At 48.3% G+C, this 71,845-nt stretch overlaps 1 long non-coding RNA gene across 1 annotated transcript; it reads right to left on the reverse strand.

Annotated features, from left to right (window-relative positions):
* Nucleotides 1-28,535: 28,535 nt before the first annotated feature.
* LOC131915944 (uncharacterized) lies at nt 28,536-43,356 on the reverse strand. Its single transcript, XR_009380474.1, has 4 exons — nt 43,225-43,356; nt 41,629-41,800; nt 34,497-34,673; nt 28,536-30,358 (listed from the first exon to the last, which is right to left on the reverse strand). It is a non-coding gene; the product is annotated as an uncharacterized LOC131915944 (long non-coding RNA).
* Nucleotides 43,357-71,845: the final 28,489 nt, after the last annotated feature.

Below are 71,845 nucleotides of genomic sequence, written 5' to 3' on the forward strand. Positions count from 1 at the left end.
GGGCCTGGGCCTATCCCTGACCCTGAAGAGGCCTGGGCCCTACAAGAAGAGATGTGGGCCTGGGCCTATCCCTGACCCTGATGAGGCCTGGGCCCAACAAGAAGAGATGTGGGCCTGGGCCTATCCATGACCCTGAAGAGGCCTGGGCCAAAGAAGAAGAGACGATGGCCTGGGCCTACCCCTGACCCTGAAGAGGCCTGGGCCCTGACAATAAGAGATGTGGGCCTGGGCCTATCCCTGACCCTGAAGAGGCCTGGGCCCAACAAGAAGAGATGTGGGCCTGGGCCTAAGCCTGACCCTGAAGTGGCCTGGGCCCAATAAGAAGAGATGTGGGCCTGGGCCTACTCCTGATCCTGAAGAGGCCTGGGCCCAACAAGAAGAGATGTGGGCCTGGGCCTACCTCTGACCCTGAAGAGGTCTGGGTCAAAGAAGAAGAGATGTGGGCCTGGGCCTATCCATGACCCTGAAGAGGCCTGGGATCAAGAAGATGAGATGCGGAAAAAAAAAAAAAAAAAAAAATGAAAAAAAAAAAAAAAAAAAAAAAGAAGAAGAGATGTGGGCCTGGGCCTATCCCTGACCCTGATGAGGCCTGGCCCCAACTAGAAGAGATGTGGGCCTGGGCCTACCCCTGACCCTGAAGAGGCCTGGGCCAAAGAAGAGACGATGGCCTGGGCCTACCCCTGACCCTGAAGAGGCCTGGGCCAAAGAAGAGACGATGGCCTGGGCCTATTCCTGACATGAAGAGGCCTGGGCCCAACAAGAAGAGATGTGGGCCTGGGCCTATCCCTGACCCTGAAGAGGCATGGCCCCAACTAGAAGAGATGTGGGCCTGGGCCTACCCATGACCCTGAAGAGGCCTGGGCCCAACAAGAAGTGACGATGGCCAGGGCCTACCCCTGACCCTGAAGAGGCCTGGGCCCAACAAGAAGAGATGTGGGCCTGGGCCTACTCCTGACCCTGAAGAGGCCTGGGATCAAGAAGAGGAGATGTGGAAAAAAAAAAAAAACATTAAAATAAAATAAAAAAAAAGAAAAAAAGAAGAAGAGACGATGGCCTGGGCCTATCCCTGACCCTGAAGAGTCCTGGGCCAAAGAAGAAGAGACGATGGCCTGGGCCTAACTATGACCCTGATGAGGCCTGGGCCCAAAAAGAAGAGATGTGGGCCTGGGCCTATCCCTGACCCTGAAGAGGCTGGGCCCAACAAGAAGAGATGTGGGCCTGGGCCTATCCCTGACCCTGATGAGGCCTGGGCCCAACAAGAAGACATGTGGGCCTGGGCCTATCCCTGACCCTGAAGAGGCCTAGGATTAAGAAGATGAGATGTGGAAAAAAAAAAAAATTAAAATTAAAAAAAAAAAGAAGAAGAAGACATGTGGGCCTGGGCCTATCCATGACCCTGAAGAGGCCTGGGCCCAACAAGAAGAGATATGGGCCTGGGCCTATCCCTGACGCTGAAGAGGCCTGGGCCCTGACAATAAGAGATGTGGGCCTGGGCCTATCCCTGACCCTGAAGAGGCCTGGGCCCAATAAGAAGAGATGTGGGCCTGGGCCTACTCCTGATCCTGAAGAGGCCTGGTCCCAACAAGAAGAGATGTGGGCCTGGGCCTATCCATGACCCTGAAGAGGCCTGGGCCCAACAAGAAGAGATATGGGCCTGGGCCTATCCATGACCCTGAAGAGGCCTGGGCCAAAGAAGAAGAGACGATGGCCTGGGCCTACCCCTGACCCTGAAGAGGCCTGGGCCCTGACAAAAAGAGATGTGGGCCTGGGCCTATCCCTGACCCTGAAGAGGCCTGGGATCAAGAAGAGGAGATGTGGAAAAAAAAAAAAAAATTAAAATTAAAAAAAAAAAAAAAAAAGAAGAAGAGACGATGGCCTGGGCCTATCCCTGACCCTGAAGAGGCCTGGGCCCTACAAGAAGACATGTGGGCCTGGGCCTACCCATGATACTGAAGAGGCCTGGGCCCAACAGAAAAATGTGGGGCTGGGCCTATCCCTGACCCTGAAGAGGCCTGGCCCCAACTAGAAGAGATGTGTGCCTGGGCCTACCCCTGACCCTGAAGAGGCCTGGCCCCAACTAGAAGAGATGTGGGCCTGGGCCTATCCCTGTTCCTGAAGAGGCCTGGGCCCAACAAAAAGAGATGTGGGCCTGGGCCTACCCCTGACCCTGAAGAGGCCTGGGCCCAACAAGAAGAGATGTGGGCCTTGGCCTATCCATTACCCTGAAGAGGCCTGGGCCAAAGAAGAAGAGACGATGGCCTGGGCCTACCCCTGACCCTGAAGAGGCCTGGGCCCTGACAATAAGAGATGTGGGCCTGGGCCTAAGCCTGACCCTGAAGTGGCCTGGGCCCAATAAGAAGAGATGTGGGCCTGGGCCTACTCCTGATCCTGAAGAGGCCTGGGTCCAACAAGAAGAGATGTGGGCCTGGGCCTATCCCTGACCTGAAGTGGCCTGGCCCCAAGAAGAGATGTGGGCCTGGGCCTACCCCTGACCCTGAAGAGGCCTGAACCCAACAAGAAGAGACGATGGCCAGGGCCTACCCCTGACCCTGAAGAGGCCTGGGCCCAACAAGAAGAGATGTGGGCCTGGGCCTACCCCTGACCCTGAAGAGGCCTGGGATCAAGAAGAGGAGATGTGGAAAAAAAAAAAAAATTAAAATTAAAAAAAAAAAAAAAGAAGAAGAAGAAGACATGTGGGCCTGGGCCTATCCCTGACCCTGATGAGGCCTGGTCCCAACAAGAAGAGATGTGGGCCTGGGCCTACCCCTGACCCTGAAGAGGCCTGGGCCCTGACAATAAGAGATGTGGGCCTGGGCCTATCCCTGACCCTGAAGAGGCCTGGGCCCAACAAGAAGAGATGTGGGCCTGGGCCTAAGCCTGACCCTGAAGTGGCCTGGGCCCAATAAGAAGAGATGTGGGCCTGGGCCTACTCCTGATCCTGAAGAGGCCTGGGTCCAACAAGAAGAGATGTGGGCCTGGGCCTACCTCTGACCCTGAAGAGGTCTGGGTCAAAGAAGAAGAGATGTGGGCCTGGGCCTACCCCTGACCCTGAAGAGGCCTGGGCCCAACAAGAAGAGACGATGGCCTGGGCCTACCCCTGACCCTGAAGAGGCCTGGGCCCTACAAGAAGAGATGTGGGCCTGGGCCTATCCCTGTTCCTGAAGAGGCCTGGGCCCAACAAGAAGAGATGTGGGCCTGGGCCTACCCTGACCCTGAAGAGGCCTGGGATCAAGAAGAGGAGATGTGGAAAAAAAAAAAAAAAATTAAAATTTAAAAAAAAAAAAAAAAAGAAGAAGAAGAGATGTGGGCCTGGGCCTACCCTTGACCCTGAAGAGGCCTGGGCCCAACAAAAAGAGATGTGGGCCTGGGCCTATCCCTGACCCTGATGAGGCCTGGGCCCAACAAGAAGAGATGTGGGCCTGGGCCTACCCCTGACCCTGAATAGGCCTGGGCCCAACAAGAACAGATGTGGGCATGGGCCTACCCCTGACCCTGAAAAGGCCTGGGATCAAGAAGAGGAGATGTGGGCCTGGGCCTACCCCTGACCCTGAAGAGGCCTGGGCCAAAGAAGAAGAGACTATGGCCTGGGCCTATCCATGACGCTGATGAGGCCTGGGCCCAACAAGAAGAGACGATGGTCTGTGCCTATTCCTGACCTGAAGAGGCCTGGGCCCAACAAAAAGAGATGTGGGCCTGTGCCTACCCATGACCCTGAAGAAGCCTGGGACCTACAAGAAGAGATGTGGGCCTGGGCCTACCCCTGACCCTGAAGAGGCCTGGCCCCAACTAGAAGAGATGTGGGCCTGGGCCTACCCCTGACCCTGAAGAGGCCTGGGCCAAAGAAGAGACGATGGCCTGGGCCTATTCCTGACATGAAGAGGCCTGGGCCCAACAAGAAGAGATGTGGGCCTGGGCCTATCCCTGACCCTGAAGAGGCATGGCCCCAACTAGAAGAGATGTGGGCCTGGGCCTACCCCTGACCCTGAAGAGGCCTGGGCCAAAGAAGAGACGATGGCCTGGGCCTATTCCTGACATGAAGAGGCCTGGGCCCAACAAGAAGAGATGTGGGCCTGGGCCTATCCCTGACCCTGAAGAGGCATGGCCCCAACTAGAAGAGATGTGGGCCTGGGCCTACCCATGACCCTGAAGAGGCCTGGGCCCAACAAGAAGTGACGATGGCCAGGGCCTACCCCTGACCCTGAAGAGGCCTGGGCCCTACAAGAAGAGATTAGGGCCTGGGCCTAAGCCTGACCCTGATGTGGCCTGGGCCCAACAAGAAGAGATGTGGGCCTGGGCCTACTCCTGACCCTGAAGAGGCCTGGGATCAAGAAGAGGAGATGTGGAAAAAAAAAAAAAACATTAAAATAAAATAAAAAAAAAGAAAAAAAGAAGAAGAGACGATGGCCTGGGCCTATCCCTGACCCTGAAGAGGCCTGGGCCAAAGAAGAAGAGACGATGGCCTGGGCCTAACTATGACCCTGATGAGGCCTGGGCCCAAAAAGAAGAGATGTGGGCCTGGGCCTATCCCTGACCCTGAAGAGGCTGGGCCCAACAAGAAGAGATGTGGGCCTGGGCCTATCCCTGACCCTGATGAGGCCTGGGCCCAACAAGAAGACATGTGGGCCTGGGCCTATCCCTGACCCTGAAGAGGCCTAGGATTAAGAAGATGAGATGTGGAAAAAAAAAAAAATTAAAATTAAAAAAAAAAAGAAGAAGAAGACATGTGGGCCTGGGCCTATCCATGACCCTGAAGAGGCCTGGGCCCAACAAGAAGAGATATGGGCCTGGGCCTATCCCTGACGCTGAAGAGGCCTGGGCCCTGACAATAAGAGATGTGGGCCTGGGCCTATCCCTGACCCTGAAGAGGCCTGGGCCCAATAAGAAGAGATGTGGGCCTGGGCCTACTCCTGATCCTGAAGAGGCCTGGGTCCAACAAGAAGAGATGTGGGCCTGGGCCTATCCCTGACCTGAAGTGGCCTGGCCCCAAGAAGAGATGTGGGGCTGGGCCTATCCCTGACCCTGAAGAGGCCTGGGCCCAACAAGAAGAGACGATGGCCAGGGCCTACCCCTGACCCTGAAGAGGCCTGGGATTAAGAAGATGAGATGTGGAAAAAAAAAAAAATTAAAATTAAAAAAAAAAAGAAGAAGAAGACATGTGGGCCTGGGCCTATCCCTGACCCTGAAGAGGCCTGGTCCCAACAAGAAGAGATGTGGGCCTGGGCCTATCCATGACCCTGAAGAGGCCTGGGCCCAACAAGAAGAGATATGGGCCTGGGCCTATCCATGACCCTGAAGAGGCCTGGGCCAAAGAAGAAGAGACGATGGCCTGGGCCTACCCCTGACCCTGAAGAGGCCTGGGCCCTGACAAAAAGAGATGTGGGCCTGGGCCTATCCCTGACCCTGAAGAGGCCTGGGCCCAACAAGAAGAGATGTGGGCCTGGGCCTAAGCCTGACCCTGAAGAGGCCTGGGCCCAATAAGAAGAGATGTGGGCCTGGGCCTATTCCTGATCCTGAAGAGGCCTGGCCCCAACAAGAAGAGATGTGGGCCTGGGCCTATCCCTGACCTGAAGTGGCCTGGCCCCAACAAGAAGAGATGTGGGCCTGGGCCTACCTCTGACCCTGAAGAGGTCTGGGTCAAAGAAGAAGAGATGTGGGCCTGGGCCTACCCCTGACCCTGTAGAGGCCTGGGCCCAACAAGAAGAGACGATGGCCTGGGCCTACCCCTGACCCAGAAGAGGCCTGGGCCCTACAAGAAGAGATGTGGGCCTGGGCCTATCCCTGTTCCTGAAGAGGCCTGGGCCCAACAAGAAGAGACGATGGCCTGGGCCTACCCCTGACCCTGAAGAGGCCTGGGCCCTACAAGAAGAGATGTGGGCCTGGGCCTATTCCTGACCTGAAGAGGCCTGGGCCCAACAAGAAGAGATGTGGGCCTGGGCCTACCCATGACCCTGAAGAGGCCTGGGCCCAACAAGAAGAGATGTGGGCCTGGGCCTATCCCTGACCCTGAAGAGGCCTGGCCCCAACTAGAAGAGATGTGGGCCTGGGCCTACCCCTGACCCTGAAGAGTCCTGGGATCAAGAAGAGGAGATGTGGAAAAAAAAAAAAAAATTAAAATTAAAAAAAAAAAAAAAAAAAAAGAAGAAGAGATGTGGGCCTGGGCCTATCCATGACCCTGAAGAGGCCTGGGCCCAACAAGAAGAGATGTGGGCCTGGGCCTATCCATGACCCTGAAGAGGCCTGGGCGAAAGAAGAAGAGACGATGGCCTGGGCCTACCCCTGACCCTGAAGAGGCCTGGGCCCTGACAATAAGAGATGTGGGCCTGGGCCTATCCCTGACCCTGAAGAGGCCTGGGCCCAACAAGAAGAGATGTGGGCCTGGGCCTAAGCCTGACCCTGAAGTGGCCTGGGCCCAATAAGAAGAGATGTGGGCCTGGGCCTACTCCTGATCCTGAAGAGGCCTGGGTCCAACAAGAAGAGATGTGGGCCTGGGCCTTTCCCTGACCTGAAGTGGCCTGGCCCCAACAAGAAGAGATGTGGGCCTGGGCCTACCTCTGACCCTGAAGAGGTCTGGGTCAAAGAAGAAGAGATGTGGGGCTGGGCCTATCCCTGACCCTGAAGAGGCCTGGGCCCAACAAGAAGAGACGATGGCCAGGGCCTACCCCTGACCCTGAAGAGGCCTGGGCCCTACAAGAAGAGATGTGGGCCTGGGCCTATCCCTGACCCTGAAGAGGCCTGGGCCCAACAAGAAGAGATGTGGGCCTGGGCCTAAGCCTGACCCTGAAGTGGCCTGGGCCCAATAAGAAGAGATGTGGGCCTGGGCCTACCCCTGACCCTGAAGAGGCCTGGGCCCTACAAGAAGAGATTAGGGCCTGGGCCTACCCCTGACCCTGAAGAGGCCTGGGCCCAACAAGAAGAGATGTGGGCCTGGGCCTACCCCTGACCCTGAAGAGGCCTGGGATCAAGAAGAGGAGATGTGGAAAAAAAAAAAAAAATTAAAATTAAAAAAAAAAAAAAAAAAGAAGAAGAGACGATGGCCTGGGCCTATCCCTGACCCTGAAGAGGCCTGGGCCCTACAAGAAGAGATGTGGGCCTGGGCCTACCCATGATACTGAAGAGGCCTGGGCCCAACAGAAAAATGTGGGGCTGGGCCTATCCCTGACCCTGAAGAGGCCTGGCCCCAACTAGAAGAGATGTGTGCCTGGGCCTACCCCTGACCCTGAAGAGGCCTGGCCCCAACTAGAAGAGATGTGGGCCTGGGCCTATCCCTGTTCCTGAAGAGGCCTGGGCCCAACAAAAAGAGATGTGGGCCTGGGCCTACCCCTGACCCTGAAGAGGCCTGGCCCCAACTAGAAGAGATGTGGGACTGGGCCTATCCCTGACCCTGAAGAGGCCTGGGCCCTGACAAGAAGAGATGTGGGCCTTGGCCTATCCCTGACCCTGAAGAGGCCTGGGCCCAACAAGAAGAGATGTGGGCCTGGGCCTATCCATTACCCTGAAGAGGCCTGGGCCAAAGAAGAAGAGACGATGGCCTGGGCCTACCCCTGACCCTGAAAAGGCCTGGGCCCTGACAATAAGAGATGTGGGCCTGGGCCTAAGCCTGACCCTGAAGTGGCCTGGGTCCAACAAGAAGAGATGTGGGCCTGGGCCTATCCCTGACCTGAAGTGGCCTGGCCCCAAGAAGAGATGTGGGCCTGGGCCTACCCCTGACCCTGAAGAGGCCTGAACCCAACAAGAAGAGACGATGGCCAGGGCCTACCCCTGACCCTGAAGAGGCCTGGTCCCAACAAGAAGAGATGTGGGCCTGGGCCTACCCCTGACCCTGAAGAGGCCTGGGCCCTGACAATAAGAGATGTGGGCCTGGGCCTATCCCTGACCCTGAAGAGGCCTGGGCCCAACAAGAAGAGATGTGGGCCTGGGCCTAAGCCTGACCCTGAAGTGGCCTGGGCCCAATAAGAAGAGATGTGGGCCTGGGCCTACTCCTGATCCTGAAGAGGCCTGGGTCCAACAAGAAGAGATGTGGGCCTGGGCCTACCTCTGACCCTGAAGAGGTCTGGGTCAAAGAAGAAGAGATGTGGGCCTGGGCCTACCCCTGACCCTGAAGAGGCCTGGGCCCAACAAGAAGAGACGATGGCCTGGGCCTACCCCTGACCCTGAAGAGGCCTGGGCCCTACAAGAAGAGATGTGGGCCTGGGCCTATCCCTGACCCTGAAGAGGCCTGGGATCAAGAAGAGGAGATGTGGAAAAAAAAAAAAAAAATTAAAATTTAAAAAAAAAAAAAAAAAAAAGAAGAAGAGATGTGGGCCTGGGCCTACCCTTGACCCTGAAGAGGCCTGGGCCCAACAAAAAGAGATGTGGGCCTGGGCCTATCCCTGACCCTGATGAGGCCTGGGCCCAACAAGAAGAGATGTGGGCCTGGGCCTATCCCTGACCCTGAAGAGGCCTGGGCCAAACCAGAAGGGATGTGGGCCTGGGCCTACCCCTGACCCTGAATAGGCCTGGGCCCAACAAGAACAGATGTGGGCATGGGCCTACCCCTGACCCTGAAAAGGCCTGGGATCAAGAAGAGGAGATGTGGGCCTGGGCCTACCCCTGACCCTGAAGAGGCCTGGGCCAAAGAAGAAGAGACTATGGCCTGGGCCTATCCATGACGCTGATGAGGCCTGGGCCCAACAAGAAGAGACGATGGTCTGTGCCTATTCCTGACCTGAAGAGGCCTGGGCCCAACAAAAAGAGATGTGGGCCTGTGCCTACCCATGACCCTGAAGAAGCCTGGGACCTACAAGAAGAGATGTGGGCCTGGGCCTACCCCTGACCCTGAAGAGGCCTGGGCCCAACAGAAAAATGTGGGGCTGGGCCTATCCCTGACCCTGAAGAGGCCTGGCCCCAACTAGAAGAGATGTGGGCCTGGGCCTACCCCTGACCCTGAAGAGGCCTGGGCCAAAGAAGAGACGATGGCCTGGGCCTATTCCTGACATGAAGAGGCCTGGGCCCAACAAGAAGAGATGTGGGCCTGGGCCTATCCCTGACCCTGAAGAGGCATGGCCCCAACTAGAAGAGATGTGGGCCTGGGCCTACCCATGACCCTGAAGAGGCCTGGGCCCAACAAGAAGTGACGATGGCCAGGGCCTACCCCTGACCCTGAAGAGGCCTGGGCCCTACAAGAAGAGATTAGGGCCTGGGCCTATCCCTGACCCTGAAGAGGCCTGGGCCCAACAAGAAGAGATGTGGGCCTGGGCCTACCCATGACCCTGAAGAGGCCTGGCCCCAACTAGAAGAGATGTGGGCCTGGGCCTATCCCTGACCCTGAAGAGGCCTGGGCCCAACAAGAAGAGATGTGGGCCTGGGCCTACCCTGACCCTGAAGAGGCCTGGGATCAAGAAGAGGAGATGTGGAAAAAAAAAAAAAAAATTAAAATTAAAAAAAAAAAAAAAAAAAAAAGAAGAGATGTGGGCCTGGGCCTACCCTTGACCCTGAAGAGGCCTGGGCCCAACAAAAAGAGATGTGGGCCTGGGCCTACCCATGACCCTGAAGAGGCCTGGGACCTACAAGAAGAGATGTGGGCCTGGGCCTACCCCTGACCCTGAAGAGGCCTGGGCCCAACAAGAAGAGATGTGGGCCTGGGCCTACCCATGACCCTGAAGAGGCCTGGGACCTACAAGAAGAGATGTGGGCCTGGGCCTACCCCTGACCCTGAAGAGGCCTGGGCCCAACAAGAACAGATGTGGGCCTGGGCCTACCCCTGACCCTGAAGAGGCCTGGGCCCAACAAGAACAGATGTGGGCCTGGGCCTACCCCTGACCCTGAAGAGGCCTGGGCCCAACAAGAACAGATGTGGGCCTGGTCCTACCCCTGACCCTGAAGAGGCCTGGGCCCAACAGAAAAATGTGGGGCTGGGCCTATCCCTAACCCTGAAGAGGCCTGGCCCCAACTAGAAGAGATGTGGGCCTGGGCCTATCCCTGTTCCTGAAGAGGCCTGGGCCCAACAAGAAGAGATGTGGGCCTGGGCCTACCCCTGACCCTGAAGAGGCCTGGGCCCAACAAGAAGAGATGTGGGCCTGGGCCTACCCCTGACCCTGAAGAGGCCTGGGATCAAGAAGATGAGATGTGGAAAAAAAAAAAAAATTAAAATGAAAAAAAAAAAAAAAAAAAAAGAAGAAGAAGACATGTGGGCCTGGGCCTATCCCTGACCCTGATGAGGCCTGGGCCCAACAAGAAGAGATGTGGGCCTGGGCCTATCCCTGACCCTGAAGAGGCCTGGGCCCTGACAAGAAGAGATGTGGGCCTTGGCCTATCCATTACCCTGAAGAGGCCTGGGCCAAAGAAGAAGAGACGATGGCCTGGGCCTACCCCTGACCCTGAAGAGGCCTGGGCCCTGACAATAAGAGATGTGGGCCTGGGCCTAAGCCTGACCCTGAAGTGGCCTGGGCCCAATAAGAAGAGTTGTGGGCCTGGGCCTACTCCTGATCCTGAAGAGGCCTGGGTCCAACAAGAAGAGATGTGGGCCTGGGCCTATCCCTGACCTGAAGTGGCCTGGCCCCAAGAAGAGATGTGGGCCTGGGCCTACCCCTGACCCTGAAGAGGCCTGGGCCCAACAAGAAGAGACGATGGCCAGGGCCTACCCCTGACCCTGAAGAGGCCTGGGCCCTACAAGAAGAGATGTGGGCCTGGGCCTACCCCTGACCCTGAAGAGGCCTGGCCCCAACTAGAAGAGATGTGGGCCTGGGCCTACCCCTGACCCTGAAGAGGCCTGGGATCAAGAAGAGGAGATGTGGAAAAAAAAAAAAATTAAAATTAAAAAAAAAAAAAAAGAAGAATAAGAAGACATGTGGGCCTGGGCCTATCCCTGACCCTGATGAGGCCTGGTCCCAACAAGAAGAGATGTGGGCCTGGGCCTACCCCTGACCCTGAAGAGGCCTGGGCCCTGACAATAAGAGATGTGGGCCTGGGCCTATCCCTGACCCTGAAGAGGCCTGGGCCCAACAAGAAGAGATGTGGGCCTGGGCCTAAGCCTGACCCTGAAGTGGCCTGGGCCCAATAAGAAGAGATGTGGGCCTGGGCCTACTCCTGATCCTGAAGAGGCCTGGGTCCAACAAGAAGAGATGTGGGCCTGGGCCTACCTCTGACCCTGAAGAGGTCTGGGTCAAAGAAGAAGAGATGTGGGCCTGGGCCTACCCCTGACCCTGAAGAGGCCTGGGCCCAACAAGAAGAGACGATGGCCTGGGCCTACCCCTGACCCTGAAGAGGCCTGGGCCCTACAAGAAGAGATTAGGGCCTGGGCCTATCCCTGACCCTGAAGAGGCCTGGGCCCAACAAGAAGAGATGTGGGCCTGGGCCTACCCATGACCCTGAAGAGGCCTGGCCCCAACTAGAAGAGATGTGGGCCTGGGCCTACCCCTGACCCTGAAGAGGCCTGGGCCCAACAAGAAGAGATGTGGGCCTGGGCCTACCCTGACCCTGAAGAGGCCTGGGATCAAGAAGAGGAGATGTGGAAAAAAAAAAAAAAATTAAAATTAAAAAAAAAAAAAAAAAAAAAAGAAGAGATGTGGGCCTGGGACTACCCTTGACCCTGAAGAGGCCTGGGCCCAACAAAAAGAGATGTGGGCCTGGGCCTATTCCTGACCTGAAGAGGCCTGGGCCCAACAAAAAGAGATGTGGGCCTGGGCCTACCCCTGACCCTGAAGAGGCCTGGGCCCAAGAGAAAAATGTGGGGCTGGGCCTATCCCTGACCCTGAAGAGGCCTGACCCAACTAGAAGAGCTGTGGGCCTGGGCCTACCCCTGACCCTGAAGAGGCCTGGGCCAAAGAAGAGACGATGGCCTGGGCCTAGTCCTGACCTGAAGAGGCCTGGGCCCAACAAGAAGAGATGTGGGCCTGGGCCTACCCCTGACCCTGAAGAGGCCTGGGACCTACAAGAAGAGATGTGGGCCTGGGCCTACCCCTGACCCTGAAGAGGCCTGGGCCCAACAAGAACAGATGTGGGCCTGGGCCTACCCCTGACCCTGAAGAGGCCTGGGCCCAACAAGAAGAGATGTGAGCCTGGGCCTACCCCTGACCCTGAAGAGGCCTGGGCCCAACAGAAAAATGTGGGGCTGGGCCTATCCCTAACCCTGAAGAGGCCTGGGCCCAACAAGAACAGATGTGGGCCTGGGCCTACCCCTGACCCTGAAGAGGCCTGGGCCCAACAAGTAGAGATGTGGGCCTGGGCCTAAGCCTGACCCTGAAGTGGCCTGGGCCCAATAAGAAGAGATGTGGGCCTGGGCCTACTCCTGATCCTGAAGAGGCCTGGGTCCAACAAGAAGAGATGTGGGCCTGGGCCTATCCCTGACCTGAAGTGGCCTGGCCCCAAGAAGAGATGTGGGCCTGGGCCTACCCCTGACCCTGAAGAGGCCTGGGCCCAACAAGAAGAGACGATGGCCAGGGCCTACCCCTGACCCTGAAGAGGCCTGGGCCCAACAAGAAGAGATGTGGGCCTGGGCCTACCCCTGACCCTGAAGAGGCCTGGGCCCTACAAGAAGAGATGTGGGCCTGGGCCTACCCCTGACCCTGAAGAGGCCTGGGCCCTACAAGAAGAGATGTGGGCCTGGGCCTACCCCTGACCCTGAAGAGGCCTGGGCCCAACAAGAAGAGATGTGGGCCTGGGCCTACCCCTGACCCTGAAGAGGCCTGGGATCAAGAAGAGGAGATGTGGAAAAAAAAAAAAAATTAAAATAAAAAAAAAAAAAAAAAGAAGAAGAGACGATGGCCTGGGCCTATTCCTGACCCTGAAGAGGCCTGGGCCCTACAAGAAGAGATGTGGGCCTGGGCCTACCCCTGACCGTGAAGAGGCCTGGCCCCAACTAGAAGAGATGTGGGCCTGGGCCTACCCCTGACCCTGAAGAGGCCTGGGCCCAACAAGAAGAGATGTGAGCCTGGGCCTACCCCTGACCCTGAAGAGGCCTGGGCCCAACAAGAAGAGATGTGAGCCTGGGCCTATCCCTGACCCTGAAGAGGCCTGGCCCCAACTAGAAGAGATGTGGGCCTGGGCCTATCCCTGACCCTGATGAGGCCTGGGCCCAAAAAGAAGAGATGTGGGCCTGGGCCTATCCATGACCCTGAAGAGGCCTGGGCCCAAAAAGAAGAGATGTGGGCCTGGGCCTATCCCTGACCCTGAAGAGGCCTGGGCCCTACAAGAAGAGATGTGGGCCTGGGCCTATCCCTGACCCTGATGAGGCCTGGGCCCAACAAGAAGAGATGTGGGCCTGGGCCTATCCATGACCCTGAAGAGGCCTGGGCCAAAGAAGAAGAGACGATGGCCTGGGCCTACCCCTGACCCTGAAGAGGCCTGGGCCCTGACAATAAGAGATGTGGGCCTGGGCCTATCCCTGACCCTGAAGAGGCCTGGGCCCAACAAGAAGAGATGTGGGCCTGGGCCTAAGCCTGACCCTGAAGTGGCCTGGGCCCAATAAGAAGAGATGTGGGCCTGGGCCTACTCCTGATCCTGAAGAGGCCTGGGCCCAACAAGAAGAGATGTGGGCCTGGGCCTACCTCTGACCCTGAAGAGGTCTGGGTCAAAAAAGAAGAGATGTGGGCCTGGGCCTCTACCCCTGACCCTGAAGAGGCCTGGGATCAAGAAGATGAGATGCGGAAAAAAAAAAAAAAAAAAAAATGAAAAAAAAAAAAAAAAAAAAAAAGAAGAAGAGATGTGGGCCTGGGCCTATCCCTGACCCTGAAGAGGCCTGGGCCCTACAAGAAGAGATGTGGGCCTGGGCCTATCCCTGACCCTGATGAGGCCTGGCCCCAACTAGAAGAGATGTGGGCCTGGGCCTACCCCTGACCCTGAAGAGGCCTGGGCCAAAGAAGAGACGATGGCCTGGGCCTACCCCTGACCCTGAAGAGGCCTGGGCCAAAGAAGAGACGATGGCCTGGGCCTACTCCTGACCCTGATGAGGCCTGGGCCCAAAAAGAAGAGATGTGGGCCTGGGCCTACCCCTGACCCTGAAGAGGCCTGGGCCCAACAAGAAGAGATGCGGGCCTGGGCCTACCCCTGACCCTGAAGAGGCCTAGGCCCAACAAGAAGAGATGTGGGCCTGGGCCTATCCCTGACCCTGAAGAGGCTGGGCCCAACAAGAAGAGATGTGGGCCTGGGCCTAAGCCTGACCCTGATGTGGCCTGGGCCCAACAAGAAGAGATGTGGGCCTGGGCCTACCCCTGACCCTGAAGAGGCCTGGGATCAAGAAGAGGAGATGTGGAAAAAAAAAAAAAACATTAAAATAAAATAAAAAAAAAGAAAAAAAGAAGAAGAGACGATGGCCTGGGCCTATCCCTGACCCTGAAGAGGCCTGGGCCAAAGAAGAAGAGACGATGGCCTGGGCCTAACTATGACCCTGATGAGGCCTGGGCCCAAAAAGAAGAGATGTGGGCCTGGGCCTATCCCTGACCCTGAAGAGGCTGGGCCCAACAAGAAGAGATGTGGGCCTGGGCCTATCCCTGACCCTGATGAGGCCTGGGCCCAACAAGAAGACATGTGGGCCTGGGCCTATCCCTGACCCTGAAGAGGCCTAGGATTAAGAAGATGAGATGTGGAAAAAAAAAAAAATTAAAATTAAAAAAAAAAAGAAGAAGAAGACATGTGGGCCTGGGCCTATCCATGACCCTGAAGAGGCCTGGGCCCAACAAGAAGAGATATGGGCCTGGGCCTATCCCTGACGCTGAAGAGGCCTGGGCCCTGACAATAAGAGATGTGGGCCTGGGCCTATCCCTGACCCTGAAGAGGCCTGGGCCCAATAAGAAGAGATGTGGGCCTGGGCCTACTCCTGATCCTGAAGAGGCCTGGGTCCAACAAGAAGAGATGTGGGCCTGGGCCTATCCCTGACCTGAAGTGGCCTGGCCCCAAGAAGAGATGTGGGCCTGGGCCTATCCCTGACCCTGAAGAGGCCTGGGCCCAACAAGAAGAGACGATGGCCAGGGCCTACCCCTGACCCTGAAGAGGCCTGGGATTAAGAAGATGAGATGTGGAAAAAAAAAAAATTAAAATTAAAAAAAAAAAGAAGAAGAAGACATGTGGGCCTGGGCCTATCCCTGACCCTGAAGAGGCCTGGTCCCAACAAGAAGAGAAGTGGGCCTGGGCCTATCCATGACCCTGAAGAGGCCTGGGCCCAACAAGAAGAGATATGGGCCTGGGCCTATCCATGACCCTGAAGAGGCCTGGGCCAAAGAAGAAGAGACGATGGCCTGGGCCTACCCCTGACCCTGAAGAGGCCTGGGCCCTGACAAAAAGAGATGTGGGCCTGGGCCTATCCCTGACCCTGAAGAGGCCTGGGCCCAACAAGAAGAGATGTGGGCCTGGGCCTAAGCCTGACCCTGAAGAGGCCTGGGCCCAATAAGAAGAGATGTGGGCCTGGGCCTACTCCTGATCCTGAAGAGGCCTGGCCCCAACAAGAAGAGATGTGGGCCTGGGCCTACCTCTGACCCTGAAGAGGTCTGGGTCAAAGAAGAAGAGATGTGGGCCTGGGCCTACCCCTGACCCTGTAGAGGCCTGGGCCCAACAAGAAGAGACGATGGCCTGGGCCTACCCCTGACCCAGAAGAGGCCTGGGCCCTACAAGAAGAGATGTGGGCCTGGGCCTATCCCTGTTCCTGAAGAGGCCTGGGCCCAACAAGAAGAGACGATGGCCTGGGCCTACCCCTGACCCTGAAGAGGCCTGGGCCCTACAAGAAGAGATGTGGGCCTGGGCCTATTCCTGACCTGAAGAGGCCTGGGCCCAACAAGAAGAGATGTGGGCCTGGGCCTACCCATGACCCTGAAGAGGCCTGGGCCCAACAAGAAGAGATGTGGGCCTGGGCCTATCCCTGACCCTGAAGAGGCCTGGCCCCAACTAGAAGAGATGTGGGCCTGGGCCTACCCCTGACCCTGATGAGGCCTGGGCCCAACAAGAAGAGATGTGGGCCTGGGCCTATCCATGACCCTGAAGAGGCCTGGGCCAAAGAAGAAGAGACGATGGCCTGGGCCTACCCCTGACCCTGAAGAGGCCTGGGCCCTGACAATAAGAGATGTGGGCCTGGGCCTATCCCTGACCCTGAAGAGGCCTGGGCCCAACAAGAAGAGATGTGGGCCTGGGCCTAAGCCTGACCCTGAAGTGGCCTGGGCCCAATAAGAAGAGATGTGGGCCTGGGCCTACTCCTGATCCTGAAGAGGCCTGGGTCCAACAAGAAGAGATGTGGGCCTGGGCCTTTCCCTGACCTGAAGTGGCCTGGCCCCAACAAGAAGAGATGTGGGCCTGGGCCTACCTCTGACCCTGAAGAGGTCTGGGTCAAAGAAGAAGAGATGTGGGGCTGGGCCTATCCCTGACCCTGAAGAGGCCTGGGCCCAACAAGAAGAGACGATGGCCAGGGCCTACCCCTGACCCTGAAGAGGCCTGGGCCCTACAAGAAGAGATGTGGGCCTGGGCCTACTCCTGATCCTGAAGAGGCCTGGGTCCTACAAGAAGAGATGTGGGCCTGGGCCTAAGCCTGACCCTGAAGTGGCCTGGGCCCAATAAGAAGAGATGTGGGCCTGGGCCTACTCCTGATCCTGAAGAGGCCTGGGTCCAACAAGAAGAGATGTGGGCCTGGGCCTATCCATGACCCTGAAGAGGCCTGGGCCAAAGAAGAAGAGACGATGGCCTGGGCCTATCCCTGACCCTGAAGAGGCCTGGGCCCTACAAGAAGAGATTAGGGCCTGGGCCTACCCCTGACCCTGAAGAGGCCTGGGCCCAACAAGAAGAGATGTGGGCCTGGGCCTACCCCTGACCCTGAAGAGGCCTGGGATCAAGAAGAGGAGATGTGGAAAAAAAAAAAAAAATTAAAATTAAAAAAAAAAAAAAAAAAGAAGAAGAGACGATGGCCTGGGCCTATCCATGACCCTGAAGAGGCCTGGGCCAAAGAAGAAGAGACGATGGCCTGGGCCTATCCCTGACCCTGAAGAGGCCTGGGTCCAACAAGAAGAGATGTGGGCCTGGGCCTATCCCTGACCCTGAAGAGGCCTGGGCCCTACAAGAAGAGATGTGGGCCTGGGCCTACCCATGATACTGAAGAGGCCTGGGCCCAACAGAAAAATGTGGGGCTGGGCCTATCCCTGACCCTGAAGAGGCCTGGCCCCAACTAGAAGAGATGTGTGCCTGGGCCTACCCCTGACCCTGAAGAGGCCTGGCCCCAACTAGAAGAGATGTGGGCCTGGGCCTATCCCTGTTCCTGAAGAGGCCTGGGCCCAACAAAAAGAGATGTGGGCCTGGGCCTACCCCTGACCCTGAAGAGGCCTGGGCCCAACAAGAAGAGATTTGGGACTGGGCCTATCCCTGACCCTGAAGAGGCCTGGGCCCTGACAAGAAGAGATGTGGGCCTTGGCCTATCCATTACCCTGAAGAGGCCTGGGCCAAAGAAGAAGAGACGATGGCCTGGGCCTACCCCTGACCCTGAAGAGGCCTGGGCCCTGACAATAAGAGATGTGGGCCTGGGCCTAAGCCTGACCCTGAAGTGGCCTGGGCCCAATAAGAAGAGATGTGGGCCTGGGCCTACTCCTGATCCTGAAGAGGCCTGGGTCCAACAAGAAGAGATGTGGGCCTGGGCCTATCCCTGACCTGAAGTGGCCTGGCCCCAAGAAGAGATGTGGGCCTGGGCCTACCCCTGACCCTGAAGAGGCCTGAACCCAACAAGAAGAGACGATGGCCAGGGCCTACCCCTGACCCTGAAGAGGCCTGGGCCCAACAAGAAGAGATGTGGGCCTGGGCCTACCCCTGACCCTGAAGAGGCCTGGGCCCAACAAGAAGAGATGTGGGCCTGGGCCTACCCCTGACCCTGAAGAGGCCTGGCCCCAACTAGAAGAGATGTGGGCCTGGGCCTACCCCTGACCCTGAAGAGGCCTGGGATCAAGAAGAGGAGATGTGGAAAAAAAAAAAAAAATTAAAATTAAAAAAAAAAAAAAAGAAGAAGAAGAAGACATGTGGGCCTGGGCCTATCCCTGACCCTGATGAGGCCTGGTCCCAACAAGAAGAGATGTGGGCCTGGGCCTACCCCTGACCCTGAAGAGGCCTGGGCCCTGACAATAAGAGATGTGGGCCTGGGCCTATCCCTGACCCTGAAGAGGCCTGGGCCCAACAATAAGAGAAGTGGGCCTGGGCCTACTCCTGATCCTGAAGAGGCCTGGGTCCAACAAGAAGAGATGTGGGCCTGGGCCTACCTCTGACCCTGAAGAGGTCTGGGTCAAAGAAGAAGAGATGTGGGCCTGGGCCTACCCCTGACCCTGAAGAGGCCTGGGCCCAACAAGAAGAGACGATGGCCTGGGCCTAAGCCTGACCCTGAAGAGGCCTGGGTCCAACAAGAAGAGACGATGGCCTGGGCCTAAGCCTGACCCTGAAGTGGCCTGGGCCCAATAAGAAGAGATGTGGGCCTGGGCCTACTCCTGATCCTGAAGAGGCCTGGGCCCAACAATAAGAGATGTGGGCCTGGGCCTACCCCTGACCCTGAAGAGGCCTGGGCCCTACAAGAAGAGATGTGGGCCTGGGCCTATCCCTGTTCCTGAAGAGGCCTGGGCCCAACAAGAAGAGATGTGGGCCTGGGCCTATCCCTGACCCTGAAGAGGCCTGGGATCAAGAAGAGGAGATGTGGAAAAAAAAAAAAAAAATTAAAATTTAAAAAAAAAAAAAAAAAAAGAAGAAGAGATGTGGGCCTGGGCCTACCCCTGACCCTGAAGAGGCCTGGGCCCAACAAGAAGAGATGTGGGCCTGGGCCTACCCTTGACCCTGAAGAGGCCTGGGCCCAACAAAAAGAGATGTGGGCCTGGGCCTATCCCTGACCCTGATGAGGCCTGGGCCCAACAAGAAGAGATGTGGGCCTGGGCCTATCCCTGACCCTGAAGAGGCCTGGGCCAAACCAGAAGGGATGTGGGCCTGGGCCTACCCCTGACCCTGAATAGGCCTGGGCCCAACAAGAACAGATGTGGGCATGGGCCTACCCCTGACCCTGAAAAGGCCTGGGATCAAGAAGAGGAGATGTGGGCCTGGGCCTACCCCTGACCCTGAAGAGGCCTGGGCCAAAGAAGAAGAGACTATGGCCTGGGCCTATCCATGACGCTGATGAGGCCTGGGCCCAACAAGAAGAGACGATGGTCTGTGCCTATTCCTGACCTGAAGAGGCCTGGGCCCAACAAAAAGAGATGTGGGCCTGTGCCTACCCATGACCCTGAAGAAGCCTGGGACCTACAAGAAGAGATGTGGGCCTGGGCCTACCCCTGACCCTGAAGAGGCCTGGGCCCAACAGAAAAATGTGGGGCTGGGCCTATCCCTGACCCTGAAGAGGCCTGGCCCCAACTAGAAGAGATGTGGGCCTGGGCCTATCCCTGACCCTGAAGAGGCCTGGGCCAAAGAAGAGACGATGGCCTGGGCCTATTCCTGACATGAAGAGGCCTGGGCCCAACAAGAAGAGATGTGGGCCTGGGCCTATCCCTGACCCTGAAGAGGCATGGCCCCAACTAGAAGAGATGTGGGCCTGGGCCTACCCATGACCCTGAAGAGGCCTGGGCCCAACAAGAAGTGACGATGGCCAGGGCCTACCCCTGACCCTGAAGAGGCCTGGGCCCTACAAGAAGAGATTAGGGCCTGGGCCTATCCCTGACCCTGAAGAGGCCTGGGCCCAACAAGAAGAGATGTGGGCCTGGGCCTACCCATGACCCTGAAGAGGCCTGGCCCCAACTAGAAGAGATGTGGGCCTGGGCCTATCCCTGACCCTGAAGAGGCCTGGCCCCACTAGAAGAGATGTGGGCCTGGGCCTACCCCTGACCCTGAAGAGGCTGGGCCCAACAAGAAGAGATGTGGGCCTGGGCCTAAGCCTGACCCTGATGTGGCCTGGGCCCAACAAGAAGACATGTGGGCCTGGGCCTATCCCTGACCCTGAAGAGGCCTAGGATTAAGAAGATGAGATGTGGAAAAAAAAAAAAATTAAAATTAAAAAAAAAAAGAAGAAGAAGACATGTGGGCCTGGGCCTATCCATGACCCTGAAGAGGCCTGGGCCCAACAAGAAGAGATATGGGCCTGGGCCTATCCCTGACGCTGAAGAGGCCTGGGCCCTGACAATAAGAGATGTGGGCCTGGGCCTATCCCTGACCCTGAAGAGGCCTGGGCCCAATAAGAAGAGATGTGGGCCTGGGCCTACTCCTGATCCTGAAGAGGCCTGGGTCCAACAAGAAGAGATGTGGGCCTGGGCCTATCCCTGACCTGAAGTGGCCTGGCCCCAAGAAGAGATGTGGGCCTGGGCCTACCCCTGACCCTGAAGAGGCCTGGGATTAAGAAGATGAGATGTGGAAAAAAAAAAAAATTAAAATTAAAAAAAAAAAGAAGAAGAAGACATGTGGGCCTGGGCCTATCCCTGACCCTGAAGAGGCCTGGTCCCAACAAGAAGAGATGTGGGCCTGGGCCTATCCATGACCCTGAAGAGGCCTGGGCCCAACAAGAAGAGATATGGGCCTGGGCCTATCCATGACCCTGAAGAGGCCTGGGCCAAAGAAGAAGAGACGATGGCCTGGGCCTACCCCTGACCCTGAAGAGGCCTGGGCCCTGACAAAAAGAGATGTGGGCCTGGGCCTATCCCTGACCCTGAAGAGGCCTGGGCCCAACAAGAAGAGATGTGGGCCTGGGCCTAAGCCTGACCCTGAAGAGGCCTGGGCCCAATAAGAAGAGATGTGGGCCTGGGCCTACTCCTGATCCTGAAGAGGCCTGGCCCCAACAAGAAGAGATGTGGGCCTGGGCCTACTCCTGATCCTGAAGTGGCCTGGCCCCAACAAGAAGAGATGTGGGCCTGGGCCTACCTCTGACCCTGAAGAGGTCTGGGTCAAAGAAGAAGAGATGTGGGCCTGGGCCTACCCCTGACCCTGTAGAGGCCTGGGCCCAACAAGAAGAGACGATGGCCTGGGCCTACCCCTGACCCAGAAGAGGCCTGGGCCCTACAAGAAGAGATGTGGGCCTGGGCCTATCCCTGTTCCTGAAGAGGCCTGGGCCCAACAAGAAGAGACGATGGCCTGGGCCTACCCCTGACCCTGAAGAGGCCTGGGCCCTACAAGAAGAGATGTGGGCCTGGGCCTACTCCTGATCCTGAAGAGGCCTGGGTCCTACAAGAAGAGATGTGGGCCTGGGCCTAAGCCTGACCCTGAAGTGGCCTGGGCCCAATAAGAAGAGATGTGGGCCTGGGCCTACTCCTGATCCTGAAGAGGCCTGGGTCCAACAAGAAGAGATGTGGGCCTGGGCCTATCCCTGACCCTGAAGAGGCCTGGGCCCAACAAGAAGAGATGTGGGCCTGGGCCTAAGCCTGACCCTGAAGTGGCCTGGGCCCAATAAGAAGAGATGTGGGCCTGGGCCTACCCCTGACCCTTAAGAGGCCTGGGCCCTACAAGAAGAGATTAGGGCCTGGGCCTACCCCTGACCCTGAAGAGGCCTGGGCCCAACAAGAAGAGACGATGGCCAGGGCCTACCCCTGACCCTGAAGAGGCCTGGGCCCTACAAGAAGAGATTAGGGCCTGGGCCTACCCCTGACCCTGAAGAGGCCTGGGCCCAACAAGAAGAGATGTGGGCCTGGGCCTACCCCTGACCCTGAAGAGGCCTGGGATCAAGAAGAGGAGATGTGGAAAAAAAAAAAAAATTAAAATTAAAAAAAAAAAAAAAAAAAAGAAGAAGAGACGATAGCCTGGGCCTACCCCTGACCCTGAAGAGGCCTGGGCCCTACAAGAAGAGATGTGGGCCTGGGCCTATCCCTGACCCTGAAGAGGCCTGGGCCCAACAAGAAGAGATGTGGGCCTGGCCTACCCCTGACCCTGAAGAGGCCTGGGCCAAAGAAGAGACGATGGCCTGGGCCTACCCTTGACCCTGAGAAGGCCTTGGCCAAAGAAGAAGAGACGATGGCTTGGGCCTATCTATGACCCTGATGAGGCCTGGGCCCAAAAAGAAGAGATGTGGGCCTGGGCCTACCCCTGACCCTGAAGAGGCCTGGGCCCAACAAGAAGAGATGTGGGCCTGGGCCTACCCCTGACCCTGAAGAGGCCTTGGATCAAGAAGAGGTGATGTGGGCCTGGGCCTACCCCTGACCCTGAAGAGGCCTGGGCCAAAGAAGAAGAGACGATGGCCTGGGCCTATCCATGACGCTGATGAGGCCTGGGCCCAACAAGAAGAGACGATGGCCTGTGCCTATTCCTGACCTGAAGAGGCCTGGGCCCAACAAAAAGAGATGTGGGCCTGGGCCTACCCATGACCCTGAAGAAGCCTGGGACCTACAAGAAGAGATGTGGGCCTGGGCCTATCCCTGACCCTGAAGAGGCCTGGGCCCAAGAGAAAAATGTGGGGCTGGGCCTATCCCTGACCCTGAAGAGGCCTGGCCCCAACTAGAAGAGATGTGGGCCTGGGCCTACCCCTGACCCTGAAGAGGCCTGGGCCAAAGAAGAGACGATGGCCTGGGCCTATCCATGACGCTGATGAGGCCTGGGCCCAACAAGAAGAGATGATGGCCTGGGCCTATTCCTGACCTGAAGAGGCCTGGGCCCAACAAGAAGAGATGTGGGCCTGGGCCTACCCCTGACCCTGAAGAGGCCTGGGATCAAGAAGAGGAGATGTGAAAAAAAAAAAAAATTAAAATAAAATAAAAAAAAAAAAAAAAAGAAGAAGAGACGATGGCCTGGGCCTATCCATGACCCTGAAGAGGCCTGGGCCAAAGAAGAAGAGACGATGGCCTGGGCCTACCCCTGACCCTGAAGAGGCCTGGGCCCTGACAAAAAGAGATGTGGGCCTGGGCCTATCCCTGACCCTGAAGAGGCCTGGGCCCAACAAGAAGAGATGTGGGCCTGGGCCTAAGCCTGACCCTGAAGAGGCCTGGGCCCAATAAGAAGAGATGTGGGCCTGGGCCTACTCCTGATCCTGAAGAGGCCTGGCGCCAACAAGAAAAGATGTGGGCCTGGGCCTATCCCTGACCTGAAGTGGCCTGGCCCCAACAAGAAGAGATGTGGGCCTGGGCCTACCTCTGACCCTGAAGAGGTCTGGGTCAAAGAAGAAGAGATGTGGGCCTGGGCCTACCCCTGACCCTGTAGAGGCCTGGGCCCAACAAGAAGAGACGATGGCCTGGGCCTACCCCTGACCCAGAAGAGGCCTGGGCCCTACAAGAAGAGATGTGGGCCTGGGCCTATCCCTGTTCCTGAAGAGGCCTGGGCCCAACAAGAAGAGACGATGGCCTGGGCCTACCCCTGACCCTGAAGAGGCCTGGGCCCTACAAGAAGAGATGTGGGCCTGGGCCTATTCCTGACCTGAAGAGGCCTGGGCCCAACAAGAAGAGATGTGGGCCTGGGCCTACCCATGACCCTGAAGAGGCCTGGGCCCAACAAGAAGAGATGTGGGCCTGGGCCTATCCCTGACCCTGAAGAGGCCTGGCCCCAACTAGAAGAGATGTGGGCCTGGGCCTACCCCTGACCCTGAAGAGTCCTGGGATCAAGAAGAGGAGATGTGGAAAAAAAAAAAAAAAATTAAAATTAAAAAAAAAAAAAAAAAAAAAGAAGAAGAGATGTGGGCCTGGGCCTACCCTTGACCCTGAAGAGGCCTGGGCCCAACAAGAAGAGATGTGGGCCTGGGCCTATCCCTGACCCTGATGAGGCCTGGGCCCAACAAGAAGAGATGTGGGCCTGGGCCTATCCATGACCCTGAAGAGGCCTGGGCCAAAGAAGAAGAGACGATGGCCTGGGCCTACCCCTGACCCTGAAGAGGCCTGGGCCCTGACAATAAGAGATGTGGGCCTGGGCCTACCCCTGACCCTGAAGAGGCCTGGGCCCAACAAGAAGAGATGTGGGCCTGGGCCTAAGCCTGACCCTGAAGTGGCCTGGGCCCAATAAGAAGAGATGTGGGCCTGGGCCTACTCCTGATCCTGAAGAGGCCTGGGTCCAACAAGAAGAGATGTGGGCCTGGGCCTTTCCCTGACCTGAAGTGGCCTGGCCCCAACAAGAAGAGATGTGGGCCTGGGCCTACCTATGACCCTGAAGAGGTCTGGGTCAAAGAAGAAGAGATGTGGGGCTGGGCCTATCCCTGACCCTGAAGAGGCCTGGGCCCAACAAGAAGAGACGATGGCCAGGGCCTACCCCTGACCCTGAAGAGGCCTGGGCCCTACAAGAAGAGATGTGGGCCTGGGCCTACTCCTGATCCTGAAGAGGCCTGGGTCCTACAAGAAGAGATGTGGGCCTGGGCCTAAGCCTGACCCTGAAGTGGCCTGGGCCCAATAAGAAGAGATGTGGGCCTGGGCCTACTCCTGATCCTGAAGAGGCCTGGGTCCAACAAGAAGAGATGTGGGCCTGGGCCTATCCATGACCCTGAAGAGGCCTGGGCCAAAGAAGAAGAGACGATGGGCTGGGCCTATCCCTGACCCTGAAGAGGCCTGGGTCCAACAAGAAGAGATGTGGGCCTGGGCCTATCCCTGACCCTGAAGAGGCCTGGGCCCAACAAGAAGAGATGTGGGCCTGGGCCTTATCCTGACCCTGAAGTGGCCTGGGCCCAATAAGAAGAGATGTGGGCCTGGGCCTACCCCTGACCCTGAAGAGGCCTGGGCCCTACAAGAAGAGATTAGGGCCTGGGCCTACCCCTGACCCTGAAGAGGCCTGGGCCCAACAAGAAGAGATGTGGGCCTGGGCCTACCCCTGACCCTGAAGAGGCCTGGGATCAAGAAGAGGAGATGTGGAAAAAAAAAAAAAAATTAAAATTAAAAAAAAAAAAAAAAAAAGAAGAAGAGACGATGGCCTGGGCCTATCCCTGACCCTGAAGAGGCCTGGGCCCTACAAGAAGAGATGTGGGCCTGGGCCTACCCATGATACTGAAGAGGCCTGGGCCCAACAGAAAAATGTGGGGCTGGGCCTATCCCTGACCCTGAAGAGGCCTGGCCCCAACTAGAAGAGATGTGTGCCTGGGCCTACCCCTGACCCTGAAGAGGCCTGGCCCCAACTAGAAGAGATGTGGGCCTGGGCCTATCCCTGTTCCTGAAGAGGCCTGGGCCCAACAAAAAGAGATGTGGGCCTGGGCCTACCCCTGACCCTGAAGAGGCCTGGGCCCAACAAGAAGAGATGTGGGACTGGGCCTATCCCTGACACTGAAGAGGCCTGGGCCCTGACAAGAAGAGATGTGGGCCTTGGCCTATCCATTACCCTGAAGAGGCCTGGGCCAAAGAAGAAGAGACGATGGCCTGGGCCTATCCATGACGCTGATGAGGCCTGGGCCCAACAAGAAGAGACGATGGCCTGTGCCTATTCCTGACCTGAAGAGGCCTGGGCCCAACAAAAAGAGATGTGGGCCTGGGCCTACCCATGACCCTGAAGAGGCCTGGGACCTACAAGAAGAGATGTGGGCCTGGGCCTATCCCTGACCCTGAAGAGGCATGGCCCCAACTAGAAGAGATGTGGGCCTGGGCCTACCCTTGACCCTGAGAAGGCCTGGGCAAAGAAGAAGAGATGTGGGCCTGGGCCTACCCCTGACCCTGAAGAGGCCTGGGATCAAGAAGAGGAGATGTGGAAAAAAAAAAGAAAAAAATTAAAATAAAAAAAAAAAAAAAGAAGAGACGATGGCCTGGGCCTACCCCTGACCCTGAAGAGGCCTGGGCCTAACAAGAAGAGATGTGGGCCTGGGCCTACCCCTGACCCTGAAGAGGCCTGGGCCCAACAAGAAGAGACGATGGCCTGGGCCTATCCCTGAACCTGAAGAGGCCTGGGCCCAACAAGAAGAGATGTGGGCCCGGGCCTACCCCTGACCCTGAAGAGGCCTGGGCCCAACAAGAAGAGATGTGGGCCTGGGCCTACCCCTGACCCTGAAGAGGCCTGGGCCCAACAAGAAGAGACGATGGCCTGGGCCTATCCCTGACCCTGAAGAGGCCTGGGCCCAACAAGAAGAGATGTGGGCCCGGGCCTACCCCTGACCCTGAAGAGGCCTGGGCCCAACAAGAAGAGATGTGGGCCTGGGCCTACCCCTGACCCTGAAGAGGCCTGGGCCCAACAAGAAGAGACGATGGCCTGGGCCTATTCCTGACCCTGAAGAGGCCTGGGCCCTACAAGAAGAGATGTGGGCCTGGGCCTACCCCTGACCCTGAAGAGGCCTGGGCCAAAGAAGAAGAGACGATGGCCTGGGCCTATCCATGACGCTGATGAGGCCTGGGCCCAACAAGAAGAGACGATGGCCTGGGCCAATTCCTGACCTGAAGAGGCCTGGGCCCAACAAGAAGAGATGTGGGCCTGGGCCTACCCATGACCCTGAAGAAGCCTGGGACCTACAAGAAGAGATGAGGGCCTGGGCCTACCCCTGACCCTGAAGAGGCCTGGGCCCAACAGAAAAATGTGGGGCTGGGCCTATCCCTGACCCTGAAGAGGCCTGGGCCCAACAAGAAGAGACGATGGCCTGGGCCTATCCATGACCCTGAAGAGGCCTGGGCCCTGACAATAAGAGATGTGGGCCTGGGCCTATCCCTGACCCTGAAGAGGCCTGGGCCCTGACAATAAGAGATGTGGGCCTGGGCCTATCCCTGACCCTGAAGAGGCCTGGGCCCTGACAATAAGAGATGTGGGCCTGGGCCTACCCCTGACCCTGAAGAGACCTGGGATCAAGAAGAGGAGATGTGGAAAAAAAAAAAAAAAATTAAAATAAAAAAATAAAAAAAAAAAAAGAAGAAGAGACGATGGCCTGGGCCTACCCCTGACCCTGAAGAGGCCTGGGCCCTAACAACAGGAGATGTGGGCCTGGGCCTATCCCTGTTCCTGAAGAGGCCTGGGCCCTACAAGAAGAGATGTGGGCCTGGGCCGATCCCTGACCCTGAAGAGGCCTGGGCCCAAACAACAGGAGATGTGGGCCTGGGCTTACCCCTGTTCCTGAAGAGGCCTGGGCCAAAGAAGAAGAGGCGATGGCCTGGTCTTACTCCTGACCCTGAAGAGGCCTGGGCCCTGACAAGAAGAGATGTGGGCCTGGGCCTATCCCTGACCCTGAAGAGGCCTGGGCCCAACAAGAAGAAATGTGGGCCTGGGCCTATCCCTGTTCCTGAAGAGGCCTGGGCCAAAACAAAAGAGATGTGGGCCTGGGCCTATCCCTGACCCTGAAGAGGCCTGGGCCCAACAAGAAGAGATGTGGGCCTGGGCCTATCCATGACCCTGAAGAGGCCTGGGCCCAACAGAAAAATGTTGGGCTGGGCCTATCCCTGACCCTGAAGAGGCCTGGGCCAAACCAGAAGAGATGTGGGCCTGGGCCTGCCTACCCCTGACCCTGAAGAGGCCTGGGCCAAAGAAGAGACAATGGCCTGGGCCTACCCTTGACCCTGAAAAGGCCTGGGCCCAACCAGAAGAGAGGTGGGCCTGGACCTATCCCTGACTCTGAAGAGGCCTGGGCCCAACAAGAAGAGATGTGGGCCTGGGCCTATCCCTGACCCTGATGAGGCCTGGGCCCAACAAGAAGAGATGTGGGCCTGGGCCTATCCTTGATTCTGAAGAGGCCTGGGCCCAAGAAGAAGATTTGTGGGCCTGGGCCTAAGCCTGACCCTGAAGTGGCCTGGGCCCAACAAGAAGAGATGTGGGCCTGGGCCTATCCCTGACCTGAAAAGGCCTGGGCCCAACAAGAAGAGAGGTGGGCCTGGGCCTATCCCTGACCCTGAAGAGGCCTGGGCCCAACAAGAAGAGAGGTGGGCCTGGACCTATCCATGACCCTGAAGAGGCCTGGGCCAAACCAGAAGAGATGTGGGCCTGGGCCTATCCCTGTCCCTGAAGAGGCCTGGGCCTACCCCTGACCCTGAAGAGTCCTGGGCCCTGACAAGAAGAGATGTGGGCCTGTGTTTACCCCTGACCCTGAAGAGGCCTGGGCCAAAGAAGAAGAGACGATGGCCTGGGCCTACCCCTGACCCTGAAGAGGCCTGGGCCCTGACAATAAGAGATGTGGGCCTGGGCCTATCCCTGACCCTGAAGTGGCCTGGGCCCAACAAGAAGAGATGTGGGCCTGGGCCTACTCCTGATCCTGAAGTGGCCTGGCCCCAACAAGAAGAGATGTGGGCCTGGGCCTATCCATGAGGCTGAAGAGGCCTGGGCCCAACAAGAAGAGATGTGGGCCTGGGCCTATCCCTGACCCTGAAGAGGCCTGGGCCCAAACAACAGGAGATGTGGGCCTGGGCCTATCCCTGACCTGAAGAGGCCTGGGCCCAACAAGAGATGTGGGCCTGGGCTTATCCATGAGGCTGAAGAGGCCTGGGCCCAAACAACAGGAGATGTGGGCCTGGGCCTATCCCTGACCTGAAGAGGCCTGGGCCCTACAAGAAGAGATGTGGGCCTGGGCCTATCCCTGACCCTGAAGAGGCCTGGGCCTACCCCTGACCCTGAAGAGGCCTGGGCCAAAGAAGAAGAGACGATGGCCTGGGCCTACCCCTGACGCTGAAGAGGCCTGGCCCCAAACAAAAGGAGATGTGGGCCTGGGCCTATCCCTGACCCTGAAGAGGCCTGGGCCCAACAAGAAGAGATGTGGGCCTGGGCCTATCCCTGACCCTAAAGAGCAGCAACAGTAACATCAGCAACAACAGAATCAGCAACCAATCAGCAGCAACAGCAATAGCAGCAGCCGCAGCAACCAACAGCAACAACAGAAGGAACTGCACCAATAGCCACAGCAACAACAACAGTATCTACAACAGCACCCGCAGTAACAGCTCTTTTACCACAGATCTAAAAGCCCTTAGTCCTCAGTTTTATTGCACGTCTTTCCCTAAGATTGTGTTTATAGGTTTCAATAAATATAAGGTTATCTACAACCATGGTTGATCCTGAAATGTTTATTTTGGTTAACACAAAGGCTCCTCCTGCCAGAGTAACCAGTAGGCTGATGGCAGGCCCACCTCTCTACTTCTGATTCTCAGATCCCATTCGGCCAAGTCTCATGCCCACCTAAGTCTACTATAGTTTGTGATCTCCCTTTCCTCTCTCATGCCATTCCCAACAGATCACAAAGCTCTCCTCCAACCTTCCCACAACTAAACTGAGTATCTCAGCTTCCAACACTAGCAAGCATAACCTGGAAACACATCAGTTGAGCAGGAAAAGGAAACCAGGCCACAGAAAATTTCCTAACATACAGCACACAGCCACCACACAGATCAGGGAGGATCAGAAACCAAGGAACAAACCCCTCACCCCACAGAGACACAACCAGATATCATCACACAGACCTGTAATCTTCCCAATCCCATATGCCTGGACATTGGCATAAAAACACAGTCACTAACAGCCAGGACAATGTCTCCACTGGAACCCAATCACTGTTACACAGTAGGCCCTGAATATTCCAACCTACCAGAAGCACAAGGAAAAGACTTTAATACAACAGGTATGAAGATCATAGAAGCACTTAAAAAAGAAATGAGAAAAATCTCATTAAGTATTCAAGGAAGGGACTGGAGAGAAGGCTCAGCGGTTAAGAACACTGGCTGCTCTTTCAGATGTTCTGAGTTCAATTCGCAGCAACCACATGGTGGCTCACAGCCATCTCTAGGGAGATCTGACACCCTCTTCTGGCATAAATGCATACGTGCAGTTAGAGCACTCATCCATAAAATAAATAAAGGTAAGAAGGAAAAAAAAAAAGAAATCAAGGAAAATGCACACACCATGTAAAGATATGAATAAATTCCTTTAAAAAATCCAAGAAAACACAAAGAGTGTAAGGAAATGTATAAAACTGTTCAAGAACTGATAATGAAAGTAGAATCGATAAAATCCAAACGGGCAATTCAGAAAATAAAAAATTTGAATATTTGAACAGGAACTACAAAGGCAACCATCACCAAGAGACTCAGTACTGGTGGCTTCCACATTATTCTTTCACTCCTCCAAGAGACCTTTCCTGCCCAAACCTCTTAGAGCAACCCCTGACTCAGTGTCTACTTTATTGTATTTATCATTAGCTACTAATTAATTTACATTTTGCTATCTTCTCTTCTTTACTCTAGAACCTAAAAGCTCCAAGACTGGGAAACATGCCTGGCATTTAACTACTTGTGGGATGCATGTCTGATGACTTACAGATCTAAGTACACAAACTTAGTAAAGCCTGCATTATTGCTGATCATCTCAGGTTGTAGGACTGATGGCCCTCTGAATGACACAGTGCAGTCCACTGGCCTATTATATTTTAAGTTTAGGATGTGCTAAAGGCCAGCTTTGCTTGGCCAAAGCCTCCAGAACGAAGCTCACCATTTCTTCTTTGATGCGCTCTGTGATCTTTTCAGTAGCCTCCTCATGCGCATGGAACAAGCTGATGATGCTGGTGTTATCAGGGTCCAGTATGTTTCCATCTTCATCTCCGACAATCGGATTGAGCTCAAGGATTCTGTAAGGCAAGAACCGGAGGTGACACTCACTGTAGAGGCTTTTAGGGTGTCTTCTGCAGCAAAGGGTTGATTAAAAGCTAAAACCTCTAGGAAAAGGGAAATGGCTAAGTAAACTGATCAGTAATGGAAAACTAGGGAGTGGAGTTTAAAAATGTATCGTTTGGGGGCTGGTGAGATGGCTCAGTCAGGAAAATGCTCTTTCCAAGCAAGGGGACCTGAGTTAGATTCTCTGAAGCCACAGAACAAAAGCAGGTATGGTGGCAGATGCTTGTAATCCCAGCGCTGGAGAAACAAGCAGATCCCTAGAGCTCACTGGCTGGCCAGCCCAGTCAACTTGGTGAGTTCTCGGCCAGTGAAAGACCCTGTGTAACACAAATAAATGAGAACCAGTGGATGGAGCCTGAAGAAGGACAGTTCAGGTTGTCCTCTTGCCTCTGTCTGCATCTGCACACACATGTGCATCTGTGTACATGAAAACATGCACACACAAAGATAGTATGTAGTTTTGGCATGTCTAGTAAAATATCTCCATGAATAAAATAAAAAGTGGAAATTATTTATGTGAAATAAATCAAGCCACAGAGTCAGATGTGTTTTCTGGTTGTATGTATAAGAACAGTCGTGAATAGTGATCTATATACAAAAAAGGACCAGATCACACACAGACATGAGTCACCCAGGAGAAAAGCAGAGGGCCTGGGGCTGGGAGCCATGGAGTAATCAAAGGAGGCATGTGCAGTGTCTCAGTTTGTTTAATGTTTCAGCACACACACACACACACGCACACGCACACGCACACGCGCACACGCACACAAATACATGGAGGAGGTATTCCTATATCATTCAAAAATATGTAAAAATGGTTGTTGGGGTCAAACAATCTGAGATACAGTGATTGCTACCCACTGCCTGCTCTTCAGCTGCTTGGCTTCAGGCCACAGGCTTTCACTTCTTTGACATTGATCTGTGTCAACAGCACCTGTCACTCTGCCTGTCATCGGAGATACCAACAGCACTGACAGGAAACTCACGAGCATCAACTATCTTCAGCTGTGGCACACTCACCACCCCCCACAACCCTGAAAAGCAGGTTCTGTTAGTAGTCCCATTTTCCAGATTTAAAAGAGACTAAGAAGAGGGAGCTGGTTAGTTTTCTCGAAATCACAGTGTTGATACAAACTAACCCAGCTCCCTGCCTGCTCTCTGACCCTCTGCTGTAAACTTCTCTGCTCCTAGGAGCAGTGTATGGATTGGCTGGGAGGAGGAGCCGGCTGGCAGGTTGTAACTTGAAGCTCCTCTTGCACTTGACACTGGTTAGAGAGTGTCAATCATCCATGCTCAGAAGAAAGGTCAGAAGAGCTGGAGGTTCAGAGAAGGCCAACAGTCATCTTGCTAGGTCCCATCACAACATACCAGACTTCAGAAGGACATCAAGGGCAAACGAAGGAGATTACGTCTTCACTCTTATTTAAGCACCAGAATTGGAGGCACACCTTACATCTCATCCAAATACAAACAGGAGAGAGCCAAGGATCACCCATTTGGACATTCATTAGGAAATTAACTCCCAGCTAGATATGACTCATAACATTGCATGGCCATGCTGCCCAGGGAGCGATGCCAAGGGGGATAAATGCACTCAGCTAATGCTGAGCAGAGGCTCGTGTAACTCAGAAAAGATGGAGCAGAGCCGATACATAATTTAGCCTCCAGATCTCTCTAGCTCTTCCCCTCAAAATTGATCAAAATGGATTCGGTTCTGAAGAGAATGAATAAAACATCCTCCCAGGTCCAGCTGTCTTGGGACTTTAAGAAGTCATTTGAGGTTTTCCCGTTGCTTGGATATGGAAGAACTTGTTCACTGTCATTCTCTCTTAGAACCTGGGAGCAGCGGAGGCTGTCTTTCAAGTGGACACTACTATGCTGAATCAGCATTTACTCATTTTGGGGAACAGGATGTTTTGATGTGGTCTCCTCAGGAGGGAGCCCCACTGCTCTCTTCTGTTCAAGAAAGTAATACCACAAATTTGTGGAGGGGTATGAAAGGAAACCCTCTCCCACTCCACAAATATTTTTAAAAGAAAGAGACTAAAGGAAACATAAACTAGATTTTGCCAAGCTCACTATCACACTTTCCATTTCAGTTAGCTCAATCTGAAGAGTCAGCACCTCCGAAGACATGCTATTGAGCATGCGCTGCTCAGACATTAACCAGAGCTCTTCCAATTTGTGAGCGAGAACTTCCTCTTGGTGATCCAGCTTCTGCTTCAGCTGCTTTTCACTTAACCTTGCTTCATTCTGTTCTTTCAGTTTCTCTAACTAAATCAGGAAAAGAGAAAGAGTTACAACCTTTGAACTCAGAGTTCCTTGAGCTTCCTTTGACTTTCCATCCTGAAAACTGTATTTAGAGTCTATACCTGATTTTCTAGATGCTACTCTACAGAAACTTGCTGGATCTCAGTGACATGAGCAAAGCAACTTTCCCTTCCCACTGCAGTGCTGGGAACCGAACACAGGGTCTTGGGTTTGCAACTTAAACATCTCTCACCAAGTTACATCCCCAACTAAAAGCATCTTTTAAACAGTGACCTACATTGTTCTAGAAATTCAGGAATAACCCACACTAGTCACCCAAGTAGACCTGATTTGTTTAGAGGCAACTGAAGGTGGTATAACCAACCACCAGGCAGCTGTAAAGAACGGGAAGCAGTCCTCATCCCCAGCCCTTAAGAAGAAGAGACATGGGTAACAACGACACAAGCAGGTAACCTGATTAGAAGACCACAGTAGTGTGATGATGGTCTGGACTACAGGGACAGGAGCTACCGAGAGATCTTATAGGTCAACTCCTTGGAATTCAATGACAGATTCAATGTGAGAAATAAGACAAAGATAATGAGTAAACCTTGAGATTTTAAAACAAATGGTTTGAGAATAATGGCAACACCATTTTTTAATATTTACTCTTTCTTCAATAAAAAGGCCATCTTTATAATTATCTTTGCTTTACCTAGTCCTAAATATTTCTTCTCTCATATCTGCTTAGGTAATTAGGGCGACTGCTAAATCCATGTAGGAATGAAATACAAGAATACATCATTTCCAGTTACCCATGTCTCTAATCAGATTAGCTGCAAACAGGATTACTACCTGTCAGTGCTACAGGCAAGATGATTCTGATTTCACCGATACCATTATTCAAAATGGAAAAATATGTTGTAGTTTAATGAAAAATTATAGGTGGAAATAGACATGGAAAAATATTAAAAGACACTATAAAAATACTAAAAATTGAAAAACAGACTTCTGAGAAAATAGGGCATTAAAGAAATCTTATCAAGTTTTCATAGAGTAGGATCTGAAAAAAACAGGGTACAAACTCCACATGAAGAGAAGGATAAGCACAGCCTAGATTTCTTCGAGGAAACTGGAGGTCCAGGGCAGTTGGGGGTTCTGAGAGTGAAGGGACGCTCACTGAACAGCTGCCCACTGTTTACAATGGAGCCAGTACACGAGGAATCAGCAGACCACGGCACAAGCTCAGTACCGGGACTTACTGTCCGACAGCCTCAGTTCAAACAGCAGCTGACAGTTCTAGCTCAGATTTTGTTCAGTGTCCTCAGTCTGCCTAGCCAGTAGCATCCTGTTCTGTCACAATGGAGATAAGATGACATCCTTCACAAACTTTGTTCGGAAACTGGATCTTCCCTCATTTTTTCTTCCATAAACACTTGTTTCACCTCTAAAGCACATTAACTCACAAGACAGTACTGGTTTGTATGTGGAGTAGCAGCACATTACTAACTGCAGGAACTGCTACAGGACTAGTTAGTTCTCTTGCAAGGTGAACCACACCACACGCTATAAGGAGGCCATACCAATATTACATATATTCCAAAAACAAATATTCAGATACCCAATTTAAATAATTAAATAAATAATTTCACATCATTAGAAGGCTAGTATGTACACAAATTCCTTTCATAGCTTATTTCTCTCTGTTTCCACTCAAAGCATGAAGACAGAGGAAACTGATAATTGGCCTTTTTGCACAGCTAGTCCTTAAGCAACCCCCCCGCCCCCGATGCTCACAGGCATCTAAACAACACAGGCTGTTTGGCTGACACAGATCCAAACCTTGTTTTTCAGGCCGTTCACTTCCTGCCTGTGGCTTCTGTTTAGCTGCATTTCCAGCTGCTCCAGCTGCATTTTCTGTTGCTGTTTCACAGTTTCACATTCACAGCTCAAACTGTCCAACACCCGACTCTTGAGCTCAACTTCTCTTTGTAGGGCATACTTCTCTTGGTTATAATTCTGAAAACACACTTCATTGCATTAAAAAACTTAAATCATTAGGTATTAGTTAGCATCTTAAACTGGCTCATACCTGTTTCATTTGCTACTATCCAAGTAACAACCACCTGTCAAATTGGGAATAATGCAGTTATCAGTTTTTTACTTTTCTGGGGTGTGGGCAGGGTTAAACGCATGTTCACGTGGGCAAGCACACATGTACATGTGTGTTAGTATAGGCCAGACAACAGCCTCAGGTGTTGTTCCTCAGGCAATACCATCTTATTTTGGGGACAGAGTCTCTCACTGACCTACAACTTGCCTACCAAGTAGACTAGGTGGGACTGCCAGTGAACTGAACCCCAGGAACCCACCTATTTCTGCCTCTCCTGCACTAGAATTGATAAGCATGTACCAACATGTCAGTTTTTTAAGTATGGGTTCTGGGAACTATACTCAGGTAAGCATTTTACCAAATGAGCTATGAGCCCAACCCTGCTAATCAGTCCCAATGAACCCCAAAACGTGGAGATTGCAGTGGCCTCAAAACAGTCAAGCTGAAGATAGAAAGGCGCTGGTCCCAGGAAATTACTGACTTCTGCTTCCCAATCTGTGGTCTCTGGTGCCCTGACAGCCAGCAGTGGAAATGGTGATGGAGGAAGCATTCTCTGAATTCCAAATTCAATGAACCCCCATACTGATGCGTGATAAGGCTTTCCTGAAAAATTCTTGCCCTTGGCTAAATATCAACAATCATGGTAGCAGCCAAGTCTTATCTCAAGCTCATCAAAAACTAAGAATTTGACTGATTATTAGGAAAATTACCTTTTACTTAATACAGTACAACAACAGAATCTTTCCACAATTAAAATCCACTTGAGAGACAACAAGAAAAAGCAAATGGGGCCTTTGGTAGCACAAGACCAGAATCACTGTACCCACCTTACAAAGACAGTCAGCCGTCTTCCCAACAACTGTCCATTCCATTCCATGCTCACTTAAACAGCCAGCAAATGTGCCAGGTAACAAACCCAGAGATAGACAAAACATGGTGCCTAACCTCAAGGTCAGTCTAGAACAGACACACACTTAAAAACTGTCAGTACAGGTACTGAGGACAAGGGCGGGCTAAGAGGAGGCTTTTTTTAGAACTAGATCCTGCAAACACTATATGGAGGACCAAGGAGAAATTTAACTCTACTTAATATTATGCAAAGAATCCCAAGGAATTATGAAGTGATTAAAAGAAAACCTCTCATGTTTATGCCTTCAAGGAATATGCATATGCCACATTCTTAAGTCAAAGTGCCCAATACAGAGACTCCAAGACAGCTAAGAATTCTTTTCAAGTATACACCATAATTCTGACTAATATAATCCTTATTATTTCAACAACTGAGTAGACTTACCACTATGGCATTATCCATCGGATGGAATGTTTTATGAGAGCCTATATCACCATGACTAAGAGATAAGAGACAGTGCATAATGTCAGATGGCAAAGGATGTTACATAGTAGAACATGGGAGAACTTGGAAGAGGAGGCTTTCTAAGGGAACAGATGTATGACCAGGTTTTCAACGTAGAGGTAGGAAATGCTCATGGATGCCAGATGCTGTGATGCACAGAATAGAGGGGAAGCATGTTCAACAATCACATTGTGACAGGCATCCAAACTCCAGCACAGTAGCAGATGTCATTTGCATCTTATCTGCAGGAGTTATGTTCCAGAACCCCAGCCTGATGCCTGGATCCTCAAACAGTACCAAACAAATACCATGCACTCCTCCTCCATATACAGTATTTATCCTGACAAAATTTAATTTTAAATTTGACACGGTAAGAAATTAAAGATATAACCAATAATGTAAAGAGTAGATTAAAAAGTTATGTGCCATTTTTCTCTCAAAATCTTACTGTTCTTATGATGCGAGATAGTATAATACCCATGTGACAGTGATGAGGTGTGGCCAGTGTAAGACACGATGACACAGTTACATGACTAATGACCTGACAAGAAATTGTCGAGAGGAGCACCATCTGCTTCAGGTATCCTGGACAGTGATTCCTGTCCTAGGCAGGATGCAACCACTTCAGCTTTATAAATTCTACGATATGGAATTTCCATGTATTATTTACGGACAACTGTACTGTAAAGTCCAACTGCAGATGGGGGAGTATGTTAATGTCCATGCTGGAGGCATGGCAATTGCTTCAGTTCACTATCAAGGAAGGATAAAAACCCACAGCATGACGGTCTATCAATCCCTATTGAAAGAAAAACAAAACAAGGATGCTTTACTAGCACTCAGATGTTCCTAGTAAGCATTACTGTTTGAAATGAAATGCTCTTCCTTATTTAATGCCTTTGGAAAAAAAAAAGTAGAATGGGTAAAAAGGAAAAATACTGAATTAACCTTTACTTTCAGAGTGTTGTTACCTAAAAACCATTTACAAACTAAACACAGAATGAAAACATGCTAAGGTTAAAAAAAGGTAATTCCTTTTAAATGTGTTTTTTTTAAAATATAAGATAAATATCTTGTCATCATAGAGCCTTCATCCAGTAACTGATGGAAGCAGATGCAGAGATTCACAGCCAAGCACCAGGCCGAGCTCCAGGAGTCCAGTCTAAGAGAGGGAAGAGGGAATTCTATGAACAAGGAGCATCAAGATCATGATGGGGAAACCTACAGAGACAACTGAACCAAGCTAGTGGAACATACAGACTTTAGACCAACAGCTGTCGAGCCTCCATGGGACTGGACCAGGCCCTCTGCATAAGCAAGACAGTTGTGTAGCTTGGTCTGCTTAAGGGGCCCCTGGCAGTAGGATCAGGATCTATCCCTGGTACATGAACAGGCTTTTTGGAGCCTACTACCTATGGTGGGACACCTTGATCATCCTTGATGCAGGGGGAGAAGCTTAGTCCTGCCTCAACTGAATGTACCAGGCTTTGCTGACTCCCCATGGGAGGCCTTACCTTTTCAGAGGAGAGAATGGGAGGGTGGGTTGGGAGAGGGGGCCTAGGGGGTGGGAAGAGGGAAGAAAGGGGGATCTTTGGTTGGTATGTAAAATGAATAAAAAATTTCTCAATTAAAACACAAACCACAAGACAAGGCAGGCTAGAGAAGGGATTATGGGGAGGGACAACACAAAGACTTTTGAAAGAAATGACTGTAAAAGCATCCTGACATGTATACATCTACAAAAGGAGTTTAAATAGTGTTTCCATCTAACTGGGGGCAGGTGCAATATCCAAATCAGACATTATATACTATCAAGTAAAACCTAACACCAGGAATGGGTTACATATTTTTGAGTTGTTGGCTAATGGGGTCCCACATATGCCCTCCCCACCGCCTCCCGCCACAACATTACAGGGTATTACCAGTGCTATTGGTTGTGTGTACCCTAATAACATTTGCCTGAAGATCAGAGAACAGAACAAGCCACTAGATTAAACATACATGCCAGGCAGTGGTGGTACACACCTTTAATCCCAGCACTTGAGATCTCACAACTTTAATCCCAGTGTTTGGGAAGCACATACACCATTAATCCTAGCACTAGGAAGGAAGTGACAGCTGGGCGGAGAAAGGTATATAAGGGTGAGGAGAAAGGAACTAAGGCCCTTTTCAGCTGGAGAGCTTTTCAGGCTGAGGAGTCCCAGAGGTAAGACATGGCAGTGGCTTGTTCTTTTGTCTCTCTGATCTTTGAGCATTTACCCCCAATATCTGGCTCTGGGTTTTTTATTAAAAGACCAATTTAGGAATTCATGTTACAACTGGTTGCCCTCCACAATTTGCCATAAGACCCAACATGGAGAAATCTAGCTGGCATTCAGCTAGAAGCTTCATGCTACTGGCTAGTGTTCATAGTAATGAAAAGTGCTATGTATAACATCGGAGGAGAAAAGTAATAATCGATCTTACCCACCTATGAGCCCCGTGAACCACAATTTAATGACTTGCCTACAAGTTAGGCCTGTGTCAGGGACAAGGATAGAATCTCTAGTTAGTGGAAAAATACAGACCCCCATAAGACAGGGAACTAGATCATCTTATAGTCAGGTTGCCTAGCAACAGGACATTGAGTCAGAGCCCTTGACCCTTTCACCCTTTAAACATCCTATACAAATATCCTGTTAGCTTGCCCCACCTTATGCAGATGACAGCTTCTTGCTCCCCCCACCCTGAAGGAACTATATAAACCCTCCTGGAGAAAATAAAGTTGCACCTTGATCAGAATCTAGACTTGGTGTATTTCTTTTGTATCTCTTGTCCCTATCTTTCCGTCCTTAGGGTGGTCGAGAACCCGTTGAAGCCCTGCAGGCGGGGCAGGCCTGCTGGTTCAAAAGTGGCTTGAATGTTAGGGGAATAATCACCCACCTTTTTACTTGGATCTGAGCCCTCCCATCTCCTTCTATAAGATGAAACGCATACCTGACACTGTCAGTGAGGCCAAGAACCTGAGGCTAGATAGGTCATGGGCCCCAGGGGAGAACCCACAATTATTAGTCTGCTAAATGAACACAGCAATGGAACAACTAATAACATACTGCTATACCCAAAGTTCAGTATGTCACTCAACTCTCATCAGGGAGGATCTCACAGTGAATGGTAATTAATGCAGAGACTTACAATGGGCAGCGAGTAAGACTCTGGAATGCTCAGCCCTAACTGGGATGTCTTATATCACACCTTCTCCTCAAGGTTCCGAGATCCATTTGGAAGAGGGGGCAGAAAGACTTTAAGAGCCAGAGGTAATAGATGACTTCAAGGAAAGAACATTTTTCACATACAACACGGCAGGCACACATGAACTCACGGGAACTATGATAGCACGCACAAGCCCTTCATAAACTCCAGGTAGACAAAATCCCACCAGAGGAAGGGAAGAGGGCACAAATCCCACCCCTAACCAAGAAGCTATTTGCAATTGCTAGCTGCTGGGAGTGGGGAAATCAGTTTCTCCAGTGGAGTGACAATGGGTATGTCAACCACAATCTAGGATACAACCCACACCCAGGAGTCGTCAGCCAACACAAATTGCACTCCATGACTGTTGTGTGTTTTTTAAAGAGAGAGAAAAAACCATGAAGTTGGGTGAGGAGGTGGAGAGAATCTGGGAAGAGCTGGGGGAGGTGGAAAAGAACATGTTCAAAATATACTGTAAAAAATTTCAAAGAATAAATGAAAATGTTAAATATAACAGAACAAAGGTAAATAAAATTCAATGAAATTAAGAAAAAACACCTGGAATTATTTACATCACTCTCCTCAAAGCTCCTCTATGTCAAAGGAAACCTAAACTTGGTGAGGTATTTTCAAAACAACTGTGTAACGCGACTTTATTTCCACTCTGAGGTTTGCAATTTTTGTTTATGATCTGGCATTGAGGGCTTATCAAGAACAGGAGTACGTGGAAAATGACAACTGCATTAGTGGTTTGTACCTGTTATAGTCCAACTTCTGAGATTCAAAGGTAAAAGACGAAGCATTTAGTATTAAACTGACTTAGTCGTTTTAACAGTATTTGTATGCCAGGCAACAGGGGTGTACCAGTGAGTCAGAGCAGACAAACTTCCTCTCATGTAGTTTGCAACTCTGGAGACAATCAGCACTCCAGAGAACTAAGAGTAAATCTGACAACTTTCTATCACAGTCAGTGTTTGCTCTGCTGAAATACACTTCACTGGAAGTCTGAGGTTGAGGACGGAATCCAGACGCGCAGGGACAAGTCACTCCAGGGGAAGAAGCGTCAAGTATAAAGCCAGTGCAGGAAAGACGGAAGGAAAGTGGTTTGAGAGGTGGCGATAAGTTAGGCAGAGGCCAAAGCACAGGGGTGCACACCCAAGCAGAGAGCTCAGATTCTGCCGAAAATGGAACAGAAAGCCCCGTAGGGTTTTCAGAAGGAAAGAAACGAGACTTCTTGTGTATTTTCTCATGACCACTTGGATGTGTGAAGACTGAATGGTAGTGATGGAAGCTGGCAACCAGTTAGAAGGCTACAGCAGTAGTTCAGAGGAAAGATGGCCGTGGTCTGGGCTAGAGCAGCAGTGTCCCAGGCAGATGCTTTGGTTGTGCTAGTTGGATTTTTCTTTTTAAATCAATTTAGCACAAACCTAGACATACATGGGAAGAGGAGATCTTAACTGAGAAAATGCCTCCATAGGACTGGCCTATAGGTAAGTTTGTGAGGCATTTTCTTGGTTAATGATTGATATGGGAAGGCTCAGCTCACTATGGGTGGTGCCACCCCTGGGCATGTGGTCCTGGATAGTATCAGAAAACAGGCTGGCCAAGCCAGTGAATAGCACTCCTCCATAGCCTATACAACAGTTCCTGCCTCCAGGCTCCTGCCCTGACATCGCTGCAAGATGAAATCAACCCTTTCCTCCCCAAGTTGTTTTTGGTCATAATGTTTCATCACAGCAATAGAAATGATAACTAATATGTAAGTTGAGTCCTTAGATTTGTTAAAGGATAAAATGTGGGACTTCTTGATTTCAGGCTCAAGCAACTGGATGAATGCCAATCCATTTACTAAAGCAAGGAACCATCCAGTTAGCAGACAGGGGACGAGCAGTTCTTTCTGTGTCAAGCTTGAGATGTCCGTTAACGGCAGGTCCTTGAATACACTAGTTTAGCCTTCAGGGAGAACTAAAGGCTTGGTGAGATGCCATGGAGCATTTAGATGTTTAGAACTAGAAAAGAAGTGAGGTCACTTAAGTAGAATGGAGACTAAACAAAGCCTGGCACTAAATGCATCCAACGGAGCAAGCGTTATCTGACTTTACAAACTCAGAGCACACTGTTGGAAAGAACACTGGAAATTCATTTAGTTCATTCTCTTGTTCAATGGAACTAGGGTGGGTAAGATTTAGGTCTTCAAAAAAGAATGAATAATTGTCAGACAAAACAAGTTTATAGTCCCTAAGCACGTCCTTGTAAACAGGTGTTCAGGATCCTACCTCAGTCATGGTCATCATTTCCTCGTGACATTTATCCAATTGATTCTGCAGTTCAGTTTGCCTCTCCAATAGCTGCAAGCCATACTGTGCATCTTTCAGTCGCTCCTTTTCACACTCTTTGAGTTTGTTTCAAAGATCTGTGATATCTGCCTCCATGCTTGCTGTTTTCAGTCTATTATAAAGAGAAAATGCAACCACTTGAGCTGAACTTAGAACTAAATGCAGTGGTATCATAGAAAGAGAAGAAACACATAGTTTAACACTACTGTCATATAAAACCAAGGGGATTTTAGGTTTTAGTCCTGATTTGTAAGACAATGCCTCTAATCAACAACAGCACAGTAGGCATTGAGAAATGGCCGAACACTACAAATATTGCAAAGGTAACGTCAATATGATTTATTTTTTTCAGTTTGTTTTTTTGGAGACAGGGTTTCTCTGTGTATCCCTGGCTGTCCTGGAACTCACTCTGTAAACCAGGCTGGCCTTGAACTCAGAGATCCTCCTGCCTCTGCCCTCCGAGTGCTGGGATTAAATTAAAGGCGTTCACCACCACTGTCTGGCAATATTTCTTATCACTAGAAGATGCGCATTACTTCTCACAAATGAATGCTGTTATGAAGGAAGACTACAAAGTACTCCCAGGTATGATCCGGGAAGTAAACGGGAAGCCAAGAGCATATAATGTTCTGGAAGTCAATAAGCAAAATTCTTTCAGGACGTGGGAATGAACAATCATGGCAAATGGTGCTAAGTCAAATCAGGTGAGAACTTGGAAACTGTCCATTGGATTTCAATGAATACAGATCACTGGCCCAAGGGCTGTTCTGGTAGAAGTGGGTTGAAAGCCTGACTGGGATAGATTTGAGAGAGAAGGGTAGGTGATACAGGATGTGGATAAATGACATAAAAAACAAAGTGGAGCTCCAAAGCCTGATGTTCTAACTACTTTTTGGTCCAACCTCTCAAAAACACAACCTGCATAAGGCATTAAAGGCATGAAAACCACAACCTGCATAAGGCATTAGCAGGAAGCTGTGGATGAGCACCTGAGTTCTAAGCCCACTTCCACCACTGACCAACTGCATCAAAGTACGTTAGTTTTGTAAACACCTTGTTTTAGCTATAAGAATGGTAAAAAGCCTCTAACTAGACTCATTAAAGCTGATAACGCATGAACGCTGACTAGGCATCAACAGAAATACCATGAGAGTCAACCGGGTTTTTACTTTCTGGGGGTCACATCTTCAAAAGTAAGCACGGTGGAAAGCATTTAACCTGATACATCCAAAATGTTACCACTGCAAACTCTAATTATTGTAAAATAAAATAAAATAAGATGTTCCAGTGAGAATCCATTGTGTGTGTGTTCCACCGGCTAGGGATCATGGTACTGGAGAACTCATACCCGGAGTTTACTGAACTGGGTATCAAGACCACCCGGTACCGGTATTTATCAGCAGCCGGGCCGGCAGCGAGGCGGTCCGACCGAAGACTACACCGACCTGGAAAGCGACTCCTGAGACTTCAGGTTCCGGGAGAGCAGGCGTTTCGCCTGCGGCCACCGGGTTCTTCCCTCCCCCTGCTCGCCCTCACCTCCCTCCTCACACTTCCCAGCTGCTGCAACCAGAGGCCCGTCCACAAGCACTGGGCGCCCGGATTCGTGACACTACATCCACCTCAGCACAGAAAAACCGTCCCGTTCATTCAGCTGAACCACTGCTAAAGAGCCGGGATCTTTTTGAAATTTTTTCCCGCGAGAACTCGCATTCCTCACGAGATGTCTTGTCCAATCCGCGCCTCCGACACAAACAAGAGGAGCGACTCGCAGCGACTGCGCAGGTGCGTGTGGTGCGTCCTAGGCTTAGGCTTTTCTCCTGGTCGGTTTTCTCGTGAGCTGTTTTTTTGTGTTTTCTAAGTGTCTGCTTTTAAGTGAATTGTGTTTCTGGGTTTTATTTATTTGTTGTCGTCTTTAGCAGCGCCATTGTAGAGGCAGTGTCGCTGGGCCACAGAGAGGTGACAGCACGCAGGCCAGTGTGGGACTGACCCCCTCTTATAGCCCAGCGACACTGTCAGCCCCACACTGGCCTGCCTGCTGTCACCTCCTGTAGCTAAGGCATTTTGTCTCACCGGTGCCAGGACAGTGCCACATTCCACACGGATCCTCCCAGTCACAAACCATCTTGCCAAGTCCACGGCATCCTTCAGTTTGCAGAGGAAATCAACGCCTCCCCCAAAGAAACGTGACCTGTCAACGTAGTAGAACTGCTGTTCAAACCAACGCCAGCTGCTCGGCAGGACAGCTGGGGCGCATCCGTGTTCAAATAGAAATGTCTTGTAAATATGCTTACTCTTTAAAAATGTAAGCACTTGGAAATCTGGAAAGTTCTAGTACCTGGTACATGGCATCATTTCTTGTTTATCTAAGGGCTTGGCTCTGTCTCTTTTATCGTCATGTTTTACTGTGCTGGATCCTCCCCACCAGTAGACGAAATGACTCCCATTGCAAAATTTAATGAAAACTTCCCCAACTCCAGTAAACCACAACCCCATTTCGTTTTTCTTTATATAACAAAATGAAAAAGGTCTTTCACTATTCAGTTTCTATTATTATTACTATGATGACGATGATGATGATGATAATGATGATGATGATTTTTCAGACAGGGTCTGTCTGTCCTGTACCTGTACCTCTGGCTGTCCTGGAACTTTCCCTGCAGACCATGCTGGCCTTGATCTAACGAAGGTCCTCTTGTCTCTGCCTCCTGAGCTCCGGGACATTGTAGAATATTAGGTAAAGATGTGTTACATTTGTTTATGCTGTGGACCATTTGTTTGATGAAGCAATGATGTGTTGCACTCTTATGTTGCATTTGTGTAATTTGTGAAGCTATATTTCTTTGCCTGTCTAAAACACCTGATTGGCCCAGTAAAGAGCCAATAGCAAATCAGGAGAAGGGCTAGGCAGGGCTGGCAGGCAGAGAGAATAAATAGGAGGAGAAATCTGGGAGGAGGAGGTCAAGGAGTGAGAAAAGAAGGGGCCAGCCCCCCCCCCCCAGCTACACAGCCAGACATGGAATAAGAAGGAAAGAAAAGATACTCAGAATAGAGAAAAGTAAAAAGCCTAGAGGCAAAAGATAGACGGGATGCTTTAAGAAAAGCTACCTAGAAATTAGCTAAGCTAAGGCCAGGCATTCATAAGAAAAAATAAGTCTCGATGTGTATTTATTTGGGAGATGGGTGGCAGGCCCCCAAAGAGCTAAAGAGTTGAGAGAGAGAGAAACAGACAACTGCACTAGGATTCGTTTCTTTTATTTTGGTGTTCCCATCAACTGTAATCTGGTCTTAAACCAGTACAGTGAATTATCTCTTGACTAGATCACCAGTAATTTTTTTTTTCATTCAGGCCAAATCTGAACTGTACCACAGCACCCCAGTGATTTCTACCCTGCATTGTCCAGTAGTCAATATCCTCTCTTCCCCTTTCCTGCATTTGGTAGAGTTGAATGCTTCCATTAAGTTTTAATGTCTTGATGTGCTATACCCCTTGACTCACTGTCTTCATATTTATGTGTAGACCTGTATTTCTGATGGAGCTAGACTAGGCTTTAAAGGAGTGAACTGAGTTTTAAGATAAGCAACAATGATCCTTCAAGCATATTTAGCCATCACTGAGTTCTTGATTAAATAAAGCAAATTCTATTTCCTCTATTATTTTCAAATTCCTTGACCCGGGAGCCAGATAACGTAGTCTTAGCCGGTCATGAATAGTTACAACTGGTCACTAAAATTTTTATGAACTCCCTTTTTTCTCCTTTGTTTCAAGAGATGATAAATCATATATCATCTCTCATGTAAAGGATTAAGTGGCCATAGTGAGGTAGACAGTGGAAGGCTGTGATAAAATGTACCATCTAGGGGTTGCCCACAATATAGTGTATTATTTACATATATTTAATATATATTTAAAATCAGGGCTGTTTAAAGTCATATGGACATGAATGATACATGCCCCTACATGAGAGGAAAATGGGTGGGTTTTTTGGGGGGAGTCTGGATATTCATTTTTTTTAAAAAAATTACAAATCTAGTGGCCCTAAGCAGAGCCTTGAAAGATGGTGGAGCTAAGGAAGAATGAATTCAAAGGGGAAAAGACCATGTTCACAAAGTCTTAAATTGTTAAATAGAGTTTATAGGAGAACACTGACTTGAGCTAGTCCTCTACACTGGCCCACTACACGAAAGTAACATGGAGTCACTTGTGATAATGGGCACACGAATAACTAAGCTCCAAGGCCATCATCCGTGGGCAGATGATTCAAATCAGTAAATGCTGAGCTGGGACCAGTGAAGCTGTCTCTACATTTCACTTGTTTCCTGTCACAAATACTGCCTGATCTTGTTTAAAGGAGTTGTTTGAACTTCTGATTCAGAGAGCTGCCTTATCTTAGCATCATAAATAAAAGTCAGTTATGGTCTTTAAAGTCAATTTGTCGTGGTTTTTGTCTTTTGGACATAGCTAAGTCACTGTTTAGGAATGCTCTGGATAGAGTGCAGCCAATACCATCACTGGACACTAGATGTCACAAGTGAGATGAATTTTAGTAGTCAGCTTCATAGATTATCTTGGACTGTTACATAGTGCTAAGTGTAGATCTCCCAGATCAGACGGGTCCACATACATGCCCTATGTGCCAAAGGTGGGGGTGGGGTGGTATCTTTTGTGTCTGCCATTTTCATTTTACATAATAAGAGATGGGACATTCCTCCTCATGTGATAGTGGGTTCACAAAGCATAGGAAAGGCCTCTGAATTCTGAGAAGCAGCAAAAATATCCATTCCAACCCCCATTAAAATTCCTAATACTACAGCTATTCACGTGGGGATTGGCTGCTGTAGTAACTTGTCCTCATTCGCTCATGTGACAGTACTAACCTACTTGTTAGAAATGGTGTCCTGGGGTGTTGCGTTGTCTTGGAAAGATGTGTATTTTGGTGCACATTTATTTCGTGAGTGCTTAGGGTAGGGTACTACAAAGGGAAAGCTCCTGTATTCAAGAAGCTAATAGTTCAGTGGAAGAGGCGTCCGTCAAATGATTCTTCCTTAGAGGATGCCTTCAGCATCCTTGTTCTTTCATTATTAAATAGAGCTGTGAGCTAGATGACTTTGGGACCAGGCAAAAATGAGTACAGGACTCTGAGACACCAAGCAATCTGAAATAAAACTGGATCAATTAATAAAGTTCCATGATTGGTAGAATGGACTGACAAATGAGGTTTTAAAGGTTATGATGAAGGTTGTGGCCATCGAAGCCTGTAGAATAGCTAGACAAAGAAAAGAGAATAGCTGTTTGGGTGCAGGATACAGGGATTATCCTAATCCACGGAATAAATAAGGAGAATAGCTGTCTGGGTGCAGGATACAGGGATTGTCCTAATCCATGGAATAAATAAGGAGAATAGCTGTCTGGGTGCAGGATATGGGGATTGCCCTAATCCACGGAATAAATAAGGAGAATAGCTGTCTGGGTGCAGGATACGGGGATTGTCCTAATCCATGGAATAAATACGGCAATAGGATCTAACCCAGTGGTTCTCAACCTTCCTAATGCGGTGATCCTTTAATAGAGTTCCTCATGTTGTGGTGACCCCAACCATAAAATTATTTTCATTGCTACTTCATAACTATAATTTTGCTATTGCTATGAAACATAATGTAAATATCTGTGTTTTCTGATGGTCTTAGGCAACCCCTATGGAAAGGTTCTTTAACCCCCAAAGGGGCCATGACCCACACATTGAGAACCTCTGATCTAACAAGAGAAAGAAGAAACATGAGACAGGCTAGAAATCAAATTGTCACAACTCCCCATGTGATAGCCAGTCATCATAAAGAGTAGTTGTCCAGGCAGGCCGATTTGACTGCTTAGTAGAAATAATGATAGTGAAGCCTGGCCTGCAGTCTTCCTGCACCACTGTTAACTCCTAATGAGCCCCATTGCTACGTTCGACTTTTGTTTGAATAAATGAAGCCTTCATTCAGCAACGTTGTGCTATCTCAGTACAATGCATTGATGAACTTCCTGTTTTTCCTGCCCAGAGCATTGTGTATTTTATAAGCAATTCCTCTTGCCATCCATGTTCAGCCACGTGGACTTGTTACAGCTGATTCTACCCTTCAGCTCCAGTGAATGTTAACTTGTAAGACACTCATCATCTTGTTTACAGAAATTGGTTGAAAGATGGTCTATGAAGGACAAGCCAATGGGATTTTCATGGGGACTTCTGGGAAAATGGATTGTGTTAATCCTCTCTTGTGGCCTGAAGTATGGCTACCTGAGAAGATGCTGGCCCTCCATAACATTGTGCTGTGCAGCTTCCAGTGCCATCTGGCTTGAGAAAGGAATGAAAAGCCGGGATGGAAGTGGAGAATGATAGGAGTCCTTTTCTTGCCGTTAGAGTGCTTCAAGCATGCCCTGGAGCTGGAGCTGTCATCATTCTGCTGCTCACAGCACTTCAGTTTGAGGTCTCTGTTGTTGGGAAGATAAAATGTTTCAGCCAATATACAACAATGCTTCTGTCTGAGAGGAAGTGTCTCAGAGCGCTCACCCCTGCATGTGAAATCTGTAGCGCACCCTTCCTCTCAGGGCTCAGAGGGCATTGCACAAGAGAGGGTGGAAAGATTGTAAGAGCCAGGCGTAGGGATGACTGCTGCGACACTGGTTTCCCAGACAAGAGGGCTTCATCCCACCCACCAACTCAAAGCTGCCGGGGCGGCACGCACAAGACCACGGCAAAAGCGAGTGAGTCACGAGGTCCCGGCGGAGGGCAGGAGCAGTTGGCCAGTGACAGCTGCTGGGAGAGTCCTTTTTCTTTAGAAATGCAGCCTCTGAGGGGCTGCCCACGCTCCAGTAAATGGCCTGCACCCGTCTGTGCACAGCCTGGCAGCACTAAGTAGCCTCAGTGGATGTAGAAGAAGACCTGCAACTGAAGAGAAAGGTGCTGAGGTGATGGGGGAAGTTTGATCACAACACATTACAGTTATGAATGAAATTATCAAACAGTAAAATAAAATCATACGTATGTCTGAGCTTGAGTGGACCCAAACTGCTAATTTCAAACTTACAGTTACGAGTTCTGCTTACTTCTAGACAGAATGGCTTCTTTGAGGGGGAAAAGACTTGCCTGAAGGAAAAGAAGGTTTATCCTAAGTGAAGGGCCCAGCGAATGGTAAAGGAAATAAAGGTCTCAGACATTATACTGACTAGTGTTCTGTCAACTTGACACAAGCTGGAGTCATCGGAGAGGAGGGAACCTCAGTTGAGGAAATGCCTCCATATGATCCGGCTGTACACAAGCCTGTGGGGCAATTTCTTAATTAGTGATTGATGGGGGAGGGCCCAGCCATTGTGGGTGGTGCCATCCCTGGGTTTGTGGTCCTGGGTTCTGTAAGAAAGCAGACTGAGCAAGCCAGGGGAGCAAGTCAGTGAGCAGCACTCCTCTGTGGCTTCAGCATCAGCTCCTGCCTCCAGGTTCCTGCCCTGTTTGAGTTCCTGTCCTGACTCCCTTCAGTGATGAACAGTGATGCGGAAGCATAAATCAGATAAACTCTCCTCTCTCAGTTGCTTTGGTCATGGAGTTTGATCACAGCAATAGTCACATATAGATAGTCACAATAGACTGACATCTTGTGGGTAATCCTTTTCTTGCCCTGCTTCAGATGACCTCCTGGCTCCATTTAAGTTGACTCTCCCGCCCCAGATAATCTAAGCACTTTAGAATTAAGATTGCCATGTTTACATTAGGTCTTTTGCTTGCTAAGAACAGGACATAACTTGTTAGCTTGCTTATGGGTATAAAAAACCAAGTTTTTTTTTTTTTTACACTATTTACAAGATTGTGTTTCTACTGAAAACAAACTTTCCAGCGTCCATTCTTTACCCTGTTGTTTTCAGTGCTACAGTTCACTGGAGCTCTTGGACTAGCCTGAATGCTCTCTCATAAAACACGTTGCCTAGTTATACTGATTCTCCTCTTGACTTAAATCCGTTTGAGCCAAGTCAAAGGGGAGTGAGTGTCTTAAGGTCTCTCTGAGGTCTTGAATTGGTCACAGTGAACTTTTGACGGGGTGGGGGGATTCAGACTGCCTAATTCTTAATGTATCTTATTTATAGGGTAAACTATTGGGAAATACACACTTTAGTCTGATCTACCAGATAAGCAGCTGGATATCAGTTCATAACCACCTCCTGCCTATTGCCACTAGGTGGCAGTCTTAGCAAATATTTTATGTGAAGGGAGCATCTTTCTGTCATAGAAACTAAATTCTACTGTTGGAAGAGGAGACTACTTGCTAGTGTCCCTTAGATTACACACACCTGCAATGTTAGGCATCTGACCATGGTTCTGCCTTAACAGGAATAGTCTTTCTCTCCTACTTAACTCATTTGTCTCATCCTTTTTCTCTGGAGAGGCCAGATGACTAATGTCTAAGAATGTAATATAGAGAGACAAAAATAATACTGCATGCTCTGAATCTAGCACTGACACTGAAGTGCGTGCTGTGTTACAGCCTAGCCACAGCCACAAGCAGCGGGCCTTTCTGAGCCTCCACTTCCCTGGGGATAGTCAAAGCATCTGACTTAACAGATAGCTGTGAACTTCAATGAGCAAGCTCTTTAGCATGGCATCAATGACTAATAGTTGTTCTGATTAAGACCACCTTTCCATTCAAATATCACTCCCTTTTGGACCCTTTCCTGGCTTCCTAGCCTAGGACTTACCTCCTGCGTACGGTTCATAGCACCCTGTGCTTAGCTTTCCAAACATGAACTGTTTGTGGTAATTTGCATCTGCCTTCAGCACTAAACTCTAAGTCTTTTGAACCTAGAGAAGACCTTTACCTATTTTGCTTACTACAGTTCCTTTTTCCCAGTAATTGTCACAGTGCCTAGGATATGCTAGGGCTTGAAGTTAAGTTTGATGACAGAAATTTTAAAACAATGCACATCACTAATGTTAAATGTAGATTAATATATTTAAATGAGAATTTATAACCTCTTGGATCTCTAAGAGATGAAAGCATCTTACAAAAGATGTATATGCTGAACATGTATTAATTAGCTTACATTAAGTAGCTTTTGATCTATATACAAAGTGAGTAAGTGGGGGAATTTGATACCTCAGCAGTTTGATTACTTCCCTCACCAAAATTGTATGGATATCCCGTTACTTGAACATCATTTCTTCATTTAAAATTCATATTTTGTTATTTCTGCAATTTCAGCAATCCTTCCTTCCTCCTTTCCTTCCTTTTCTCACTCTTCTTTATTTCTTGGCATGTTGGAGATGAAAGCCGGGGTCCCTCACATTCCAGGCAAGCACTCTATCACAGTGCTGGACTCCAGCTCTGTCAAGCATTTTCAATATAGTAGAGAATGTAGTATGTAAACTAGTTCTATTGGAAAGGCTCATAAAGCAAAGAGTCCTTGGCTAAGGCATATGCTCACTCTGTGTAAACATCAATTCTGCATATTATGTTCTCTTTAAGAGAAGAGCTGTACTCAAAGAACTTAGTTTTCTAATATTTTATCAAGGTCATAGACAAGTTTATTTATATTCAAACAAATCTGATATATGTCCTATTCATTTTTCCAACTAGAAAATATTTGAGTACCTCATTTCAGAACCCTTAGTCATGGTGTGATCAATGCAGCAAGTGAGAGGGAACAAAAACAGCCACAAGAAATACTAGACGGAAGGTCAGTTTACTTCTAAACGAGATGTTGTTGTTGTTTCCAAATCTTGCTCAAACTATGAGAATGAGGAAGTGTTCTTTTGTGGGCATGATGGACATTGCACAGACCACCTCAACTCCCCTTTCTCCTCCTTGATAATAAAGCTTTAAAGCTTCTGAGAGTAGATGTGTCCATTTCTTTGTTCTAATCATTCTTTACTGGTTGTTCTTAACTCTCCACTACCTGGCAGGATACTGGAACCATTGCTTCATTTCGAATGAATCCCATCAACCACCCACAAGATACTGTGTGCTGCTGGCTGTATATGGCCACTTTTGATAAATCTGTCAGTCTTGTGAAATAGTTCCCTGAAATGAAGTTCTGGAACTCATCAGGTGTCTTCTCTGACATTCCTATTTTCTTCCAGCTCTCGGATTTCCCAAGCAGCTGGGAAAAGGCCCATATCCTCCCACAATGCGTGCTTCTTTGGAAATTCAGATCTCTGAGCTTTTGGCACTAAAGTTGTGTTCTTTTCACTCTGTGTTAGCTCAGGGCTGAGAAATCTCTTGAGGGTGAGTAACCATTTAAATGTTAGAGGACAAACAGTTCCAGGATCAGTGTGCATTTAGCAGTTTGCAAGAAAGGTCGCTGTCCCTTATCACTACACTTAAATTAGCAAAGCCTGTATTGTATTTTGTCTTCTTGTGAAACAAGGCTGGAGGTTGACGTGGTCCTCTTTTCACGTCCAGCTGTGTGATATCTCCCTGCTGGTGTGATCTGTACACAGGAATAAAGTGTAGCTTCTGGTTAAGTCTGTATAGTTTTCAAGTTTTCCTTATTCTAGAGTCATGAATTGTTTAACAATGTAAACACCTCCTGAGAACTGTGGTAATTTTCTCACTGTATGAGCATCACAGAGTACAGGTACATAACCCAGACAGCCCAGGTCAATCATGTGATGTGCTTTCTTGATGTTCAGATGTAAAGTCAATAGCTTCAGAACACAGCTATGGTATCAGCACTCAGGAAGCCAGGGCAGGAGGTTGACAAGACCTAGGCCCACCTGAGCCAGGTAATGAAACCCTATCCAGGGAAGAGGGAGGGTGGGGGAAACGGGATGCACGAAGCTGCTGCCGGTCTAAAGTGTGCTGTTTTTCAGTAACTTCCAAACAGTTGATTGTTCTGTGCTGCTGGGTGAAACAAGAGCTCTGAACTTGCGAGGCCAGCAAGTCTGCTGAGCGACACCCCCAGTCCTAAACAACAGTTGTTGGATTTTTAGTGTCTTATTTTAGTGTATGTGTCATGAACCATCTCTCCAACACCTGTTGTTATTGCCATTGTTTTTATTTAATAAATAGGAGTGCACTCCAAAACACTTATAGGAAGTCTAGTAAGTCCATAAACAAATCATCGTCATTTATTATTATCGAGTATTATTGCACTGTGTATAATTAAATGTGCGATACATTTATGTGACAGACAGAATGGGTTTGTTTTCCCAGCATCACTGCAGACACATTTGCAATGCATTGATCTGTGGCTTTATGAGGCTGCAGTACCACTCGGGGACTAGACTTGTTCAACTCCTTATAAAGGAGTTATAAAAACATATGGGACCTCTGTGGTGCATGTGGCAATCACTGACCAAAACATTGCTACGTGGCCATCACTGTGTGGGATTCAAGGCACTTCGCTGTGGAATGATCTTGTGTGACCATCATTTCCCCCACAGAATTTCTGGCAAAGGGTTAATATGTATCCTACAAACAGAGCCAGGTTAAATTTCTTGAAGATGACACTTCATTCATAAGGTTTGAATCCCCCAGCCAATGTAGGGAAAATCGGCCTGAAAAGTAATTTCTCCTTAATTTGATACTTTGCTTAGAAGGTTAGATTTCACTTCTGCTTGCACAAAAGTCATTAATGCAGCTCTCATCCTAAGAAGAGTGGTTTCCAAACCTTGCTGTGCCTTAGAAACTCCTTCATTAGAGGTTTGGCAGCTCCTGATGCCTACAGACCTTACCCAATACTAATTAAATCAGAATGCGCCAGCATCAATAAGTTTTGCAAATCCCATGAGTTCAGTGTATGCCAGAGTTTGAGAACCTCACGTTGTAGCAATCACATACTCTCTACTATACCATTGAGCTCTGTTGCCTCTGTAGCTCAGTGGTTCTCAGCCTCGCTGTTCATGAGCATTGCCCAGATTCTCACAAAAAGTCCCATTCTGATCTGTTACGTAAGGGACACATCTAAGTCTCAAAAATGTTTAGCTGCTCCCCCAAGTGACTCTGCTGTCAGCTGGTGGTAGAGAATCACCTCACCCAAAAGGCATTCAAGTGGCAGTGCAGTGGGAGTCCTTTAGCATTTTTCTGGCAGTTACTATACATTGTTAAAATTCCCATTCACTACTAATTTCATAGAACTTACGGAATGTTCATTTTTCTTCAGTTCTCTCATCTTTAATGTCCAACCATTTTGTTTAATTTTCACTGGGGACTTGTCCAGTAAAATGCAGGCTTCATCTCAGCTAAACAAGTTTTGTGTCGATTATAAGTGCATCCATACAATATTTGGAATGGATAATACAAGTTTACCGTTTATCTGAAAATCAAATTTAATAATCGTCCTCTGTTTTTTTTATGTATGTGCTGACACTAATTGGTGTGAGAGCATGGAATATCCTTGGGAAAGTCAGCAGCTGAACTGGTGTTGGGAGAGTGTGGGTTATCCTTGGGAAAGTCAGCAGCTGAACTGGTGTTGGGAGAGTGTGGGTTATCCTTGGGAAAGTCAGCAGCTGAACTGGTGTTGGGAGGGCATGGGTTATCCTTGGGAAAGTCAGCAGCTGAACTGGTGTTGGGAGAGTGTGGGTTATCCTTGGGAAAGTCAGCAGCTGAACTGGTGTTGGGAGAGTGTGGGTTATCCTTGGGAAAGTCAGCAGCTGAACTGATGTTGGGAGAGCATGAGTTATCCTTGGGAAAGTCAGCAGCTGAACTGATGTTGGGGAGAGAATCGCATCATTAATTTCAGGGCTGGAGCCTGTGTTGTAGTTCTTTCCCTCACAACTAATGGTGGTACATAAAAAAGCAGGGCTGAGTGTGGGTTTAGCATCGGTAAAGGCCTAGGTCCAGTCACTAGCATCACTTCCCCCAAGACCCTACTCCTCCAAAAAGATCAGCACTTTGGAAATTTAAAAAAGTTTGAAATACCCCACGAATACTTCCATTTTCATTTTCCTAAGGACAAGTGCAGGAAAGGGGAGGTTTTGTTGTGCCCATAGATAGAATGTAAGAATCAGTGAAGACCTGGGTCCCAAGTCTAGGTTTTGGCTGTACCCACAGATCCCAGCTCGTGTCACAGCTCTGACCACAAGGGGATTGCCACCTTATCAGTTTGAACTTGCTCTATGGTTTCAGACTTGACTTTTATTATACATTTTTTGCACACTATAGTCCTTAATCTATCTGCCTACCAGATGCCTGCTGCACTGGCTGGAGCCAGCATAGTTCCAGGTAGAACTGCTTCACAGCCCGGTGAGTCTGAACCAATATAAACGTCTCAAGCGCCCAATTTTGAAGAACTCACTAATTTTAGGTTCTTTCCCAGCAGTACGGATGCCTTCAGCTTCAAATTTAAAGGACTGTTCACTACTGGATCATGTCTGTGTTTCCCTTCCTTCCCACTATCTCAAGTAGCCTTTGCTCTGTAAATGAAACCTAGGGTGGGTATATTTCTTTGCCCACAGCAGAAAGGTTAAAAAGGGAGAGGGGATTCAGGATAGTTTCCTGAAAGCAGGCATTATAAGGACTTTGTCTGAAAGTTGGAGGGACAGCTCTCAAGCCCCTGTACTCTCCTCCAAGGAGGGAATGAGGAAACAGGTGCTGTGTCGACTCCCCATGGCCTGTCCACGTTTGTCAGCGGAAAAAAGTGCAACAGGTGAAGCCTGTAAACTTACAGCCTGCTAACGGCATTGTTCTCACCAAGCATTAGATGGTGAGAGGCAAATGTGTAAGACACAGGGCAGTAGGAAAGGCTGACGCTGGCCTGCAGCGTGGGACATGTTTGTAAGCCGGCTGGGCCTCTTGCACAGATGTTTTTAGGAACAAGAGGAAGGGGCCAGTGCCTTAGGTTCCTGCCTGAGGTGAGTCGGGTGTCTCTTTAGCTGTGCTCCTAATGCCTCTCTGGCTGCAGAAGAGGGGTGGTCCTAGGCCTTGGGATAGTTGCTCAACCTGAATTCAGGTTCAGAAAAGTTGCGTAGTTAATAATAAAACGTCTAGATGACAGCTCTGAAAAGCAAAGAGGTGCAGGTTTGTGCACATCCAGAGAAGACAGTCCAATTGTCTATCATTAATAGTGCTTAACATTCATAGTGAACAAACGTAAAGTGACCTGCAGAAGTTTCTAGAATCTGTCTGCTCAGATGTAAACAGGGAGGTTGTTTTAGCACTGTGGACAGTTAGTCCTCCCTTCCCAGAGTGGCTTGGTGTTTTACTTTGTGCTTCAATCTTACACTAGTTGTCTATGTAATTTGTCTTACAGAAAATGGAGGGAGTTGGGTTTTTTATATATGTTGAGAGGTGTGCAAAATGATAACCCAACATTGTTCTATTTGCCCATTCACAATGCAAAGGGAAGAACCTTTGAACAAAATTAGGAAATTGGGAACATACAGAGTCTAGATTTCCAGCTTATTTTCAAAAGCTCAGCATAGTTATTAATCCTATTAGTCCCAATAACCATATTCATCGTGTCAGACTCACTAGCTCTCTTTGTTGCATCCATGTACTTTTTCCAGTTCACTCACTGCTGCCTCCTCCATCACATTTGGGCTTGCTCCTTTAGTGAAGTGAGTAGGATGTAAGGAGAAAATTCTGTTATGTGCATGGGTTCCTGTATGCACTGGAATTTGCCATCACTGCTATGGGACAAGATTAGATTATTGTATTACTCCATTGTCCCCCAAGCTGCATCTATGATTCTTTTTTGTACAAATGGAGTTCTTTCTATTGTTATGGGTTACCTGGTAACTTTGCTGGAAGAAAGAGCTTAAGTCATTTCTATCGTATGTCAATTTTGTCTGCTTAGAGAATGAATACATTTGTCCCCAGCAGAATAGCTGCTAAGTGGCTTTTCTTTTTGGCCTTGTTTTCATTGGTTGAATAGAAGTAGACATTAGGACAAGTTCACCAACACATGAAGAACAGAATGAATAATCTGAGAACTCTGAAGTGTTTGCCAGTGTCTAAACAATTAACAAGGTGCTCACCTGTTGGATCCGCTCCACTTGACATCACATGCTAACACTGGAAGGGCCTCAGGATAACATCTAGGCCTTTTGTTTAGTAGATGAAACAGCTTAGCAGAGGTGCAACTTTTACTCTTGATCACACTGTGAGTTAGTGTCGGAACTTAGATCTAAATTCATCTTTTGACTCTAAGCAAGGGCGATGTGATTTCCATTATCCTTCATCGTCTCTAGTAGATAATAGACACTGTTTCAGGTTTATTTTCTGGGCTCCACTGAGGTGGAGTTCAATAATCATAATTTACATTAAGAATTATAACATTGTCATTACTTTACTTTTTATGTAACAAGATTTTGTCATGAAATTATGAGCCTTTATACAGGTAGCTTTTTGAAAATATGAAGATGATTCTGAGTGATGAAAACCTTCTAATTCATATTTTAAGGGAAAGATGCCTAACTGTAGATGCTTCCTCCATTTATTCCCTTCATTATCTCTATGCCAGATTTTTCCCTAAGGAATCCACATTACTTTTAACGTTGTTAGAATGTTTAAGCATTGTGTAAAAGCAACAAAGGAGAATCAGTCTGATAAAGACGGAAAGCATTTTTGTGAAATTCTCACACCTCATTCATTCCCAAGTAGGATGTAAAGACCATTTCCTGTGACTCAAATATGCACACAAAGAGAAAAGGGACCAGACACTTTCCCACAGTGAAAGAAGAATGTCTGGTGGCCATGACTGCAAAGGGCATCCGCTGGAGCATGACCCAGAGTACATTCCAGGCTGAGCAACACCAACTTGAGAGTAGAAAACCCAGAGGTTTCCTTTCTCAGTGAGGACCACTTCGAAGTATATGGCCAATTGATCCAGCCTAATGTGCTAGAATGGACTTTGATTTTTTCTGAAAGTCTGAAGGCTAAGGAGAATTGGAGAGTAGGTATACCCTTGCCCCCTTGCAGAGAACAGAATGGCAGTAAAGTGAGCGTCCACCCTCTCCCCCAGTGACTGGCAACAGCTGCTTGGTTACCAAGGGAAGCGGTTACTTGGGTGGGGAGGAAATACTTCTTTATAAATAATGTGTTTTATGACTTCTGTGTCTGGGAAACCTGATACAATACAACTCCAAATATTTAGGATCAAGTTCCAACAGTTTTAATTAAATATTTGACTGTTTTATGTGTTATTGTAATTGACTGAGTTTGAGGCCTGGATTATTAAAAAGTAAGAAATTTGCCGTGTGTGTGTGTGTGTGTGTGTGTGTGTGTGTGTGTGTGTGTTCTGTCTCTCTTCCTCCCTCTCTCCCTTCCCTCTCTAATCTGCATCTATAGTCCACAATTGCAGTTGTGTGGGCACTGACATTGTGCTGATAGAGGTGGATTGTTGGATGGTATTTTGTTTGTGTTCTGACAAATAAAGCTTGCCTGAAAGATCAGAGAGGCAGAGCAGCAGCCACTAGAGACTTCTTACCTCTACAAAATCTCAGACTGAATGGAGGTGGGGGAGATCCTGTCTCCACCCGCCTTATATTCCTGTCTCCACCTCTCTAGGGCTGTGATTAAAGGTGCACTACCACTGCCTGTCTCAGTTTCTCTTTTAGAATGGTTCAGTCTCATGTAGCCCAGGGTGGCCTTGAACTCCTGGTCTTCCTGCTTCCTCCTCCCAAGTGCCTGGCCTTTATGGTTAACTAGAGGCTAGCTCCACCCTCTGATCTCTAGGCAAGCTTTATTTATCAGAACACAAACAAAATATCATACAACAATGGATAAAGGAGTCCTCAGGCCAGGTTTGATGAGAAAGAAGTAAAATCATCTCTCTCTGATTTTCTTACTCTTTTGGAAAATCTCTCTTTCTTCAGAGCAGAGGAAGTGAACAATGGCTTTAAGCTGGGACGTCTCCACTTAGACACATGGGCAGGAAAGTATTGAGAAGGGGCACACAGCATCTCCATTCAGAACCAAGAGTAACTGACAAACCTAGACTGTGTTTGGTTCATTCCTGGAAACACTTGGAAGTCAAAATCCCTCCTTTTCTGTTAGCCCCTTTGCTTTCCCCTACCAGATGTATGCTTCTGGAACCCTGCAGTTCTTCACCTAATGTAAATATATTCACCGTGGAGATGTTCTAGAAGAGAAGTATAAGGGGAAACTTTACTACAAGATTTGGTTTCTTTTAAAAGTCTTGTAAAACAGTGTTACAAACAGTTGCTGACTTAAAATATTATTGATGTCGGAAGATGAGTGAATCTTTCATAATGCCCTATGGTTGAGAAAGCACAGACACTGTATTATGTAGCAGAAGAAAAATGAGGTTGTTCCTTATGCAGGAAATGGGTTAAGTAATCTGTTCAGATACCTGATTGACTTTGAGATATTAATGGTCAGTTCAGTCTGCCATATGGGGAAGCAAAAGCAGACATGCTTGGAGTAGTCACTAGAGGAACACCGCGGAGGGAGCGCCAGCTCTAAAGACCCCAGGCTGGCACTGTGAAATGTGAGTTCCTGCCCTTAACAGCCGTGCCAATCCTCTTTCTACTTCCAGCTCCACTGTACGGAGTGGGGGCCTGGGAACCCCATTTCGTGAATCCCAATCAGGCTTTTATTAGTTATTCTATGACGTGTAGCTTCCTGGTGTTTCCTACCCGAGTCATAAAACTAAAAGCAGTGTGAGGATCCTATGAGATAGCAGTGTGGTGAGAAAGCCTCTGACACACGGTAAATAATCGTTATATTACACTGCAAGGCTGCATTTGGAAATACCAGCCCCTTATCTCATTCTAGTCACATGTAAAACTAGAGAAAAATAGCACTGTAAGGATTGGGACCATGTGTTCTCATAATTTAACTTTTGCTTTAAAAGCTGCACATGTACAGAACAGCAGAGACACTAATATGAGTGACCTCCGCATGCCCATTGTTGACATTTGATAATGACAAAAGCTTTGTCCATCTATATCCCCACCAATATTTCTGTGGGATGTTTTGCAGCAAATTACAGATACCAAATTCTTTTAGCCATGAATTCTTGAGTATGCGGCTGTAGTAGATAGGTTGCAAGGTGGCCAATGCGATTCTTCTGTGTGTGACCTCTTTGCAATGTGACTTTCGTCACTCAGCAGGAGATGGAATCTCTTTCTTAAGCGCCATCCTGTGGGTTAGCTACTCTGTGAGCCTGTAAACCTAGCCACTCATGAGGCTAAGGTGGGAAGATTTTGAACCTGAGACCAGCTTGAGCATAGTGAGACACTGTCTCAACAGCCACAGCAAAAAGTGATGTGTAATTGCTAAGCAAAAGAATGCTTCAGCTGAACTTGACCTATGATACTGATCTTAGAGGATACTGAATAAGTGTCACCCCTAAGTCATTAGGTTTGGGTGGGGTTTTGTGAATGAATAGACAGCACAGTCATTACAGTAATTTTTAAAAATGCTTACTCCAGATCTTCATGTGATGAACATGAGGCTTTTACCACTCTTTCTAAAGAACTGAACCTGGAAAGAACTTTATGACTGTGAGGGAGCATGTCAATGTGCTGGTATCTGTTAGGAAATTCTGTTCTATGACGTTCATACTAACTGCTTCTGTGGCCGAAGTAGCTGATCTACTTTGTGGTCTAAACAAGTATGTTGATATTTGATCCAAGATAGTCGTGCTTAAGCTTTGTTGGCTCACAGCCATCTTTGAAAGTCTGATGAAACGTGTAGAGCTTCTTCCTAGAAAAAAAATGCATGAGAGAGAGAGGGGGGGCTCCCTTGAATGGCTAAATGGGGAACAGTGCATCATGGGGTGGTGGTCACAGGCTAGTAATTGTGGGGATACGGGGTAAAAGACCGATCCTCTTGGTGGAGTGTACCTTACTTGACTCTCCAGGGATGCCTGGTTGACTCTGAACTGCCGAAGAGTCTGTTTCTGTTTGCCAGGTATGTGCTTTCATTGTTACCATTACAGCTTCTTTGGACGGAGGAGGGACTGTTGGCATGAGCTTCTGGCTGGATCTCAGGTTTAAAGGGCTCTTGACCGGTTCTTGGTTTGATCAGATACATTTCAGTGTCTAAGGAAGATTCAGTGTGTTCCTGCTGCTCACACTCCTAGACCTGCCTTTGGCCCAAAGCCCTGACTGATAGAGCGATTAGGAAGTTGGCTCCCAAGACGAGCCTTCATAGCTGCACCTTACCATGGCTGGTGCTGCCTGATGGACTGGATGCTTCTGTGGAACGTGAGCTGAGTGTCTTGAAGACTCTAGGTGATGGTATGTTAGGCTTGAATAGACTGTTCATACCACCTTGGTTCAAATTTCACCCCACTGCCTTGACTGTTGTCTGGGCTGTTTACCACATACTAGCTTATCATGTTGGAGAAGGACTACCCTTTTCCTTCTGAGGTTGTCTCTTGCTAATACTTCATATGGCCAGTTGTCTATGGAATTAGGGATGAAAGGAAGCAAGGACTGAAGGCTGGAGAGCCAGCACCAAACTCAGGTAAACCAGAAGATTACAATGCCTCTAGGGAAATTACTTTATTGTCTATAAAATGAAAGATAAAAGTTATTTGTTGTAAATCATTCTATAAAGAGGGACTCATTCATTCACATACTCTTTCCTCAAATGTCACTTTGTTTTTAAGAATAGAACATAGCGCCTTGCGCAGTATTTACTTACCTGCTCATTGGTGTCCTCCATTCTAACATGGGCTTCACTAGAACACAGACTCTGTTTAGTTCGGTGTTACATCCCTGTGACAGTCATGGGCATGACGGGTGCCCACCCCCGTCAGTTATCTTTTTAGCAGACAGGTGAACAAATAAATAAAGGAACATTGACTAGCTGGCATTTCCTGAGCACTGATACTAGTGTGTGTAAGAATCCCCGGGGAAGGGCACTTGAAAGATGCAGCTGTCCCTGTGTCTCTTTAGTGACCTTAGCCTCGGAGCGAGAATTGAACTTCAGGATCAGGTGCCGGGTCACATTCTGATGGTGAGTCAGGTAGTCCTGCAGAGCATTGTAAAAAGGGCTACTGTTGTGTGCCTTCTGTCCCCTCCAAATGTGTAAAGCAGAGAGTCTCACTCTTTCTTGTCAATGATTCGGACAAGCTAATAAATAATAATAAGCTAAATAAAATTGCTTAAAATAAAACACAATCAAATAGGTGGCTCCCTAATCCATTATAATTAAATAAGACATTCTTCAGTACCTCGTCTTTCTTTCAAATAAGCACATCTTAGGAGATGCACATTTTACAAATATAGAATACTCTTCTTGGCTATATATTTTTCTCAGGCTGTAAAGCATTCAGTAGCAATGAAAATAATAATAAAAAATAAAACAAATTGTCATTGGAGTCTTCCATTTAAAGGACATACAGGCCAAGTAATATCTACAACAGAAAAAAATCAGGTAAATTCTAAAGGATATCATCAAATAATTAAAAATATGCATTGTTAAAACCATTTTAAAAGTTATAGTTCTTTTTTACTGACCAAAGATTGTTTTATGATTGTTGTGAGAATCCTAAGACACACACACACACACACACACACACACACACACACACACACACACACACATATATATTTGTTACTGACCAACTTGGCAAAGTTATTATCTAGCAGGCATACCTGTGGAAGAACAGGTATGCCAAGACACAAAAATGTGCAGCTGAATACCCTGAAGCAAGTTCTATGGAAGCAATGTGGAGGTGGGTGGCAGAATTTTAAATGTGAACATCTTTGGACCCAGAAATTATACTGAGGACTATATCCTTAGGAAGATACTAGTTAAAGATGTATTTTCTAGGATATTAATGGGTGGGCCATTTATAAAATCAAATATTTAAAAAATGTTAATATCCACCCACACATTCAGGATTAATAAAACTGCTCGACATAGTTCCATACACTAAAAATAGCTGACATTTATTTAGTACTGCTACTTGGCTACCACTGTACTGAGCACATCATCAGAATTAGCTCCATTTTCACAACAGTCCTCTGCATAAGTGGTATTATTATCTCATTTGATAAGTGAGGAGATTGAGCTACAAAGAGGTCAAGTCATCTGCTCCAGGTTATATGAGTGGTGAGGGATTTGGTTTTGATGACATCCAGATAGTCTGGCTTGAGTCTGTATTCCTCACACCATCCCTCCATGGTGGATGTAACACAGTAACCATGCAGAAAAGGAATAAAGAAATGTTCAACAGAGGAAAACAGACTTCAGAAGAACCTAGCAATTGCAGAAGGAACAGAGAAAGAAAGAAACTATGCAGACTGCTTAGAAAGATGGTTCAGATATGTGACATATCAAACTAAATATGTCACATCAGTAGTTATTTGGAGTGACTTACTTTCTTCTTTATAATTCACCACAGTCTAAGATTCTTATTCAATAAGTTATATTGTTGTGAGAATCATAAAATATATATTTAGAAACCATCCAACTATTACCCTTATTTAGTTATGACAAATGTTGAGGCCCCCAGATTGTCTCAGTTGATACTAGTTTTCCTTGCTTGTCTTTCCTATAGCCATATCTTAACAAATTTTCATTATTTTGTCATTTGGTTTTGTTTCTGTCTTTATTATGGAAAAGCCCTTGGTAAATGTGCTGGTATTAATAATTGAAATGCAAATGGTTACGAACATATAGTACTGACCCAAGAAACATTGAAACTGAGATCTCCACTCTTTAGGCTGCAGCATAAAGATTCTTGATTCTGCAGTTCCTTTGGATGTAGACCTGGCCATGTGATATATGAGGAACTGGCTGCTGTAGGAGTTTTTGATAAAATGCTATTCTGGGCCTTGAAAAATGGCTTAGGGCTTAAGAGCATGGCTGCTCTCCCAGAAGTTCTAAGTTCGACTCCCAACAACCATGTGGCAACTCACAATCGTATATGACTCCAGTTCCAGGGGATCCAATACCTTCTTTGGCCTCTGAGGATACTGCCTGTGTGAGGTACACAGAAATACATGTAGGCAAGGCATTATTACACATAAAATAAAATTTAAAATACTCTGCTTTCTAGATGGGACGATCAAACCTGGCTGGCACTGCTGCCCTCTCCCCAAATCTTTAATTTATTCATTGAGCTGTGAAAACATGAATATCTTGCTTTTACAGCAGCCAACGTGTGAACCAGAAGCTACAAGATGAGGGAGATATGAGATATGTTGACCCTGCCATTGTGGCACTGAGTCAAAGCCAGCTGAAGCCTACTTTAGGCTTCTTGTTATGTGAGAAAAACAAAGCTTTGTCTGTTCAGGCCACTGTTGATGTGTTTGTTCGTTGCTGCCAAGCTGTTTCCAATGGGTAGAGAGCCCAGCTTCTTCCGATATGATTCCTTCCTCCATTTAAACAAACGTTTAATATCCTACCCTGCAAAAAATACTGTCTGAGTCATTTCAGTGGAAGCTTAGAAGACTAATATTAGAACGTAGAGTTCTCATGCTTAAATTTCTTCTTCTTATATATAAAAATGTGTAGTTAGGGAGAATAAATGATTATCACGAGATCATATGACTAGTGGTTATTTTATGCATTACAGCACTTTCCATGGGGTCGCCTCCAGGCAGTCATCTCTGTTGACTCCAATCCTAAATCACGAGGGTTATGCACTAGGAGGTCTAAAATGCTAGGCGAAGAATAATCTACAGCTTCTCAATAGGTAAACTTCCTGGCAAGAAATACATCTGCTCCTCCCCTTGAGCATGGGAGCTGCAGGCTGACGAATTCACGGCAGAGTGCAGGAGTGCCTGCCCGAGTGCCCACATAGCTGTCCTTCAGCACGCACGTTCGAGGAGTCATTTTGTTGGATGATTTCGGTTACTGATAGCAGCTGAGATGTGGGAGCCTGCGGCAGCGGACGCAGCAATGAGCTCATTATTTTTGTCTAAAAGGCCAGCTCATTCCCTGCAGGAACATCTTTGGGGTATTTTTATATCACTTATAGCTAATGGGTCTAGATTTGCCACTTATAGTTCCAAAATGAATTTGAGTAATATAACGGCATTTTAAAATGAACCTTTAAATCCAAGTAGGTAGAAGCCAAGGATATAATATTGAGTCAAACCTTCAAGAGGTGTATCATGAAGACTCAAATGAAGGAGTTTTTTTTTTCTTATGGTCAAGAAAAAGCAAAACAATCTCCCCACCTCCACAAATCCCCCTAAAACTCAAGCATGTTACTATAACCTAAACATTTGTGATTCAATCTCAGCTTAAAAGTCACCAATGTTCTTTGAGCCTTCCAGCTGGTGCATTCCAAATCACTGTATGGAAGTGCACTGCTTTTGTTCCTTCTCGGCTCTTTTCACCCTCGAATCATTATTTGATTAATTTTGTTCCTTGTCTCCTCTGTCCCTCACTGGCTTGTTGCAGGTAGTGGGATCATTTCTATATTGTTCACTGTGTCACCGTTAGTGACGATACTGGGCCCCAGAGTAATTCAAGAAAGATTTATTGAATCCATGAAGGATGCTTGTGATACTTTCTCCAACAACTTTGCTTAGTCAAGTGGACAAAGGACCCTTTCCAGGTGAGATGGGGTGGAAGTTCTCTTCATGTTTGGGTATTGACTCGGGCACTTGCGCATCTACGTCCAATGTTAGAAGTGCTGGAGTGTCTGAAATGTGTCTTAGTCACAACAAAATTCCTCTGTGGGTCCAGTTCGGATTTATTTCACTTACTCTGCCTGAGTGAACAATGAGGAAGACAACTTTTAATTGTGCTCTGTAGGATACAGTGATCTTTTTACATTTCACAGAACAGTGTTCTCTACAGGTATTTTCACAACCTCCACTTGACCCTGTGCTCTTAGCAGTGTGTTGGTCTGCTGCCTCAATGGGGAAAGCATCAGGAGCCTGGCAAGTGTTAGCCAGGCTAGCCTAGAAAGCCTGCAGGGAGAGTGAGTGAATGGAAACTTGGGTGTTTGTAAGCATTGCATAACGAGAACAAGAGCGTGACACTTTGCCCATGACAGAAGGCCTCGAGAGAGTTCCACACACCCCACCCACACTCGGGAAGGAGATTCGTGTGGGAAGATCATTATTCAGCTCCAAAGAGCAGCTGAGTTGCCAGCAAACTGAATTTTCAGAGTAAGATAAAATGTTAATTACAGATGTCAAGATTAGAGTTGCCTTTTCTGCAAATTCCACGTGGTCTCTCAGCAACGTGATCTTTGAGTCCCCGAGGAACTAAAAATCTACACAGAAGAGATGCTTATCTCGATGCTGTAAGAATCCCCACCTTGAGTGCTGCCAAGTAAAGCTCTAGCTTCATGGCACAAACTACAAGGAGTATGTCTAAGCTTTTTTAGAGGGCTGACATTTAAAACACAATTTAAGCTGGTAACTGTAACGAAATTCATCCAAAATATTAAGAGTATATGTACAAGGTGCTTTGCCTGCGCTTAAGGAAACACTGTGCCATCACCAAGACTGGATTCTGGTTTCAGAGAGCCTTACACATGCTATTTTAAGAATATTTGTTGGTTTAAAATTGTTCGCCTTTTTACCAGTGAGACACATCCCCGAAGAGGGATTTGCCTGCTGAGAGACCAAAAGCTGACTCCTTGCATTTGGTGCTCATAAATGTGAGTCACCACCTCCTCTTTTCTTGCCCCAGTCCATCACTACTGTTCACAAGGGATCCCTGAGAACAAAAGAGAGGCTAAATCACCAACGCCCAAAGTACCGAATAAACTACTAGCACCCAGCAGAATCTGTTGTGGAGAGAAATGCTGCTTCTCTAGTACAGTCCCATGCTACAGGAATGCAGATGTACAAGGACCCTATCACTGTTTCCTTGAAAACCTAACTTCACATCAATATCTAGGCTCCATTCCCTTGAGTGGAAATAAAGTACAACCACATAAAATCAATCCTTCGTGACTAAACTGAGTCTTTTGCTGAGTTAAACTTGGTAGGTGAGCATTCCTTTCTGTCATTGTTCCTGGGGCAGAGGGTCAAATCCTGGCATCAGGAGATGAGCCTGAAACTTACAGAGCTCCACCTGCCCCTCCGTCTTCAGAGTGCTTGTATCAAAAGTGTCTGCCACCATGTCCAGGCCCATGGCTTTCTTTTCTTTTAATCCTACCCAAAAATGTGCATTTGAAAAACTCAACCTTTAGAAAACGTATATGACTAACAATGAACATTTGTAAACCATTGTTTAGGTATAGAAATGGTTTACATTTGGCCTCAATGATTTTATTTGTCTTTCTACACACACACACACACACACACACACACATATTTTTTTCCAGAATCAAAAGAGCTAGTTACCTACATAATGGCATCTTCCCTTGAAATACATAATTTATCTCCAGTAAAGGTGGATGGAGAGAACTGACTCCACAAAGTTGTCTTCTGACCTCATGTGTATGCCTCATTCACATCATGGCATACATGTCACTCCATACATGATGATAATAATATAAGTTAAAAATTGAATATTATTTGTCCTCACTAAAACTCATGTTGAGGCTGGCCCCCTATGTAACAATGTTAAATAACAGGTCCTTTCAAAAGTGTTTGGGGTTATGAGGTCATCACTCTAGGAAGGAGTTCATGCCTGCCTCCAAGCAGTGGGTTCATCTCCTTAGACTGTCTTACTTACCATGAGAGGAGTCTGTTAAAGTGAGATCACACGGTGGGATCTGGGGCTCTCCTGCACACATTTGCTTCTCTGATACCTAAAGCAGTCAGAAGTCCTCACCGGAGTCTTGAGCCTTGCTGAGAGGGGTTTCCAGCCCCCAGACCCGTGATTCTGATGAGCTCTTTTCCTTTTTAAATATGGGGTTTTTCTATTTTGCCTAGGTTGGCCCTGGATTGCTGGGTTCGAGTTATCCTCCTGTCTCAGACATCCAAGCTGCTGTAGCCAGAACTACAGGTGTGCACCACCATGCTTCCCTACCTCTTCCCTTTACACCAGGCATTCTATTACAGCAATAAAGAATTGTGTAAGACGCTGATACTACATACATGTGTGTAAAACAAAACAAAAACTCTGAGCTGCTTGTTCCCACAACTTCCTTCTTTAGACTCCAATCTGGGATCACTCACTACATTTAGTCTTCATGGATCTGAACCATTCTTGAATTGAGAATATCACCTAAGAAAATTGTTTTTGTTGGAGTACAGGGAGGGAATGGAGGGAAATCTTGTTTTATTCATCAGGCCTAGTTCTTGGCTTTTAAAGTTTAGAAGCTAAGAAATCAATGTATTCATCACTATTTGCAGTTTTTGCTTTTAGATATACCCTTCCTGTGAGCAGTAATTAACTTTAAAAGAAAACATGGCATGGACAATGTGGTATTTCCTGTATCTTCCTGTCTGGAGATATATAAAAATGGATTAGTATCTCCAGTTTAGTGGATGTATTCCTTGGGGAGCTCTTGGTACTATCTCCTAAGTGTTATCTGTTTGTACCTTGCAGAAGTCAGTCCTTGATCACAGCATTCTTCCTCTTTATCTTGTTCTTTCTCTCTCTCTTTTGAGACTCTCCTACTATGTATTCTTGGACAAAGGACAGAGAGCAAGTACTTGGAATTGGCTTTTAGAGGAACTTTTTGTTTCCAATGAGAAACAATGATAGCTGCATTTGAGATTTTTCAGGACCCTGGTAATGACATGAAATGCTTTCCCACAGATCTCACATGGCTGGAAGAATCAGTGGCAGTCTTGAATTCAGAGTGCCTTCTTTTAGAGGTATTCTTCTGAAACTGGTATTTTGAAAATGCATTCAGTTTACTAATTAGAGCTCATAACTTCTTAACTGTAAATCAGTTGCAGATTTTGCACATGGCAACTCTATTGCTTCTGAGAGGCTTCCATTAGAAAGCCAACAGTTCTTTTATAACTATGATCCTAGGGGCCTTATGGTGTTCATAACAGTCTTTTATTTAAGATAGGGGAGGTATTCTGTGCATCTTTCACTGGTAGAAACATAGAAGACTAATTGTCTTGTTTATATAACAGCATAAACAATTAACTCAGAATCTGGGACTAATTCAACTAACTCTCAGAGCGTGAGTTGTTGCTGAGATGTACAGAAAATGAAAAAAATTCTTTTATTTCTGTTTTTTAAGATTTGTTTTTTCCATTGTGTGTATGTCTCTGCACATACAGATGAGTGCAAATGCCTATGGAGGCCAGCAGAGGGCATCAGGTGCCCTGGATCTGGAGTTGCAGGCAGTTAGGAACCACCCTGAAGGGAGATAAATTCAGGTCCTCTAGAAGAGCTGCAAGTACTCTTAACCACTGAGCCATCTTTACAAACCCCTCCTCCCCAAAAAACCTTTTCTTTAAGAGACATAACACGCTGTAAAAAAAAAAAAAAAACTTTAACCATTTATATGACAAGGACTTATATCCAGAATAAACAAAGAACTCTTGTGGTTCACAATAGGAATGCAAACAACCAAATTTAAAAATGAGCAAAAGATGCAGACGAATTTAGTCAATAAGTACATGAAAAGGCATCCAAGAAAACTGCCCTGAGATACCACTTTGCAGCCACTAGAGTGGCTAAAATTAAAAAGACTGTTAATACCAAATACTAGCAGTGAAAATGTCCATCAACACATGAACAGATAAGCTGGTTTTACAATGGGTGTGCAATCAGACTCGATTTAGTAGAACAATAAAACGGAATGAAGCAACAGCATGGCTGGATCTCAAAAGAATCATGCCAAGTAAAACAGCCAGGCAAAAACGAGTACATATTGTACATTCCTTTCATGTAACATGCTAAAAGAACAGAGCCATCTCTAGTGATTGAAAGCATACCAGTGGGTGCCTGAGGATGGGTTTGGGAAGTTAAGAGGGTGAGCCAGGGGGGAACACAAAGACTTTCCCATGTGTTGGGTATCTGTGATGATGGTTTCATGTTGCCCAGACATGTTAAAACTCATCAAACTGTCCTATTGTGTGTAGTTCCCCATATGTCACTTATACCTCAATAAAGCTATTCTTAAAAGAGAAGCGTGGATTGGATGGAAATTTTTATATATCACTGATAAAGGATAAAATAAAAAGAAAATGTAAAAAGCTCAAAAAATAAGGATTTTTAGAGTTCCTGGAACTCAATAGGAGAAAAGGTAACCCAGCAGGAGGGTATCCAGTGGATATGGATGTGGCCACTGGAACCCCAAAATAACAAGGGAAGAGAGGGGGAAGTATACCCAAGCATTCTCACAACCTTTAATTGTTTTGGAATATGGCAAACTACACATTCATATCAGACTTAAACACATTAAGAATAATTTAATTTCCAGGAAAGTCATTTTAGGTTAAGAATGTATGATAATCAGATAGGTGAGAAGAGAAATATAATAATAAAAATACTTAATCTGAAAGATTAAACAAGAGAGAAAAAAGTTACTACACCAGATGAGAAATTCTAAGTTTACATAAATTTAAAACCACAGTCAATTTCTGTTATTATTTACACACACACACACACACACACACACACACACACGCATTCACGCATGCATGCACACGCACATGTGGTACTTTGTCAAGTTTGCCATGGTTCTGTCTTATCTCCTGGATATCTGAATTTTGTTTAATCTGGTATTAATTTCCTTAAGAAGCTTACTGTATCATTTTCTGCTTCTGACATTATTTTAGTGTCTGGTTGTGTAAAAATACCTTCTCTTTGCCTCAACTAAAATTTTTCTTGGTCAGTGGTGTACTGACATTTGTTTTCAAACTCTATTTGTCTAATATAGTTCCCTTGTTTTATGTTGAGAGCTCGCCATTGTTTTTTGATTCTTTGTTAATAATATATTTTTCTTTTGCCTACTTTTATGCTTTTCCTTTGAAAAATAAGAAAAACTAAAAAAATAAGATAGTACAGTGGAAACCTATTTATGCTTTACCAATATGTACCAATTATTAACATTCATTCTCTCTCTCTCTCTCTCTCTCTCTCTCTCTCTCTCTCTCTCTCATGTGTGTGTATGTGTGTGTTTCTATTGATATATGACATGTTGCATTTCTAACCAAAGTTAACTTTACCAATAATCTTGCTAAAGTCATACTTGTTAAAGAAAGAGGATAAATCCCCCCATAAGATCCTTTGACAATTCAAAGCCTATCATTTTAGAAGGTGATTGAGAAGACTGTGGATGGCTCCCCAACTCTCAATCTTTTGTTTGCTTTTATTTTTCTCAGGAGACATTCCCAAAGGGAAAAGTGAACAGTTGGGAGGACATGGGACTTTTGTTTCGTTTGCATTTTAAGAGACTGCACGTGGAACATTATAGACTTAAGCTGATTAAATTATTGCTTGTTTGGGATTTAAAAAGGAGATGGGGAGAAAGAAGTCTAGATTGGACATTTTAGGACACTGGACTTATGCCGTGCTTTTTACTAATAAGCAGGCTTTTTGACTGTGGCCATATTTTCATCAATGTTGGATCATTACCTGGTCTAAGGTTCATGCATGGCATGGCCCTGGGAGTGAGGCCCTCTTAAGCCTCTACGGTAGACACATAACTTGGTTCATCCCCATCCAGTACTCGTGTTGGACCCTTGAACACAGACTGCAGACCCAGCCTCCCTTTCCTGGGACACACCTCTAACTGCAGCACTGTAAACATTCACTTGTCCAGACTAGCTTTAGTTACTCTTTTTTCTTTATTTGTCTGTGCATCGTATTTCTGAAAGTAGTAGCTCGAAAGCTTATCAACAATGTGCCATTCCATACTCCTAGAACAAATCCCCAAGTGCCAAAGTAGAAATGAAGGGTCTCCTTCCGGGTCTCCCCTCAATGTCTCCACTCTCTTCTCTGGGGATAACCCTTGACATCGCTTATTCTCCCTACTGTGCATTTATACAGATGCAAATTTGCCCGCGTGCACTTACGAATTAATATCATCCTGTGGTGGTTTGAGTAGGAATGGCCTCCACAGGCTCCTATTTGAAAGCTTGGTCATTAGAGAGTGGCATTGCTTGACAGTGACTAGGAGGTGTGGCCTTGTTAGAAGTGTATCACTGGGTGTGGGCTTTGGGGTTCAGAATCCCAAGTCAGAGTCCAAGTGGCTCGCTCTCTTCCTGCTGCCTACGGATCTGGATGTAGAACTCTCAGCTACCTCTCCAGTACCGTGTTTGCCTGCATGCCACCATGCTCCCAGCCATGACGGTAATGGACTAAATGTCTGAAACTAAGCAAGCTCCAATTAAATGCTTTCTTTTATAAGAGTTCCCTGTGGTTATCGTGTCTCTTCACA

Source organism: Peromyscus eremicus, chromosome 8a, assembly GCF_949786415.1.
Source record: "Peromyscus eremicus chromosome 8a, PerEre_H2_v1, whole genome shotgun sequence".
Taxonomy (NCBI): Eukaryota; Metazoa; Chordata; class Mammalia; order Rodentia; family Cricetidae; genus Peromyscus; species Peromyscus eremicus.